Raw genomic sequence first — 63156 nt, forward strand, 5'->3', positions numbered from 1 at the left:
ATTATATATATATATAATCTGTTTATCCGCTCTGCTATGCATAGTAGCTTCTGCGTTTAACTTCCTTGGTACGATTAGCAGCTCGTCCTAAGCCGACCTCCGAAGCTTCAATCAGTTGGTGGTGAGAATCGATCATAATCCATTGTTACATATTTAATCAAGTTAAAGTAACAGGTTACCTTCCCGTTCTTGTTTCACTTGAAACCTAAAGAAAAAGAACTTGAAAGCGTAAGACTGCACATAGTGATAATAAAAATTATATAATTAGAGTAATAATTATTAAATAAATAGTAAATATTAGTAAACAAGAGTAATAATTTTTCTATTCACTCTTCTATACAGATAATAAAAAGTGGTCTAGTCAAACCTAATTTTAGGTGTTAAGTGGTTAAACGTGCCATATGCTGATACAAGAAGTGGTCACAACAGTCGCGTGCATATAGGCACGGAGTCTGTAGAAGAACTTGGAATAGCATTTCGATGACTGCGAGATCAATACGAAAAATTTCTGTTCAGTTTATTATTCAAATAGGTAAAGGACGCCAAAACACGAGGTTCGTCAGTTACAGGTAAAGATAAGTATGACATGTTTTAAAAAACTACTGGGTATAAATATCAAATTAATAATTTTATGTTCATATTAAATTAATATTTAGTAAAAAAAACTATGTGGTAAGGTTGGACTGAAATACAAGCCTACTATTAAGGTCGGAAGTTAAATTAGTAAAAACGAGAACCTTATTTATACAGAATATAAATATTCATCAATCGAAATTTTCATATCCTAATACAGTGAAACTGTAGAATTACAACATGCATATCAAACGGGCTCAAAGCAATGATAGGCAACCTCACAGCCGTAAACTCGTTTATCGGTCTTCGTTTCATGCACGAACTGACGAGAAAAACAGTGGCTGCGCTAAGAACACTGCTTAAATTGAAAAATTGGTACGCTGTCATGTACTGCTGTCAAGACCCTTCTCTTGTAGGTGGGAAGTCTAGAATAAAGCAAAAACAAAAACTGTACGCTCTTGAAACCTTATTGCTAAGTACTAAAGGAGAATAAATCTCATTACCCTGAAGATTACCCAAGTTTTAGAATGCTTGTAGCGGAATCATGAAGTGTATAGTACCTGTCGAGAATCTAACTCCGTTATTAGTTGTTAACAAGCTTTTCGGCAAATTTAAATCCATTTTCACAACAAGACAGCAACTCACCCTCTAGGCGTGAATTAAAAGTAGAACCTAAGGCCTCCTTATACGCACACGCAACACAAGAGAACAACACAAGCTTCTTAATGTTGATAGCAACATTGGGGCGTAGCGAGCATCAGTTATAATTTATATATTCACAGTGTAATATGTACTGCGTAGACACCAAGACATTAAAGCCTGAATCCAAAATACAATCTTACCATCAGTAAACAGTCGAATTCGACAGTACAGACCTTGTTCAGCCGAATGAAAAAACACTGTGCTTTTAGGAAACAATATAAAACTAAAGTCATAGTGAAATCGAAGTTCTACGTTCGAAGTTCCATGGCCGAAATACTTTGCTGAACAGGTATATCCAGTGATGGTTATATATCTTTTTCACTGACACATTCTTCAGTGTAATACAAAATATCATAGCTGAGCGGTACTTATATTCTACACGTATATTACTTAGTATTCGTTACATAAAAGCATCGAACATATCTAGTCTTGATAGTAAGTGTAATGTAGTGTGTTAAATACTGAGCTACAATTCACGAAATTCGCATTGTCTTCTCTACCACCTTATTTTAACTACACTCATGTCAGTTCTTTGGAAAGTAATAGGCTTCACTGACATTTCCGATGCCATCGTTATATAATCGCTTATTGATTTTAGTGAAATGCATTTCATTCAGTTATTTACGTCGTGCAATTATCCACTTACTCAACTTCTATTGAAGATGTGTAGGATAAGAAACAAACGACCATCTGAATGATTTTAGTTTAAGAAACGCTCTTCAGAACCCGATATATAATAAAAAATGAACAGCTGTATCAGGTTGTATCGCGGCACCCCACTGCGTTGCCATTTTTGAATGCGGTTTAAGAAAAATTTGGTTGATACGGATAACAAACAACCGTACTAGGAAATTAAATTTATTTGTGTGTTAGATTAGTCAGACTAATCAGATCCATCTTCCTACAGACCGCTGATACAATTCTCTTGATCTGATAAATACAATATAGAGCACAAAGCGGATCAAAAAGATTTTAGGTTTGCTTGTTAAAGTTCACAATTTGTTTACTTGTTCACTTCATAGCAACTTTTTTTGCTATTTCTAGTTTCGCAAGTACATACATTTTGAATATGAACAATCGACATTCGTTGGTGGGGCAGTATATATATATATATATATATATATATATATCGCATTCAAATTAGGAAAAACTGCAGTGCGCTCCTTATCGAATCAAGCATGAGTTAACCCACTTTTTTAAAAATTAACAGCCAGTTATTTTTAAAACAAGTTCAGCACGGTTAGTAAGACTACATTGTTTTTGAAATTCGAGTGAAATCAAGCCATTATATAATCATTCTGCACTGAGCAAACCCCAACCAGTATTAAAAACTTTTTTTGAAATCGACAGCCGATATCATTATCAGTTTCCATGCAGCGTTTGAAAAGAAAAAAAAATCCGTAAGGCGATTCGGAAAATATTTAATGGGAGTTAGATTCAAAAGCTTCGGAAACTGATTAGAGTAGCTTAGAAGGCTATTTTTGATACACCTAGATTTTTTCTGTCGTATAAAACTTAATGTCCGTTTTAGAACATCAGTTGTCAATTGCGCCACCAAGATGAAGTCCAATGGTTTGTCCTTTTGATACTTTTCGCGCCTTTTGAACTTTGACGTTTTGAGTCTTTGCATTTTTAGGTCATTTGGCATACTATCAGCACGATTTTTTTTTTAAATTTTCATATCTAGGTAGTCTGCACTTACCAATATCGCTTGACACTTGATATTATCAAAAAGTCATTTATGGATTGAAAATTAGTGGTTAGTGGTTTAGGCCTTGAAAGTGTAATCGCGGTGGATAGTGGTTATATTGAATAGGTATACTCGTCATATATGACACTATAATTTGGAAGGTTTTGTTACAATATTGTTTAAGAACGACACATAAAAATATTAATTTATATGCCACCTTGTATATATTATGTTATCGAAAAAGCTTTGACCGCTTTTACGTTAAAATTGAAACCAACATTTCTTATATTTCAAGAAAATCTTACTGAACCAAATATGCGCCATTTTGATCAGTGACATGTTATTTTTCTGATAACACTACAAACTATCGAAATTTTGTCGTTCCTAGTGAAAAACTGTGACAAGTGAGTTTCGTACCCTTCTATTGAAACTAAAAAAACATCTTTAAAGGAGTTCTGGAGAGATCGACACAGATGATAGTCTGATAGTACAGGATCCGGACTATTAAGGTGGATGCATTAAAATTTCCCGTCCAAGCACTTTCAGTTTTTGCCGTGTAATCAAAACTGTGTATAACTTAGCTTTCTCGTGGTGGAAGACAACTTTTTTTTTACCCACTTGTTCTGGTCTGTTCTTTTTATTGGCTTGTTGTTAGTTATTAACAGGCCTGAAGCAATCGTTTCGCCAAGCGGCAGCAGTTTATAATGCACGATTTATTTTTAAAACTACCAGATATATAGCGTGACTTTCTTTGGCGTCAGCTTGGATTTTGTCACAGATTGTGGAACGTATTTTTTTATTTGCACGTTCGTGTTGTATCGATCTATTTTTCATCACCCGTGATCAACCGCTTTAGAAATGACTCAATTTCGTTGCGTTTCTATAAAGCTTCGCAGATAGAAATGCGATCGAGTAAATCAAGAAGAACATCTATCGCATCGAAATCTCCAGAACGAGAGCGATGGAGTCATCTTTCGGCCGATAACCTGTCTTGATCATAAACATCACATTTTGTTATAGGCTTAGGCAGTATCTGTGCCTTTACTGTAATAAGATTGTAAAACAGTCGATTTTTGCACAGATTTTACTCATCTTCAAGACGCTATATTAAATCTGAATAAAGGCATTTAAACGATGGTTTACTACTACTAAATCTTAGCTTTTAAATAACACCGACCCGACGCGACTCGTATTACCTGAAATATGTCACTTTAGAGACATCTAGTTAAAAAAAAAACGGTCATTTTTTTTTCGACAACCTAATATGTATACGGTAATACATATGTATGTATATGGTACAGAGTAAAAAATTGCAATGGATCATTTCTTGTTGGTGCTAGGAATACCTAAGCGCTGCATGAAGGATGACGTAACCAAGACCACGTCATATATTAATTCCTGCAATGATCGTGATGATGATAATGAAATCAGAAATTAGTGATGCACAAAAACAGATTTTTAACTTTACGCTCTTAGCTTTCTTTTTCTAAGAGCTAAGAAATAGGTAGAGTTATACAACGCAAGACAACGAAAGGACTCTGACAAAGCAGGTTGTCATTTTTGAACTGCCTTACGCTGAACACTTACTTTCCTTTTGTGTCTCGTATCGATTAACTCCGCTAATTCCAGATGGCTACTATCTTACATTGATAGTATGTGACAAAATTATCGTAAGGAAAATTATTACGAGTTTAGTTTTCCATGCACCCCAATCAAAGCTGTCATTTTCAGTAACGTTTTTACACTCAATCCGCGGTATTCGATTGTGGTTCATCACGTCTTGGTTATATAAGTTCGACATAGTTTGCTGGAAAAAGACCGAATGTTCCATCGGGTGCAACACCCTGCCACCACCCCTCGTCAATTTGATCAATATTTGTGATTATGTCATTAGGGTCAAACGATATTTCCGTGTCGTCTGCTGCCTCGTAATCGAACAAGGCCCTTGCACATTGGCCTGAAAGTACACCACATACATTATACATACAGAAAAAAACGGGATTGTTTTGAAATGGAAACCACTGGAGAGTCGAAAAATTAATAAACAATCAATAATTTTTTGTTACGACTTATGGTAATGATGTCGTAAGTTGTACCGAGTAACACACTAGACAACTATCGACCGATATAGCCCGAACGTTTGACGAAACATTAGACGGTATTAAATATCTGTTAACAATAAACTTTTCAACCGGCGTGGAGCTCCTAAAAAATATTAGGCACTAATAGATTAATTATGATGAATGTACCTTTATCAATTGGAACATTTGATTGACCGGGATTGTCGGGGTGCGCTGAGTCGGTTTTAGATGTGTATGGAGGATCCGCCGAAATTGTGTTCTGTGAAGTTAGCGATTCCGGTGGAGCCTTCAGAAGTCCCTGTTCTAACATCGCGTCAACCAGGGGATCCGGAATCTTTGAAGGTGGCTCTTCCAAAGGTTCTTCTGTTCAGAATAGACAGATACAAAGACAATGCGGTTGAAAATGAAATTCGGAAGCACGCGTCCATAATGAATGGGGTTTAAGGGCATCTTCACAATAGCTTTATAATAACGATTTGCAACTGGAGGTATCCAATATATTTAAATTAGTATTTGTGTATTAACAAGACACTTCATACTGGAATGCAACATGAACAATATAATGTAGCTTTTTTTACAGCGTGAGAGTAGGCTCACAATGTTATTAAAAGCTTGTTTGAGATGGAGAAATATATAATTATAAGATAATTATATATAGCAAAATATTTAGGCAAAACACTATTATATATATATACTTTTCCTTCTGACACCTTTTTTGGGAGTCATGCATCAAGAGATGCTCTTTCATGATAGGCTTTTTGTACCTCGTACCTAATCAGAAATAAATGTTGGCTAATAAAATAAGTAATGTAAGTTGCCGTACCTTCCCAATCTTGCTCTTCGTAGTTTCCACCCGTGTCAACAGATTCCCGTCGTTCTTCTTTGAGAAGGTTCTTTGTATACGAAAACTCTTGAGTTCCAGTTTGCTGCGGTGGTTGATGGCCTACAGCAGATGATTTTAAGTCTCGTTCTTGAGACATTTGAGGAGTGGCTGAAGTGTTCTCAACGATCGTTGCTGGACCTTTGTCTATAATGATAGGTGTCTTCTCTATAGGTTTACTTTCGAACTTCGGAACGACAATTTTTCCAGGGGTTCCTGTTCCAGTTACAGTTCTTACATTTCCACTTGGCACGACATCAGGCAATATAGAGTTTTCCGAATCCTTACGGTTTTCAAATAAGGCTCTCGTTTGCCGAACACCTAAAACACCAATGACAAACCTTATAGGGAATAACTTCACCATCGCATGTTGGTTTGGTCTTTCAAAAGTAAGTTTCGGTAGTGATACATTAACATCTAATTTTGACTATTAGATTTTCCAGCATCAGTATCTAGAGCCACGGACTGTTTTTTGCAAGCGGAGAGTAACAATCTTTACAAAAAGAGAATAGGACATTCATTGATTTGCAAAACATTATACAATCGGGCTCATTAATTGTAATCTCATTCATTACAAAGAGAAGCGACATGTAAAACATTTCTTCTTAAAACTTCGATTTTCAAACTATATTATACGTACATCAAATTCTTTACCGATACAGAACGGTTAGTGTATATTTGGCTATGGCAAACAATGTAGTGCCATACTCACTCAGCCAAGTACTTACTGCATTTTTTATCGAATTTTTGGACTGGCTCAGAATCCACAGCCGCTGCTCCTCCTCTTTTCCCCATCTCCTGTATTTGCTTCTCCCACATTGAGATATCGAGCTTTTTAACAGGAGCCACGGGCTTACGCTTAACCGTAACATTTGTGCTCGCTGTTTTTGAGTCATCGCGATATTTTTGTTCACGGGCCTTCGCCGCTTCAACCTGGCGGATGCAGCAATCATAATTTTTTTATCAATTATATTCGTTATTATTGAGCACCATAATATTCACGTATCGCATGCAATTACTGTGCTAGGTGCAATCGTTTTTACACATAACCCATTTTAATATTAAATTCAAGAAAAGCTTAATGACTAACTTCTCGCTGAAGCTGCTCATCCTTTTCTCTGCGTTGCCTCTCCGTGAGAGCTTTTCTTTCCTCTCGGGCGCTCCGCTTCTCGTCCTCCTGCTGCTGATGCCAAAATCTGACGAAAATTAAAAACAACAGCCGCACAAACATAGGAATAACCGATCACGCAACGATGGAATGGCAGAAAATCATACTGGGCTGCTTTATTATAATGTCCATTACCGCAACAGGATTGGGCCACACCTGCAAGCGTGATGAATCCTGTGCTTGACGAAAACACATTTAAGAAACAGTCTGGTACTTTTCACTAAGGGTAGCGTTCTTCACCTCTGCAGACTCGAGCGAAAACCTTAGCTCTAAAAGAGCGCAATAAATACCGCGAAATATCAATCGTCAATATTAACACCACAATACACATTTTTTTTATTAACAACTTTTGAATACAAAATATTTATCCTAAAATCTGCTGAGCTCTTAAAAGCACAACACCTGCATGTATTTCGCGTACAATTTTATGGTTGGACGATTTATTTTCGGTCCAAACATAGCTGTCAATTTCAGGACAATGGAGCACTTACACAAAAGGAGCTTACTTATCACTTAATGTAAACTGCAAAATCAGGCTGCCTTAACCTTCATCTTAGTTAATTTTACCTCACTGCTTAAAAAATCATTTATTTAGGCTTAACTACCATTTCTCTACAACGCCTTTTACAGATGTCCTGAATGTGGCTCATTGCTCATATAGGAAAAGTCCCTATAAAAAAGATGCAAAGTTTTTTTTTTATATATTCGAGACAACGTTTGATGGCTGTCAGCTCGTCGAACTGGTAAGTTAAAACAGCACTATTAAGCTGCCTTTGAATTCGATTAACAATGATAATTATAAAAACATAAATCTCAAATTTCATTTCTCATTTTCAGCAAGAAAAATTCTAGATAGAAATGACTATATCTTACTTTTCGCGTTCGCTTATCGAGACGACATCTTTATCGGGCTGGATGCGTTGGTAGGCGCTCGATACAGCATGAGGCGGGGCGTCCACGTTATTTCCATGGCTTACCCTTTCTGCAATCGAGGCAACCAATCAAGTATACATTATCGAACCCATGATTTGCAAAAGTATGTGTAAGTGAACAACAATTTCTAAATTTGGTCGATTAAAAAATTTCATGTTAAAGCCAATAAGATAGATTGGATACGCACTGCTTAAAGAAGAACAAATAGAGAGAGAATTCTGAATTTGTTAGGTGAGTCTATATTTCTACACACTGGTATGCCTCCAGAGCAAAAATGTCAACTACGGGAAACCGAAAAGGAAATGTTTCATCAAGCAAGGAAAGCCTAAAGCCCAAAAGAGCGGAAAACTGTTATTCTTCTCAGATACAAGGGTTAAGAAGCTTCATAATCACCTACGCTATAGGCTGCTATAATAATGGTGCGCCGTTTCCTTGGCACCCCTCGTGCCATATGAGCAGATGATCAAAGAATTGAATGAAGAGCCAGTAAGCATCTTGAAGACGCTTTCAGCATATGCGTTCATTTAGGCTTAGAAGCAAAAGGCACACAGCATTTACCAATTAAACGTCAGGCTCAAGACAAATTAAAACTGACTATCTGTTCTTCCCCAATGCTGCATTCAGAGTGCAGAGTGAACCTGAAAGAGCTCTTGGGCCAAGATGGCCTTAAATTCTTGGAATTTACATACAATTTACGCTGATAATTACGACGGTGAGACTGCGCAACAAGCGGCCGCAACGATTACTCAACACATGTTGGGTTTTTTGGGTCCAAAGCATAAGTCATGGCAACACTCCTGAGGGCTATAGGAGGAGAGAAATAACAATAGCAACGGCAAACTAAGATAGGTGATAGCACACGATAGGTGCTCCAGGATGAGTCGCGGCATGTGAACTAAGGCTCTAGCAATGGTGTGCCCGCGAAGATCTTACATTAGATGCATCGCAGTAGGAATCAAAATTTTCACAGCAGCTGGGAATCAAAGAAAGGACAGAAGGGACTTGCCCGCCGTTATTAGTAGGACACACAGAATGAATATCCAGTACTTTGAACTGACAAGCTTTATTAATTTATAGTCTAAACTGTCGAAACCGTGTCGCAGGACCGACAAAGCAACGAGGAAAGAGACTGTGGGTAAAAAGATTACGACAAACGGCATCGCGATCGCAGCAGCAAAAAATAATGTACAGGAAGACTGCGAAGATGTCTGAAACCTTCTTCTCTTGCCATAGCCTGCTGTCATAAAAGCCGTGTCCTAGTTCTCACGGGAGATTGAAACAACATGTCTTGAATGAAGTAAATTCTACAAAATGCACACCTCTGCGTAGAGTATTACTGGGCCAGGTCATCCCACCTTTTCAGATAGAAACTGAGGCAGTATAATGACGACCCAGTTATGCTCACAGCCTTTCATCTAAACATTATTATTTTTTATTTTCGCTTTCAACTTGTAGAGGATACATCATCAATGATAAGCAAAATTTACAGACGCTTGCACTTGCTAGATTGATGAATTCCTACCATAAGTCCTACCAGTAAGCAAAATTGAATTTCTAGACGAACAATGTTAAGTCGTATCGGTTAGCACACTTTCTAAAACATTTTGACGGCTGCCGGCTTTCTTTGCTTTCAGCGAAGCTCTTTTCAATTCTAGTCAGTCTCGATGGTTTTGGAGACATGTTCTGCTACGGCAAAAAAAAGCTGCTGCTATAAGCTTTTGCCTCACTTTTCAAACTGCTTTTCGCAGTGTTCTTAACTCATGGCACCCAATCCAGGGAAACAGCACGGCTCCTGGCCACAGCCTTCCACCTATTAAAGTAGCTCAGTTCTGCTGGAACGCATCCAGCGTATCCTTCCTTATTAGTAGTAGCAGTCCTCGTGAAAACCTATTTGCAGTGTTGGTTCATTGTCAATCTGCGTTTGATATGGCATCCAGAAATGCTGCATTTTCTAAGCTGGTCCAAAACGTTTTGTACGTACTTAGAGGCAATGTCCACGTAAATGAAGCAATGAAATTTCGCCGCAGGGATGCCCTAGTCGCAACAGATTTTTACGAAATATTATATATAAAAATTTACATCAATTTTTCACATATATATTTACATATAAAATTATAGTATACAAAACATATAACTTGTATAATGGCAATTAAGTAACGCTGCGGATGTAAATGTGTATACATATCGTTTTATATGCATTGTTTACCGAGTAAATTATATTTTTACGCAAAGAAAATAATTTTGTATGATCTATAGACTCACGAATTGAGGCAGAAGCGAAACACTTTTCAAGCTTCTCAAGTATGACCTCGGGCTCAATTTCTTCATCTGAGCGGGCGTTCAAGATAAGCTGAAGGCCTTTGAAGAAACGTTCGACGTCTGGGAGATGATTAGCGCAGCAGCCCTTCCGAACGACCGGAGCTCCTTCGCCCTACAGTAAATTACAGAACAAGGCATCCAAATTGCTATCTTCCGTAACAAACATTAACCTTTCAGATTAAATATAATCGACATAATAGACGGCTTTTGCACTTGAGTTTACATTATATTTGATTCGTATAAGAAAAGTAAAGAATTTTTTTAAACAACTTATTTATTCATCTCTGCTAGTAGTATTCAAAAACTTCGTAAATACAGGTCTCTAACAACTCAGTTGTTAAGCATTATATAGGTGGAAAAATATATCATGTGCGCAAATGAATTTTTTGAGGTGGATATTTTGTAATATAGCCAACATTCGTAGCGAAGTTTAGAATATTATTTTAGAAAAATATTAGGTTTAATGTATTTTGTTGATCATCTAATGGATTGTATATGATATCAGGAAACGAACCTAGCAGAGCACATTACGTGTCCAGCGTGATAGACAAAGTTTTGTATATCGGCTTTTTTTTAGGCATAATATAATATTTAGGTAAACGACTTCTTCAAATAATTACATGATGACCTCAAAGATTTATCGTGAATTAGGCATCATGTATTTCCTTTACTTAGTGTACAGGCTTCCGCAATACAAGCGTAAATCTCAATCAATGTAAGTGTCTTAATTAATGGAAAATTAAAGTGCCTTAAATAAAAAGCACTTAAATTTCGATTCTATCTTCTTAATACCTTTTGGATTCCGTTCGAGACTCCAACGCTTACCTGCCAGTTGATGAGAATATTCTTTTTGATACCAGAAGGTGGAATTGTGACACGGCAAAAGGCATACATTATCGCTGACTCCAAAAATTCTTTCTGAAGCTCTTCCAGTCCGCCCGCTATCGAATAAAAATTAAACAGCAATGATAATAAAATTTATTATATTTATTGTTGTTGCTATTATTGGATAATGTTTATTAAGGTACATAAAAAAAATTAGTTATCGTAAGCGCCTTTTTTGCATCTAGATAGATAAAGCCTACAAATATTCGCAAAAACGCACAATCCCATTTGATATAACTGGTGGCCCCAAGAAAATGTATACACTGTTTAACGAACGACAACTTTCTGAGTGATCTTTCTTTCCAGGGTTTAACCGATTGGAAACAATGACTGGACCGAGATTAACTACTGAATGAAGAAATTTTATTTTAAAATAATAATATCGAGGAAAGCTTCAGGTAGACCTACCTACTCTAAGTTTAAAACGGATAGAACCGTTTAAGATATTTATAGACAACATTCTGTAGACCACAGACATCTACCAGCTTCACAAGCTAGAAAAGTGTTGGAAAATTATAGCAAAACATCCCAAAAATATATAAGACAGTTGGTTCGTGAGCAGTAAGTAAAGTGTCTATCGTATTGTAAGATGCTGTAAATGAAAAAGTTTCATTGAACAGAAATGATTCATACCAAAAAAATTTTGCGAATGTTTTTTGGAAAAATGTAAATTAGATGCTCAGGTTTTGAAAAAATTGTCTAAAGCAGTGAAGCTTGATTAAAATTGAATGGCACAATTATTCGACAAAATTGCACTTATAATGCAATTTTAAATCTACGTGGTATGCAGGAACACTGTGTAAATTTACCTGGAGTTACGGTGTGAAGCGGCATTTTGAAGCGTAGGATAAATTAGACCTTTTTTTTTTTTATACTACAGCGGCCGATACCAGTTATTTGACCTTTCCGTAGAAATCTGTCCCACCACATACTCGAAAAAGTTCTGGTGAAAATGGTGAATTTTATTTTCAACAGGATGGCACACCTGCACATAGTCATCGTAATTTAAGACCATGTTCTGAATTTTATAAACAGATGAGTTGGACGAAAACGTCCCATTGAACACTCTATGCGTTCCGCAGACCTGACGCCTATATACTTTTTGTGATAATACCTTAAGCAGAAAAACAACAACACTGAGAGATTTGAAGGCCGCAATTGAGAGGAAATGCACCATGGACACTACAGAAAATGTTTGCTGGGTCAATAGCCCACTGTTACCAGCAGTTTATTGACCACAGCGATAAAAATTGTGAACATTTGCAGTAAGAGAAAAAACTGTATATTTTATGTAGATTAATTTGGTGTTTAAATGTTAATTATATACAAATAGGAACTGAAGCTATAATCATTCGAGCCATGCATACATTTTATGGGAACCCTGTATATACATTCGACACTGTTAAGAGCAAGAAACTTTTAACTTGACATTAAGAGCCATAGGGTATGATATACAGATGCTTTCCATGAAATCCAGCATTATCAAATTTAAAATCAGCACGCTAAAAACCACATCCGCATCCCCTATTCCTTTTTGAGATCTGCATAATTTAAAGACGTATTCGTTGTTATCTATTGAATCATTTCAGGTGATATTTTACCTATGTCTTTTCTTACTATTAACTAATCTGTTTTACAAATCAAAGCTGTAACAAATTGCAAATGGATCTAGCCTTCGATTTTTTCAACGATGCTCCCCTCAGCACTCGGCTTGGCACGAAAATCAGATAACATAAGTAAATAAGTAATGGGTAAAACAAAACTATAGCCGAGTAATGGCGCGAGTTCGCTTCCCCTCTATTTACTCTTGTACTCGCATATGTACGTTGTTTCCATGTAGGCACAATCTATTATACATTATATAGTACTATCAGAAATCTAAGGAATGATCTAAGGAAAAGAATGAACATAACCTACGTGTTTCGAATGATCAAATTAAGGATTTCTCCATCAAAAATCAACTTACAGATTACATTTTTTAACGTGATTATATAGACGGTATCTTGGTATTCTTGCATTGATTCTGTGATACGTTAATATTTAGGAATCCGCCTATCTAATAGTTTGGCAGTCAAAAACACGTTTGTTTACTATTCGCTATTTCCTAATTTGACATCTATCAGGGGCCCCATGTGAAAACTCATCGGAGCGATTGAATAGTCTAAATTTCCCAAGCTAGCTACCTGACGCTTTCTTAGAAAAAAATTTGATATGTGTTAACTGAGATACAGTCACTAATGGACTTACTGTAACATGTACTTTCCTGTAAGTCTTAAATTACGTTTGGTATTGTATGATATATAACATTTTAAATTTCAAAAAATGACGAAAAAAGAAAATTGATTTTTGAAAACAAATATGAAAACGTTGTTTTTGATATTGAAACCATCCATAGCCTTCTTTTTTAAAAAATTTCCCCAATACTAAAACACAGTTTCAGATTTCGCAGAACAAGGAGACAGATCATAAAGCATTATACTAAACGTACACTTCACATATGGTGAGTTCTCTATTATTACCCTATTGTTTCGCCATATTTTCCAGATTGATTCATGATAATTAGTTTAGTCCCGTTTTGTTCGCATAGACACTAAAATCCCTTGCACTATGCGTTTTGATGTACGGATCAGCCTTTGAACTGATCTGATTACTTAAAATTATCATTTCAAGTAATCAGATTTTACAGTTACAGATATATATATATATATATATATATATATATTACAACCGCCTAGAAACAGATCGACAGAGCAAATACATCCAGTCCGCATAAAAACTAGAACATAGACAGCGCTTGGATAAATGACCATGAAAAATTAAATATGTCTGCGTAAAGTGGTCAGTGTCAGGATTAACACAAGAATTAACAAAAAAAGTAGCTAGAAAAAAGATCTAATAGTTACCCAAACTTTCTTGGTGACTGGCTTTGATCAAATTCTCAAAATAAGGCAGGCAAGCAAAACTATAACCAAGCGGCGGTCACAGCTATCTCACGCTGGCAACGTTTTCTTCGAGCAAACATACATTCAACAGGTAAACCATTTAAAATGCTACATGCTTATTGTTATAACCGAATTCTAGGTAAAGACACTAAAATATTCGTTTCTAGTCCCTGCTAAAATAATAGGAAATGCGAGTAATTGTTACTTTATTTGAATTGGCATTTTTTACCTTTTGTTCCTTTTGGCATGCTAGAATTCTAAAGGGAAAAGGATCTGTCCAATAAATTGTTGCTAGATTATTAAATACAGGACTATCTATATGTATAGTGTCAACTGATAAACGCTAATGTATCTTGTGTAGTAACCTTTTGAGAAATCTGTACTTCTCAGTACACATCCTGTCCAACTGAGACTTCAACTTTAATGTCGTTAAACCGCAATTTCATTCATAGGTCGATTAGCCTTAACATGATGCTTTTGCGTCCCCCTCATAGTGCAATGGTATCGCGTTTAATTAATACCGTTTGGAACGTGAGAGATTCCCTAAATTCGAAACGGGCGTAAACGTGCTAAGTGCTAATTGTCTGAAACAACTGCTTTTAAACTGAAACGACTGATATTATTGAGTGAAAAAGATATGAGCTGTACTCAGTGCAACATCGTCATTTTCTAATGTAGCATTAATAGTTAACTGTTAATACCGAAGTGAACCCAAAGATCACTTAAGGATATTTTTCAGTAAGTAGTATTACTTCTCGGCATTCAGCGGCGCTTTAGTTATACTTACACCCTTTCGACACCAATGTAAGGTTGTAGCTTTGTCCTTCATACCCAAACAGTGCCCTGAAAATACAAAACGAATCGTAAATGGTGTAATAAATCATTGTAGGAATATACTTCACTTTATAGTATACTTTATAGCAAGTCACTGTCTTACATGACTAAAAATAATCCACGCATACTGATAGTTGCACGGATTCTGCTATGATACACCACCTGGAATATATTTTGCATAAACTAGCATATGAACAAACCAGCACTGACACCTTTTTATTAAAGGTTTTATTATAAGTACAGCTATCAGATAAGCAGAGGTTGCTAGTGAAAAAGTTACCTCTTTATTTTTTTCCAAAACTGAATGGTACCAAAGGAGTCGGTGCTTAGACGTTTACACATTTGTGTCGAAGTTTACCTTTGACCTGATACTCTGAGTAAAAAGTCTACGAGGTGCTCTATTTAAAAATGCTGAGTATTTGAGACAGAGAGCTATATCTTAACTCGGAGATACTGAAACGATTGGGTACATAGGTAAAATTTACAGTATCTTTATGTTGCGTTCGAAATGAGATCTAAAACAGCCTGTTCTATCTTATGCCGTGCGTTTTTCGTTTTTACACAAGCGCATTTGCCGTTCTTGACTTGAATGAGTTTTTCGTTTTAAAGCTTCGTGGCACCACCATCTAGTTTCCGGATATTGAAACAATGGATAATGGCATATTAACGAACATTCACATCCGCAATACAACAGGTTTGCCTCACACCAACATTGGCCACGGCTCACAATTGAATTCACTAGCTATGTTCACATATTAGTCAACGTATTATGAACGACTGTTGCTATTTGTAAGAAATCATTTATGCGTTTACTTCTATAAAGAAGTGTGGAGACATATCTGTAGAAGCTGCCTCGGCGTTATTTCATTTGACAGTTCAGAAGTCTATATATAACGTTCACATTGTTTTTTTTATGATCAGTGTTAGAATAGGTAATGATAACTCGGATAAACATTTTGCAAGCTCTAATAAGAAAGTCACAACGAGCTTGACTGACCCTTCCTCCTGAAATAAAAAGCGAGATCTTATGGATCCTGGTTGGTATATGCTGAAGGTTACTATTTTCAGCTATTACTACTCGTCAATTTCTATTTTAGAAGACTGTATGTATATATATTAGTTTGTCGCCACTGCATTAGACCGCAGATCAGTGTCGCGCCTTCTACTACGTCTAACTAGTGTTTGTAACGACCATTAGTCACTTAAAAATTTTAAATATATAGATTCATTTAGCTTTAACTTAATCTTTGCATACAGTAAAGTGCAATCATCTCTTGTACTTTCCATGACGAAACAATGAAATTCGGAATGAACCCGGAATTTTAACTCAGCATAGCCCATGGCGCTTCCGGTAACAGAAATCGACTCGTTATAAAGACAGTCTTTATTAGTAATTAGTCCCGGTGCACAACTAAGCTTTTCTAATAATTATAAAAAAAATTTGCAACAAGAGCGGTGAGTATAACTAGTCTCATTTATTACCATCTTCCCGAATTAACACCGCGAGTAAGTTGAAAAAACAATACATTTAGATGTAATAAAATGCGTTATATATAAGGATAGTAGACTAATTATTTAATATATTTATCTAAAATTTGGGAGGGTCGTTTTGAATTAGATAATGCGCGTACGGCTTTTCTGAAAGCACCGCACCCCCACAACTACTCTCTGCGCAGGATTTTATTTGCATTATACTATAGCCAGAGGGAGAAAGAGCATACCTAGCTCCCAAGGGCATTTCTTGGCGGCAGGATCAAAAAGAGGCCGTGCGCAAAGTAACGGTTCAGAAACGAAGAAGTCTGGCAGAAGTATATTACCTCACTGATCACCTTCACTGGTACCAAGAGTGTTAAGTCACTTACCAATCGGTGTCCGTTGTCTCGCTAAGCACATCCTCCCAGGCCTCTTTTAAGAGGGTTTGGTGAGCGGAAAGATTAATAGCCGCCATGAGCTCTTTCACAACGAGCGACAGTTGCTGAAACCCACACTTCCGTTTCCGAGAGAAATCATAAAACTTCACGGTCAGCGGTACGCTTCCTAGATCCGTTTGACCACGACCGGCTGCAGCTGTCAATTCGGTGGGGTGTACATAATACAAAACAATGAAAAGGCAGACAACTCTCAACACCCGACCCACACTGCCCTTTACCTTCAATGACAGCACCGACAGCTTTCGTCTGCTACTAAGCAGGTACCTGTATCACTGTCAATCTCTCCGGCTCTTCTGCTGCTAATGCTCCTTCTGCCGGCCAAAATAATAATAATGATAGTAATAATATTAGTGTAAAGGAGAACTGTTTTCCTTACGACGGGCGCATTCGTGCCAATGACAATAACATGATGGCGCACACTACGGACCAAAATCCAAAAATAATTCGGCCGTTGCGGTCCTTTTTCTGAATTACGTCAAGCTTCACATAACAAAATAGTTCCGAACAAACACATATAAATGCATGAAAAAATATTTTATCTTTGCCAGATTTGTAGATCGTTTTTCCTATATTCAAAAGTTTAATGCAAGTATTGCATATCAGCGCTTGCATTGTTTTTCTCTTCATTCAACATTTGAAAAAGTTCTATTTGAAGCTACGTTCGAGCAGCTTAAAAATAGTCAAAATTATAGACTCGCATATACACCAAAAGTTTGCACTATATACAGGCCATAAGAATCAGTTTGGTAATATTTAATGGTGTAACTATCGTATATAACACGTGGATAAAACACGAAAGACACTTCTGATAAAATCAAGTATAATAATGTTAATATTCACCGTCCTCATACTATAAATAAAGTGACAATTCTGAGCAGAATAATTTGTAATTTTTAATGTATCAAATCAAAGCTGGCAAATGGATTTGAAAGATGTCGTATAAGTGTGTTCGTAGCGTCCACTACAAATCTTCTCAGAAGAATCAAGTGGGTTAGTCGTCTAATTTGATCATTTCTGACATATGATCGATAGTGCATTTATAGGTTTTCATTTTGACTCACACATAGATTCATACATCAAACACTCTGAACGGAACATATATAATTGTGAGACAGTGGGAAAGCCATGCTAAACAAGTAGCCATGAATCGTTATCCTTTTCGAATTATGATAATCTAAAAATGGCCAAATAGGTTCTTGCTGTACAGCTAGCAAAATATTTATATATGTAGAAAAAGTTAATTTCTGATTACAATAGCACATGTGATTATGAGCTCAAGTCTTCCTGAGATGATGCAGTGGTAATGTTTGCCTACTAAATTAGGTACACGTATTGTGGTCTAGGTTCGCCCGGACGTCAACACACTATGTTTCGTTTTGGAAGGGGCCAGCCACCTGAAGCTATGTTTATATACAATAATACTGTACGTATAACCTGAGATATTTAATTATTACTTCAAGAAATCATTCGCAAAGATTCTAAAAAATCTTTTGTTCTGAGGCGAGAAAGTATAGCAAAGCAAGTAGCATATTTCTGTCTTATGTTAATAAAATGGCTCAACAACTTCAACCTTTGTTCAAACGTTAGTTTGGAATACCGAAGTTATGATTTACTAAAACGACTGACCTATTCATATTCATTTAATTCCTTAGTATCTCAACAATGTATCTGTATCTGTGTATTATTGATGAAGGGAATTTTCTAAATGAGTCTTTGTTACTCCAATGCTATTGACCCATTACTACATACCGAAAATCACCTTACACTCAAAACTTCAATATAACCTGTATTCATTTTTTTTTTGCCATATATGCATGAAAAGGAATACTCAAGTTTCCCATGTTTATTTGTTTAGGAAGTCTTCAGTAGCTTTTGATTTGGTAGAGAATAATTATTGCTATTTAAAATTCTGAATAAAGGGTCTAATCTAAACATGTTATATTCAACTCTGCTACGAAATAAAAAAAAAAAAGAAGGTATCAGTACATAAGCGACTACTAAAAGGAAGAAGCCGGTAGGTGATAATCGAGTTAACATTTTAGTTTCTGAACCAATAACGCAACCGGTAGTTGATTCGCGCGTCAGTGTTACTGGACAGTGTATCAGTGAAAATTAATGCAACGAACAATATACTGTTATATAGATATGTCCGTGTATGTGTGGCCTGCGTGTGAGAAAAGACAACTATAGACATGGTCAAATTTCCCGCCTTTTTATCTCTGCTCCCTCTTCTGCTCTCTCGCTCTTGCTGGATGTGGCCCCTCTCGCCACGTGAGCAGACCATGTGTCTGATACTATTAAGACGGAGTTTGTTGGTACAGGAGAGTAGATATTGCTTCCGTTGCTTATGGTGGCGGCGCTTCTGATGTTGTTTATCTCCGCTGCGTGTCTGTGTGTGATGCCTGCCACTTTCGGAGCGGTGGCTGTATCGGTTGAGCTGTGTATGAGGGCTCACATCGTATACAGCTTGTCGTAAAGCAACTGCACTTTAAATGAATTACCGAGTTTTGTGTTTTGCGGTAAATTGAATGCGAATTTTGGTGATTTCGGGATGCATATAAAAAAAAAAACGGTACGGCTCAGTGAGACGACGAGCTGTGATAGTGATAGTTATTGTGGCTGCATGACGGTTGTTACAGAACAGAGCGGGTCAAAACAAAAGCGACAATTCGCTTAAAATCGATTGGGCCTCGGGTAGAAACTTTATAAACGGATGTCCTAGGTGAAATGGAGCCTGACAACGGCGAAGGCAAAACCAGCCGTCAGGGCACACGAGTCTTTAAGAAGACCTGCCCCAATGGAAAACTTACAGTTTACCTTGGCAAGCGAGACTTTGTTGATCATTTTACGCATGTAGATCCGATTGACGGTGTTATTCTTGTCGATCCGGAATATATTAAAGACCGTAAAGTTTTTGGACATGTGCTTGCAGTTTTTAGATACGGCCGGGAGGACCTTGATGTACTAGGGTTGACATTTCGCAAGGATCTTTATTTAGCCTGTGAACAGATTTACCCACCATTGCCTGACAAGGAACCCGCACGAAAGCTCACACGGCTTCAAGAGAAACTCATTAAAAAGCTCGGTCCAAATGCGCACCCATTTTACTTTGAACTACCTCCGCACTGTCCCGCCAGTGTGAGTCTACAGCCCGCGCAAGGCGACACGGGTAAACCATGCGGAGTAGACTACGAACTCAAAGGATTTGTCGCCGATTCGCCGGATGACAAACCGCACAAGCGCAACTGCGTTCGATTAGCTATTCGCAAGGTGATGTATGCGCCATCGCGACAGGGTGATCAACCATCCGTGGAAGTGTCAAAAGAGTTCGTAATGTCACCAAATAAATTACATCTCGAGGCATCGCTTGATAAAGAGCTGTACCACCACGGAGAGGAAATCGCCGTAAATGTGCATATCGCCAACAACTCAAACCGTAGTGTGAAGCGTGTCAAAGTGTCAGTTCGGCAATTAGCCGATATTTGTCTCTTTTCAACAGCACAATACAAGTGCACGGTGGCGCAGGTGGACTCAGATGAGGGCTGCCCTATTGCGCCCGGCTTTACCCTTTCAAAAGTGTTCATGCTTAAGCCCCTGCTGGCGCACAATAAAGATAAACGTGGATTGGCATTAGACGGACAGTTGAAACACGAAGATACTAATCTTGCCTCAAGCACAATTATCACCGATCCTCAACAGCGGGAAAACCTCGGCATTATCGTGCAGTACAAGGTAACAATTAACAATATTCCTAAACGCAGTATTTTAAAAGAATATGTTGGGCACACATGGCACCTGCAATAGTCATTGACCGTTACAAGCGGTATAACATACGTGTTCGAGTCGTTAGGACTTTACAAATTTCTATCCTTTCCCGTTTAGATGTAATGGCCGACATGAACAACTGCACCTGCATAGTTATACTTTGATAAGGTACCAGGCAAATGAAACATTTCCAGTTAAGGGCATCTGAAATGTCTCGTTGAGCGTCGTTGCTATCAAGTAGCTCGAAGCACCCTTAAGCAACCTGAAACGAACCTTATGGTTGTGTACGCCTGGTTTCGAACCTGGGCCCCATCTGATCTCATGTATCCCTAAATTTAGTAGGAAAAGAAGTTATAACTGCGAGGATACGTGAAGTACTCGAAAGGGTAGAGAAGTAAAAACAGTTAAATCTTGCGTTTAGGTTTTTCCCAGTTAAACCTGAATACAAGTTTGTTATTGAAACCAATCAGTTTTGTTAGAACCAAGCTTGTGAACTTCAAAGAGCAATTTTTTGTAGCTGTTTAAATGTGATAGTTGATGTTGGTCTTTAGATTGAGTTAGCAATTTGCATTCAGTAATCTTTTTTGGGTTCTTTGAAAATAAACCGCTAGTATAATTTTTTTCGAGCAAAAACGAGCACACAAAATGTTGCCCTTAGTTTCGTTTTGATTACATTTCTTATTTAGGAAATGATACTTTATTTATTTTAGGAAATGATAGATTGTCTTCTTAAAATATTCTGCAATACCTTTAGGTTATAAAAACTGCATTGCCATCTGATTTCACTTTTATGATATTTTGATTACTTTCACTTTCAACCTCTTATATATGCGTATCCTAATCTCAAAAATGTTATTTTTTAAAACAGCAAACGTCTGTCTAGGACATCAGAGAATAATCTACAATATGAATCAGTGGTGTACATTTTTTGGTTTTTTTTACATGGTTTGGTAATTATGGACCAAGTTTACTAAACCAAGGGCATAACTAAAAAACATAAGGCATGCAGATGAGGTATGTGACTTTATCATGTGTAATGCCGACATTGTATGCGCAGATGGGACTTACAAATGTAAAAAAACATTTACCGTTCTCACAATTTGTATGTCCGCCATATATGCAGATCTGTGCGTAGTTTTTCCTTGGGCACTTCCACAAACTAAAAGGTTAGTAAAGTGAGTTACTTAGTTAGTACATTACGACATAAAACTGAAGACCGTAAAATAAGTATTAGTATGGAAGGGAAGCCATTTTGAAGGTTCTTGTGAGCGTCTGTCCCTGAATAAAGTGGTATAGAATCTGGCTACTGAACTTTGGAACATATCAATTTAGGTAGACTATTTTTTCGTGCAGGCATTGCCCGGAGTATTGCTCAAAAATAAACTCGAAATATATATTTATACAGAAGTATCGGCGGTAACGGCTATTGACACGTCTTGCTAAATTGCTACTAAATGTGTTCCATCTACACTACCTAGATTGTGTATCGGCGGATGACTCGGTTGGCTTTGGTATCGTTCACAGTAAATTAACAGAAATTATTCTGTTGTTCGAAAATAATCAGTTAATGTTAGCGGATATATCTGCTATTCTATTTAACTCCGTAAAAACAAACACTTATAGTGTCACTAAAAGATAGGACAATTCGTCAAAGTTTATTTTTTAATGTATTATGAATCCTATTATTATTCAAATTGAGAGAGTAATCTCTTAGCAGAAATCTGTCGATTTTTTTTTAAATTTTGAACTTGAAGGCAGTTGAAATATGGGTACGTTTAGGCACTTGATAGATCATTTTGAGATTGTTTCGAAGTTGAATGCTCGGTCCTGAAGATTGCGATTCGAGAAATTTCTAACCGTATCTCTCAGAGTCATGCATTTATGTGAAAAATCTGATCCATAGAATTTGTAAATTAGTTACACAGAGAAAGACAAGGATTAACTATAGCAACCCTTACTAATTCAAAAAAAAAAAACGTATTTGTCGTGGCTGAACATATGGTAGGTTTTATATTTAATCACATCTTATATAATCGTTCTAGCCATAGAGTGGTCCGACAATACCGGCAACGGAAGCATAAAAAAATATTTTAGCTCGAACGTTGGGAAGGTCACACAATATGTTCGGAGGAAGGGGAGGGGGGTTGAGCAACCCAGCGCCTATAATTTTTAGCACAACACATGTGAAGATTCTAATATATGACCTATCTTAGTGTAGTACCGTAGTGCCCGAAGAGCTAACATCGTCTCATCTGGCCGATTTGACGTGGAGCAGATGTTATTTTTGATGTCACTGTATATCTCACAAAGAATCGCAGATCTAAAACCTCCAAGTGTATACAGAGTGGTGCGTTCAAATTGGAGAAAACATGGTCTGGCTATTTATGACAACGGGTATACGTTCATTCATTCTTAGACGAAAATCAGTTTTTGTCTTAAACAAAACGGAAAATTCGTCATATCTGTACAAAAATCAATGGTTACGCGATCTTTCCCACGAAGATTAACAAGCTCATTTTCTGTCCGAAATTGACAATTTGCATTATATTACTAACTCTCGAAGTGAATGTGTTCTAAGCGCCTATATAAAAAGGATATTTGTATCGCTTTAATATATATAACATCATGATTCTTATGAATAAAATATTTTTTGTTAGATCATATTATAAGGTTATTATGAGAATTTCGAGAGTCGATTGGACCGGCTTCCGGCTAGTTGTTGTTTCGCGTAATTGAGTCATAATAAGCAGTATTCGCTGTTATTGTAAAAAGACAGGGTTTAACGATTAATATATGATTCCACTTGGCATATAACATTTTTGTTAGAAGAATACCTTTGTCGATCACACAATTTTTACTTAGCACACTTTGCTTTGATGACATAAATAATTTCTCTTCTTCTTTGAAGCAAATCGAACGCGATACCATAATACGGTTCCTATTTTTAGAAAAAACTATAGGCGTAGCAATAGGGATAATACGATCGACTGAGGCTTACATTCATCGCTCATTGGGCGGGGAGTACTCATTGATGTATAGTAATGGCAGTACGGAATTCATCTTTACCATTACGCTTAGCGTATAATTTCGGTTCGAAGCGATTCTTTTGCCGTACGGCCGAATAGCCTAAATTGCTGATCGATATTTGCGTTTTTAATTCCTACGGTAATCACAGATGATTATCGGTTAACGATAAAAACGGTTTCACTTATCGTACCCAATTGGTACACTAAAGTCTCTTTGAACCTACCTATATAATAAAAACGTCGGTAGCCTCTTGTTTTAATATAACCTGGCAATAAAAACCGTTTGTAGTCCTAATGATATCGACATGCTTAGTTCTCTACATTTGGTTTTGTAATTAAACATTGCCGGAAACGACTGGCTCTCAACATAAAAAAAAATGCGTATAAGCCCATATTTGAATCTGGATCCCTACACTTAGCCAGCAAATACGCTTGCTACTATACCTTCACAAGATCGTTATGTAAACTAAAAACGTTCGTTCTAAAAGCTAGAAAAAATCAATGGCGCTGCTTTTGAAGAAGCAGTCGTATCGCTCCCATGGCAGGGAACGTCCCATTTAAATATGAAATTGTGCGTAAACTGATTCCTACAGAGATTGTCCTCGGCTTCCTGTTTAGGCATTGTTACTTCAAGCAAGGTGAATTTTTATTACGTGCATGATAGAGGGATAGCATATATAGAGAGCGAAATGACCCAAGATAATGTAGTGAAATGACAATAGCTTCTGTCCAAAGTCATATGAGGTATCTATTTTTACTGCGTGTGGATCATATATTAAACAAGACAAGCATTCATTTATCGTATTAAAGTTTGCATACAAATTATACTTTATTCACGTTCATTCAAAGCACGTGTAAAGATAACTGAAAAAATTAAATACCTCTGAGCTCAACATGACCCCGAACATGAAAGAACCATTGAGCATATATAATATTATACGAAGCCTTCTTCTTTCAATACGTGTATTCGAGTCTAAAATAAGAGGTAAGTCGTAGGTAGAGCTAACCTATTCAATAATTAACCAATCGATTTGCTAATGAATTGAGCTACCCAAGAGCCATGTATGCTTTTGCAAAAATATATGTACTTATTTCTTCTTAATGGTATAACAAACCGTGAGACTCACTTTACACTGTCATAACAATTAGGCTATAAAAGAAGAATATATATAAAATGGTGTACCAATGAAATGAACACTAATATTTCTTTATTATTTTAGCGTAGTCATTTTAGCGGAGAATAGACCGTCTAGCGATATTTACACCCAGTAGGAGAAATCAATGTTAATTCAATTCAATAGTATAATCTCTACTTCCATCACATGCTTGTCTATCAGAACATACCTAACTAATACATCTATTTTCTGTACATATATGCACAACGTATGTTATTAAAGTGTTTTGTAGAGTCACATCATAAACTTTCACCACAGGAGAGTAAATAAACAAACACTTAAATGAAAACATATAATAATGTATAACTTATAATACTTCAATCGAAAATAAAATAACTGTAGTCTACTATGACAAAATGTAATGCATCCTAATCCATTATGCCGCATCCTATGCTGAACAAGCTTATATTATTAGAGAGTAACGATGAGCTTAATTGTATCTTAGCCAGTCTTTAGTAATGTAACTGGGCCGTTATGAGGCACGCTTACGTTCACGATAGGATGATCACCTCCCTATTTACCTACTGCGCACAAAAGGGTAAAGGGGTTGAGCATTGAAAGGCCAACTGCTAGGCAAGTTTTCTCTAGAATCAAGCTACGTCATTTATTACTGTTCTGTCATTTATACTCCGTCCAGCTAGCTTCGTCTGTAGTTATTATCCACAACGAAACAGTTACACGAGTCTGGTCTCTTGCCCACAAGTCTGCTACAGTACTAAATGCAACCAGGAAACACCATCGTCTCAATTTCCCTGCAAATGGATGTGATAACGACGCGCATATGTTACCCATAGAAGTAAATAATTGGGAGTTGCCTGAGAATTTTGCTCGTTGAATACTGATAAGAATTTATAATTTAACAGTGACAACAAAAAAACGGCACCTTTTTGAAACGTAGGTATTCTATTATTATTTAATCATTATATTTTTTTTCGCAAGAGCTTTTATGTGTATGTGTAAGTGTGTTTTTTAGCATAAGGTAGATTAATTGCTTGATCTGATTTTCATCCTGAGGACGCTTACGTTTTATGTATTCCCGCAGCTGGCTGAATATTTTTTGGAAAGGGAAATACTAATATTCGTTTAGGCAAATTAACCCTCCTTTACCTAAAAAGTTTTTTGATTTTCGTGGAGTCGACGAAATAAGCGCAAACTTTGATTTCGGATAAAAACAAATTGTGTGAATAAGAGTCGTGTGGACATTTCTGATACTTGTGTGTTACACTGTGTTCAAACAAAAACTGTGTTCATGTCGAATTTTCAAATTAATTGCAATGAGAAATGCAGCAAAAAATTGGAATCGATAACACATTTCAATAGGAGTTGTGTGTTACGGGTAAGGGAGTGATGGCAAGGCATTAACCACTATGTCTCTGAGCAAGGTTTTGAATTAGGTCAAGTGAAGCAAAATATTTTTTGAGTGGTATTGAGGTTCTTCATTTTGAAGTTGAGGTTAGTTGTTGTTGTTTCAGAGAACAGAACATCAGGGCTATGTAATATGTTCCCAACTTACCATTTATCATTATATAAACAACAGGAATCACCTATTTCAAACATTTCTTCCTGTTAAGAGTCCAAACGTAGTTGGTTTCACTGGACTTGCTTGGGGTTCCCCAAAAATATATGGGTAGATATTAACGTTATATATATGTATATATATATATATATATATATATAACTCCGTTTATTTCTTACGTTGTTCTTTCTTGTAAATATTTAGTGATCATTTTTATCCACACTTGAGATTTGAACCAACTCGTTAGCATGCTTAGTCGTGGTTATCCTGGCAACCCGCTCGAAGGGATATGTATTCACTTCCCGAGCCGTGCCACCCAGGATGTAGTAGCAGTTTATTGCAATATGAGGACGGGCTTTGGGACTATTGGATAATTGGTTGCTGAAGGATTCTAATAAGTCAGTACACCAGATAACCCCAAGGTTAAATGTAAGCAAGCACGGCTACCGGGTCGTAAAATGACCGCACTAGGATAGTGCAGATAAAATTGCACTAATCAAAAAACTGCAACGCGACGTTGGTGAAACAGGTTGATGAGACTAAATACTAAATAACAACGGTTGGCCTATTAAAATATTTCAGCGATTAAGTGGGGAGCAAATGTAAGCGGGTCATGGTATAATCGAAGTAAGGTAACGGACGAGTGAAAAAATTATATCTCTAGAAGGCCGTGAATCGGATTACCTGACAGCAAAACGAGCGTTTGATAAAATCATTAGGTCAGTCCGGCTATAAGCCTATATATACTGAAGCGAACTGACTTGCCTTTACAGCCGCTCTCTCTGCTCCTATATAACCGTAGCTGTCTATTTATTTACACGTTCATACTATAATAGTTGATCCGTTACAATATATGGACTCTACAACATATACATGTTAAAAAAATATGGAAATCTACTAAAAACGCCAATAGTTTGGGTTTTGTTAGTCGGTCTCCGCAAAATACAAAAACAGAGTTCCAACGTAAGAGACAGGGGCGCCTAATTTCGTAGATTTCTTAGTTTCTTAGTTAGATTTCTCTCGGAAATTAATGTACAATGTTGCCATCTTTGCTTTTATACTCTTTAGTTACTTGACCATAGAAAATGAATTATATCATCATCGATTTCAATATGCATCCTAATTTCACTGAATATGTCTACCGTAACTTGTGATGCGTTTTTTACTCTTCCAAGAGGGCTTTTTTTTCCACCTTTCTCCTTCATCTGTAATCTGCTGCCTCAGCTACAGACCGGTAAACTTATGTGTTCTAATTTTATTCTGTACGATTTTGGTTTTCCAGCAGTTCAACCGGAAATAGGACTACGGTATAAATACGTTGTTTCTAAATGTATACAATCTTCTCAAAATGTTTTCTAAGAACGTGTCATTAAATTTAGAATTTTCAGAAATGTTGTATTGGTAGTATCATCCATTTGTGATGATTATACAACAGACTCGAGTGTGTCTGTAACCTTGTTTTACACTCCGCAAGGTCCAGTGATCGTTTATTTTCAGGGGGGGGGGGGGGGTGTAGTGGCAACGTAACTACTGATGAATCGAATAAATTGAGTATAAGTAATTAGCCTCAATAGCTGGTTTTTAAGTTTCACACGACTAACTTTATTTTTCAAAAGAAACTTGATGAAGACTAGTTAATTTCCTGTTTCGGTTTTTTTAGATACCAAGAAGTACTGTTTGATGTACTTTTCTTCGGCGGCTCAAAATAAAATTAATTAGTTTGAATTTTGACTATACGTAGTTTCACCATGTCTCATATCTAGAGGCCAGACAAGTAAACGTATCGGCGTGGGATGACACATAAACGTTCTCATTTTAAACTAACTTGGTGGACTCGCTACATACCTTTATGTCAACTTATTAGGCAATAGCAATTTAGATGATTGGTAAAAACTCTTTTCGATTTCTAGTACCACCTTCGGTCTTTGTTGAACGATAAGAGCGTACGAAGTTACAGTGCTGGTAAATCGCCATGGTAGGGACAGTATATAATATGTTCTAGTCTTACTGCGCCTTATACTTTTACATATAAATAAACCCTTACGGACAGCCCCTATTCAAAAATAACATACTATCTTAATGGACATCTTTCACTTTATAGGTAAAGGTGAAACTATGTTTAGGTCCTCTTGGAGGCGATCTTGTGGCTGAGCTGCCTTTTGTCCTGATGCATCCGAAACCCGAGGAAGAAGAGCCGTCGTCTCCTGCTCACGCGGATGACGCAAATTCAACGACCGATGGACATGCGAAGAATGCGAGTAATAAAAGTCGAGATGGCAGCGAGGTGAGTTCAGAGTCTCGGATCCACTTTAGTTGTGCTGGAAATAATGTATGCGGATCTAAAAAAAATCTCGGTTTATTTAACATTGGCGGTTACATTTATACAATAATATAATGCAATATAATAATAATAAAAGCAATCCTTGCTTCTTATTTTCGTTTGTACTGGTTGCATAAACTGCCGTTAAGTTGATACTCATTAATCTAGCTATGTTCTTCATCTATTTAACAAGAGTCTACTCATTTATCTACATATCTATAAACTATTAATTCTTGGGTAACGGATTTGCCCTATCCAAATCTTCTTCTGTGAATACATTGAGATGAACTTATTACGGCCGCTATAACACCACCCCGGAAGAAATAATGTAAATACTATATATAGCCGATAGAAAAAAAACTTTGTTTTTCGTATAGGGTGGAAAGCTAATCTACTACAGGGACTGCAGTGGACAAATCCGAAAAGGAATATCCTGAAATGCGGTAGATCTGCAATCAAACTGTAGTCGTTGTTCGGTTTGACGCGTATCAAACAGAATAGAATATTGCAAGCCCCTCTAACCTATTACATGTGCTAAATACTATGAAAAAAATCTATATCCGTCTATCTGCTTATTTGTCGGATCCAAAGCGACCCCTAAGGTGTTTTTTTAAAGCGAGTTTAATCCCGGAAATGTTTGGTCGGAGAATAGAGCCAACTGGCCAAGTACTCTTTCTTCTAGAGGATAAAGTTTGTTTTTTCTACAAAGCGTAATATTAAATTGGTGTGTTGACAGCAGCATTTCTTCTTATTCACCTTTAAAGGCAATGCTGCAGTAGCGTTTTCAGGACGTCCTCTAGCATTGTTTGCACTAATATATCATCAGTGTGAAAAAACTCGTGCGGCATTGGTGTTTAACGTGTATAGCATGAAAAGCTATTTAAATTAAATTCTATAAGGAACTCTTAGGTTTTATGTCAATGAGGATTATAGACTACTAATTAGTTATGCGAAAACTGTCATAGTTGAAAACAGCGGTTCAGAACGAAAAAGGCGCGAAAAGAGCAAAGAGAGCCGGCAAAACGATAAAAGATCAATAGCGATTGATTGGCGCAGAGTACAACGAGAAAGACAGAACTTATAGGCCAAATGAGGCAGCAAAAAATGCAAATGATCGACGTCGCGCTACTTCCAAAAACCGTGGACGACATAGAACGAGGAAAAAACACAAAAATGCTTTGCCAGATATAAGTAAAATGAGTAAATTTTGTCGTTATCATAAAGCATATCTCCTCAAAAATGAGATGGAAAATTTCTGTTGTATGCAGGGGACAATTAGTTGCCTAAGGAATTGAAATAACTGTATATGAGTAGGACATCACCAGCAAAGGCTTTACGAAAAACCTCAGACAATAAAGTTGTTTATTTAAAATACTTTAGATTAGTATCTCTGGGGAGTGCTGTTTTCCTGCAGAAACCTACAACTATTCATTAATTTTACAAGGTGCTATTCATCATAAAATCGGTGATGCCATGACACGATGAAGGTATATGACCGAATTGCGACAGTAAGCTACGATGTACGTTCATACGTATAAAAATGTTTCACCGCTCGTAACAACGATGTACAATACGCCAAAATTTGTGAGTCACCCTACTAAATGCCAACAACCTGGAAGTCGACCAGATTTATTAAAAATAATGTTTCATATAAAAGAAATGAGCAACGTTATCTTTTTTTTAGCAAACAAAAAGGAAGATAGCTGCATGCGCACATTTTCCTGTGGCTTAATAAAGCAAAAAATTTTCAACAGAAGAACTAAGCTACATTTGCGCACGCGGAAATATCGAATTCAAACGCGTACCCGAAGGTTCACAGATTAGTATTGAAACATGTGATTTTTAGCCCGTGTCATATAATTAATTCGCCTAATAGTAAAATGAACAAATAACTTCTGAATAACTAAATAATTAATTATAATCAAATTTATGAAGCCCTTTAGTAAATACAAAAAAATGTAGCGGGTTTGCTTGACCTGAATTTACTTTTTAACGAAGGCGGATTAGGCTGATTTTTTAGAATCGGTACCGTTTTTCCCTTGTATTGACTTCCTGCACGAGCCGCCCCTTACACTTACTGTGCTGTATGGTTCTATTAGATGCTAGCGTAAAACGAAGTCCAATATTGTGCGTTACTATGAGCAGGACACGACAGTTGCAAAGCGCCAGTCTCTAATCGATAATTTATTCAGTTGGGCCTAACATGAATCAAATTGCAGAGTAGGGCTTGAATACAATGTGAAGACAGGACAGTTAAGAAATAAGAGCGTCTATATTTTAACAGGGTAGCGGTAACACCGTCACAGATACCAATCATGCAAATGGGGTAATCGTGTAACGAGGTTTCAATAAGTATCCGAACCAGGTCACTGTAAAGGTGTACCATCCAACTACAGTTTATGTTAGGCTATATGCAACACAGACCAAACTCGTTCATATTAGAACCGCGTGATAAAATTAGAAAAAAACGTAACATGGTTGGCAAGAAAATAAACGTTATTATATACAATAATTTAAGTTAGTTATAATAATTGATGGATCATTAACTGAATCAACAGGACAAAGGTGCGCGGCGAAGCTTGCCAAACCAACTTGTATATGCTACTTAAACTAAATCCGTTTCTTTGTGTGCCTGTCTGCCCCATCCAAATTGACCCCTTAATATGGATAGATTGGGCTGAGCTTTAGTGGGTAGCTCTACAAAATAGGAGAACATTAGATTTGAGGAAAATATTCGATCCTTCACATTTTTGCATTTCAATTGCGATCCTTTTGTTAAAAAGGTTCTTACCTAATAAAATATAAACCACTCGCTTTATATTCTTTGATTGTGCGAGTACTTTTTTCTACGAGCTTGTTTTTTCTTTTTCATAAGCATGATACTTGGCTTTGCCGAAATCATTGGGGGTGAACGAAATATGAACCACTTCAGTTCAGGTTTTTTTAACTTTCATAAGGAATAATTTCTTTGTCCTGTAAAAGATTGTGATGCCAGCTTGGTTAATTTGTGAATCTGTTTGAAAAGTATATTTGCACACGATAAATTTTCTCCGATTGGCTGAATACTTTTGTTAATAGGAAGTTTGCTTCTTCCATAGAGAGTAATGCTAGTTTAAATAATTTGACCCTTTTGCTCGACAACCGTCGAGACTTTCGAAGGCCTATAATAGTGCAAAATTGTTTTTTTTCCAAACTCTACCAAACAAACGACATTGAAATTTTTGACGTTTCATATTTTTACGATCCACCTATAAAACAGTGATTTTTGTCGAAACTATTGGAAATCGGTGAAATATATACCACCAGAATTCGTTTTTGTGAGTGGGCAATGTTTTCTGAGAGAGGTTTTTTTTATTCTGTAGCAGGGTAAAATGCTAATTTGGTTAATTCGTAAGATGATTGATGAAACAGTAACCATATGGACATTCGTGCCTCATTTTCCTTAGTTGAATGAAATGTATTTTTCGTGCGGTAGTAGTTCTCGAAGCCAGAAAACGGGATTAATTATAGAAGGGTGAGGAATGTGGGTCAGGTAAAGCTGCAGGCTAGCGCAGCTTACACTACCAAAGTTCAACTCTAAATGTGCGAGTAAAATTCACTGTTCGGTAGAACAAACGGGTATGAAGAGTCAAAATAATTGTAACGTAATTGCTCGATTTGTAACGTACGTTAGGCTGGCTGCAACATCAAAAAATTAAACAGTAGAAAAAAAAACGATACGGGGTAAAGTTATTACAACTTTTTTAGCACAATCGTTGCACCTCAAACAAACATGGTTAAAAATAGGTATTTTTTAAATTTAAAAAAAAACTTTTTAAAAAAGAGATTAGCAAGTATCAAAGTTATTGAAAATTTAATTATCTTAATCTGCGACAACTGTTACACTTCCTCTATATTTTGAATTTAATTTCAACGTCGCGAGTGCCGCGAGTCTTTGATCACGCAAGGACCAATGGAACATTTACATGCCACAACGAGAGCTATGATAACATTAAGTGAATCTGCCCAAAATTTATCGTAGGACTAACGTAGCGCTTCTGAATAAAGGTCGTCACTCAACTCAAAATTATTCAAATCTATCTAAATGGAACTATAATGTCGCAAATATATATAAATTAATGTTGTTATGTTTGTTATTTTGTCGCCAAGACTTTTAGTGGAAAGTCACAAGCTTGGTTGAGAGCAATGAATTTTCTATTTGATAGTTTTGTGTATTCATAAACGTAACTGATATATTTTATAGAATGACGAAAAATCAAAATCCAGTCGAATCTCGATATTTTTTTTATAATTATGTTGTCATGAGATACAATGGATCATTAATTAATTAAATCACATTTTTTTCTGAAAAACAAATTTTTAAATTTATTTTCGAGCAGCAAGGTTACTAATAGCTATTGAAAATATCTAATCCCCTACTGGAACTGAAACTTTAAATATTCAACCTCGACCGTTTACTTTAGATCCAATACACGGACAATATTCTAAATGGAACCTATTTGAATTTATAACGAACCGCCTAAAACCTTTGAAGCTTTCAAGTGATTGTAAACGTTTGTGGAACGGTTAGACAACGATTTCGGATATTTATCCCGTATGTGGCTGGCTTTGTTATTTTGAATGTTACAGAATGACAAGGTTTACTTAGATTAATCGCTGCAGTTCATCTATATCATTATATTTTGTTGTCGACTGTACAAATGAGAGATATAGACTCTGTGCTAAGCTGTTCGTTCGCATGTACTGCTTCTTTTTTATCTGTCTTTTTGTTATTCAATCAGCCTACCCCGTTTATTACATCGAGACGCTATGACATCAGCCGGCATGTTAATGCAAAACGAGGTTGCGCTTTGTCTCTATATATATTGGATGTTTAATGTCTAGGAGGTCTCGATATTTAGTGAAGGGAAGGCCAGGTTGAATAGGGCTAAATAACCGAAGAGCTGGAGCATAACGGTTTCCCACCTACTTGCAACAATGGCAATACAGGATCGTGCGTTTCTATAATATAGCTGTCTGCTTTATACGTATATATTTAATATCCGTTTACGCGACTATGCGTGTTTATGAGCTTACTGATTCGACTGCTGTGCAAGGCGGTGTGGCAACGAGCGCATTTTCTAGCAGTCAAACTTGCGGGATATATAATAATTAATGTTAAAGTAAACATAATTTAATTTTATTTCACATATTTTTCTGCACTGATTTTGCCAAAAAAAATACTAGGATAGCTATTGAGCACTACTAAGGTTAGGACCAAATGTCAAGTAACAACTACACACTGCGTTTATCTAGAGTGTGATAGAATACGCTAACTGTAGTAAGAAGTATTTTTGCTTTTCTGCAAATCTGAATGACCGAACATTCCCATAGCCCTCCTGATGTAATCAACGCTGAAACAGGCAATTCTACCTGGAGATACATCCATTACAAAAATTGTCGGATTTCTTTGAATTGGATTTCGATGAATAAAAATCAGTTTGTTGAAGCATATACGTCTATGAGTAATACATGGAATTGTCTTGGCAGCGGGCATAATCTGCCCGAAACATTGCACTGTCCAGGTTGATTTTAGGAAGTCTTATGGCAATTGTAATATTGTTACTTTGGTGGCATGACTATCACTGCCATTCTGCGTTCCGGTGACTTATAAAAGCTGATTGACTGGTGAGGAGCTAGTGCACAGGCGGTCGAAACTCCTGCTGTTGTTATTGTCATCTGCCACTGCAGCCGATGATGGGTCGAGGTGACAGTAATCGCCTAGTGTTGCTGCTACCAGTCGTATCACTATTGCGAACCGCCACAAATATTTATCGTTGACGTTATACACATAAAGTAGAATAGTTCTGGTAGCTTTATTTTCTATTCAGGTTTAGTGCATATTATTAATAGATCGACATATGGCAGGCGCTTGTCTGTCTGTCTGCAGCTCATGCCCGTGATGACGACGGTAAAATGTGGCTAAGGCGTCGTTGCTATTGATCTATACAGATAAATCTGTTCCATTAATACATATAATATTACCTAGCTGCTACCAGTGCTAACAACGGCAGTTTTTGGCCTTGCTCTCTGACTCTAACCCTTTCTCTCGAGCCCCGTTTGGTTTGCTGTTTTTTTTTTTTTTTTTTATTCATTTGGATCCGGTTTCCGCTGCTCCTGCTGCTGATCCAGATACTTGCAATCCTGATAATCGTAATGATACAACTAAGTGCTACTGCCAGCAATGTAGCGATGTTGCGGCGTTAAGTACAGGTAAATCACAACTAACAATTAGTTTTTTTTTAATTTATCTCTAATTCATTTTTTATTAACTCTGCATGTAAAGCAGTACGAGCTAAGGAAATGATAAAAATATTTTAACCTGGAGATGAGTTAACGCAACTTCAGCCCACTTGAGAGAAGTTCAAAATACACCTAAGATTTTCCAGTTTGTCTTTATTTGTTTTGGTGAGGTTTCACGCCTGACTTTCTGAGTTTAGAAAAGGGAGATAGACGGCCAGACATCAGATTTGAATACTTATCTTCGATGAGCTGGTGTCCAATATTTTTTTAGAACCTCTCCACATTTAAGTAAAAATATATGTATTTTATTTAATTTATATAATTGTAATGTTACCAATATCGTATCAATTCTGAATACATTTTTTTATTTCCGATATCGGCAAATCTATATGCCTTGGAGAACATAAACGAGACAAGGATGTACGTGCGACCCGGAAAAAGATAGCAGCAGAAAAAAATGGCCTTATTTACAACTGTTAGATCAAACAACTTCGAATGAACGCACAGTACATACTTCGTCATATTCCAAAGCCACTCTAAGTTCCGGAAGTCACTTCCTCAAGAAGCAGTTTCCCTTTCTTGAGTAAATATTTCTCTTTTTTTTTATCGTCATGAGAGATAGTAATTAACATTTGTGGAACTTCTGGCGGAACGCAACATGAGCTATTCATGAACTGTATTTAATCATCAAACTCCATGTACTTTACATATGTGATATATAGCTTAACACAAAGCTTAAATCTTTAACTTTCAGGTCATATTTATTTAATAAAGGTGACGTGTGTCCGACTTAAGATGGCACAACAGATACACAAGGACTTTGAGAGGAGCCAAAACTTCCTTCCAGTGGAACTCGCCCAATTGTCCCATTAAACACAACGTATGGATACGAATCTGACTACAGCTTTTGCTGTAAATATCTTTAATATTTACTGCCATATCTGCGATATTATCTAAACACTTCGCCAAGAAAAAATACGACAACAACCGCAAAATAAAGATGCCTACAAGGAAGTGCATTGGTGAAGTAAATTGCTACCTCTATTTACCTTTCCGACTATGGAGTATCACGAGTCTAAAATAAACGTTTCCAGGTTTTTGTTTAGTACTTTTTCGGCGACTGGCCACTTCCAACACAACTTCAACGCCCTCTCTTGAACCTAGATTACCTCAAAGGTTTTAACTAATAAAAAAAATGGGTTACATTAAACGCTACACTGTAAAGGGAAGAGTCCTAAGAGCATGAGTGAGGCTAAACGTACAAGATTCATGACTTAAAAGGAATGAAACAAAACTGTTCATTTTTCAGTTGTGGATTTTTCAGTTTGTTATCACAGGTTAACGTACGGCATTATTCTCTATCTTTATTTATTAGGTTAAAATGAAAGTAATACATATTTATCGCTAATGTTCCGTTACTTTTTTACCTTTCCACTGTTCGTTTCTTTCTACTCAATTAGGAGTATCTTTTAATTTTATTTTTTAATTTTAATTTTTAATCTTTAATCTTTTGTATAAAATATAATCTCCCACTCTTGCAGAAAACCGTTATTATTCGGTCATTGTTTTACATCGGGTCAAGGCTCTAAAGAGAGAAGTTCCAGGTAAAAAAAAAAAGTGCATTTTCGACATCTTTTCTAGTTTACTTTTTGGCGAGATCAAAAGCTGACAAAACAGTACAGAATCACGAGAAGTTTAAAGAATGAATCTTAGATTTAAAATGCGCACATTATCCAGAGTTGATGAACGTTTCGGATAACAAGCAACTTGTTGACTGGGGCTAAACTGCGGATACTAGAAGATCGTTAGGCGTTTTAACTGTATGTAACTTTGCTACGAATTAGAAGGAGGAGGAAAAGGCCGTGAACTGGGTGAAGTGTACAAAAAACAGCGTTTTCTCATTAACCTCAAATATCTCATCTGGTAGTGTAAAACGTGCATCCATCATAATAGAGATCTGCATAGGGTTGTTATGAGTTACGAAAAGCGGTGTCTCTACGTCGGTTAGAACCGAAAGGTATAAGCAGCTCCCGGAGATACGTCTAGGCCCAGGGCCTGCAAAAATTCAAGAGAGAGATTTTTCCGCATTCGTTGTATTGCCCAGGCCTTATACATGCATGCGGATTACCGTCTACTCCGATAGCTAGCAATATTGTATAAATAATTTTACAATAGTTGTATTTACTATTATTGCATCAATAGTATACTATATGACTGTAATAACTTTTTATTGTTATATACATTGTTGTACAAATCTCGTCACGCTCTAGTGCTCTTTAAGGATAAAAAAAGACTAGCGTCCGCACTGTCTGGTATATGCGTAGTGTTTTGCAGTATTTAGTTAAATGTAAGACGCCAACGTCACTGTGTCCACGTCGAGATGAAGACCTTATTTGGCTATACTTTACAGCAGAAAGCTGGACTTTGTTTTATATGTGCTACCTTAGTGTACTGTGCACTATTATCATTGTCATGCGTGGCAGTTCCACGTCACTAATTCATCGTTGGATCGACGAAAACAACTTGCTAAGTCCACTTTACCCTGTACCGGATCAGCAAAAACGAGTGCTATAAATGGAACGACAGTATTTTTTCACTGTCGTTCTATTTATCCGTTCACCTCTCAACCCACGAGAAAACCTAACCCTTGGTAATACACTCATGTACCTTCTGAGAAAACGGAAAAAAGTAATCTACCGTATAGTCTATTAAAATAAACCAGGCAAACAATGGATATTGTATACAACAGTACAAAAAGAATGACCTGTAGAATACAATAATTCGATCATTTCAATTTCCTACAATGCCTATTTGAGACCCTGTTGGGGGTATTTTGAGGGACGTTTGCTCTGTTTTTATCTCCAAATCGTTTACCTGTATTACAGGTGTACCATATTTTTTAATACCAACGATATCCGGTTTTCAAAGCATGAGTTCTTACGTTTGTGTTCGACATTGCTGTCCATAGACAGCAAGTTCTATTGGAAGAGTCTGTCCGTGTGATCATCTGTTATTGTCATTGCCTGGTGTTTATATCACTCGCTGTCGTGCTTCTAAGGCGTACCTATGAATTATCTAGCAATCAGTCCACACGTCGCGTGAGAAGACGTTAGATGAAGCGATGTGCAACGGGGTGGACGCCCTAATAGGTAATGAGCTAATAATAGTAACAGAGAAGCCTAGAACGACGAATGACTGGGTCATCATAATAAGGATAACAACGGGCATTAGGCGATAAAGCAATACTAAGTGACATTTCCTTTCTACTGATGACAATATAAACCAGGAATTTGTGGTTGTTGTTCGATATAATATAGATGCACCCACGTACGTATGTTTCCTTTCTTCGGGCCGCCAGATTACTTATCTTCTTCCTTTTAGCAGCAAAATGCACTTGTTTTATTACTTTAATCAAGTATACTTGTTCGGAACGCCATTTGATTCTGATGTACACCCGACTAGTTGCTGTCGGTTGTCGCTTTATTGCAATACGTCCCTGATAGACATTTCTACAAGATGCGATCAAGATCATATTGATTAGTTGACTATGAATGAGACCAATCACTTGTGATCCGCTGTATTACGTGTTAGCAATGGTGTGCACTTCTTTCGTTTACGCTCTCAAAGAGAAAAAGCATGCTATTCAATTATACTGTTTTAAGATATTGTTATTATTTGGCTAGAACCAGAAAGCTATGAACGGCCGTGTTAATGTCGCATATGGCAAGTATTATGTGGGTAATAATAATGTAATAACGCAACAATTTTATGTGTATTAAAAACAAGTGCACAGAATATAAGCAAGGCGGCATACACGAAGTCATCCACTAAAGAAATAATCACGAACTATAATTGAAATAGCAGAAAAGAATATCAGCGAATATCAGCGCAAAAGATGCGTCACATTCTCGTTATTCTACATATTTGTCTCATGGGCGACAGACAGTCACTGTGAACCTTTATAGGTACAGCTGTGGCGTATATCCAAAAGTCGAACGTTTTTCGGGGTCGTCGGTTCTTACACTAACTAAGCTAGCAATTCACCAAGAAGCTAATTACCGCTGATAGTAACCGAAAGAAGCCAACCACATTTTTGTGCACGCGTGTATGTGTGTGGCACCCCAATGATCTAAATCAAGTCAAACGGTTATGTCAAACCCCTTAGCAACAGATTACTTGGTATCAACTCCGAGCATTGTATGTCGCATTCTAAAATTAGCAACATATCCTAAAATCTGACCGAAAATACGTATTTATTGAGGAAGCGTATCTTTAACACTTGCTTCAGTCTTTTCTCTATCTGCGTTGGATCCGTTTGGTTGCTGATAATTTACTGTGTGGCTGCTATGATTCGGCGCACGACTCTTTGGTATACAAAATATGTACGATACGGTATATGTCTTTAGAGCATACACTACATAATAAGTAAACTATATTTTAACACATGACAAAAGTTGCCGTTTATCCGTTCTTACTCTCAAAATATATAGTGTATTTGAATATTAAAGATATTCGAAAATAGAAGTTCGGGCAGACGCCTGAATTTTAAATAGCTTTGTTAAAATTTTTAAGTGAAATACGTATCAGTATCTAGGGTTGAAAACGAAGCTAGTCCACTATTTTTTTCTTTAAGTAATTCTTAGTAGCATGAAGATTAGTTATTCAGACTAATCAAATATTTAGAGCTAAAAAACTATTTAGAAGTAGCGTTGTCTGGCCTTGCCGATGTGACCTCTAGCTAGTCAGCCTAATGGTACTCAGCGATTCAAACTTCTCTTCCGACCATAGTATTACATTCTCATAAAGAATTATCATCTAACAGATCCTCTTAAGCGCGAGTGCCTCGAACTCGTCATCGTCATAGTTGCCTAATAATGTTTTTATGCTTCATCTTGTTTTACAGATCCCGGTAGATGACCTTATTCAATTAGAAGACCCGGAGGATGATCTAATTTTTGAGGACTTCGCACGGCTTCGGTTGAGAGGAGCGGAACCTGGCCAGAACGATACGCCCATATAGGCAGACAGCTAACTGCACAACCCTCGGGAAATTTGGTGAAGCTATGTGACTCCAAAACTTCTCTTTCTCTCGAGAAATTCAAAAACGGTTCAATGTACTGTCGAGATTTCACTTCACCTTTCGTCGGTATTATCACTTAATAGCCTCTTCATTTGTGGTACTCTTCGTGCTTCTCAAGGAAAGACATCTTCACTTAAACCGATCAATGTTAAATGTGGATGCACGCAAGTGCCAACGTTACACGCTACGCTCCCTGTAAACTATCTACCCCTAAGCGATGCGTGTGAAACTGGCCTGACTTTTGTTAGAGTTCACGGTTCACGGAAAACGTTGTGTCGGTGAGAGTAAAGTTGTTAGGTAGACTCCAATTAGCAAGCCGTAGATATCCATAATCACACCTGACACTGTTTAGCCGTTGACAAGGTGTAGACACACACACACACACGCACGCGCACATAAATATACATAATGTCGACGTACGTTTCCAATGAGTTATTTTTTTTTGTAAATGTGAGACCTTACAAAACTTTTAAATAATTTCTTCACATGCAAACGCACCGAATAATTATAATAGGAAATATGGTAATTATTTTAACGATGTCGAGTGAGCTGGATGGTGCAAGTTTTATCCGACACTAGAATTTTATGATTTTAACATAACGCCGCTTCAACAAGAGGGACAGAAGCAGGAAGACTGAATGCATGATGTTGCCTACCTATAATTATATAAATACATACGTGTTTTGCGCTGCATGTATATATATATACAAATGGATCAATCAAACTCTATATGAAATATACACGATTTAAGTGCATTCTTACCAACCATGTTCAAATGAACAAAATCAGGATATGCACGCTTTAACGTGCACAACACCAACAGATCTGACCTACCTGTAAACAAATAAACTAGGTAGAAAATGAGGTCATGATCAAGAAGAGGGCCAGGAACCAAGTGTTACATAATCGTCGTTGCCAGTCATCGTGTTTGTCATCAGACTAATAAAAGGTGGGCAACGAAATCAGCGAAAGGTGAACGCTGATTCGACGATGAATACATATGTAGATAGCTAAAAAAAAAGCTAACTAATGTTCATTTATGTAATATTCGGAAATGAAGTGCACATTATTCGTGCAGATATTCAATACGAACGTATTATGCTGTAATAATCATATTTGTGTTAGAAGAAAAGAAAGTCGAATGGAAATGGAATGACACTGCAATGAAGTATTAGTTGAAAAGCTTTTGTCTTACAAATCTTATAATAATAATAATAATGACCCGTATTATTCTGTAAATTTTGAAATTATATATATATATATATATATATATCAGGGAAGTAATGCTTAAATTAAGTGGAGAATAACATAATTTAGTAAACTACGATCAAATGGCTCGTGTTTTGCACTGTGCCCAACATCCGACATTATGACTATTAGCGTACGGGTTAAACAAAGACAACACAGAAATCAAAGGAACGAGATTACGGTTGACATTAAATAGAAGATATTAGCTGTGTAGATGGAGTAACAGGTCGTCACGTGGTCGTTGTCGCTCTTGGTTGGCATTAGACCATGTTGAAATGATCTGGATTGGCCCACTTGCTTCCTAGCGTTGGCTAATGTATTTATAACAAAAATAATAACATGCATCCGGTAATATAATGTGTGTGAATGTGTGTGTGTGTAGATTGAAGTGTACATGTGCATACATTTGTTTATGAGCAGATAACTCGGCTGGGCTCTTTGCTCTGCTTTCAGTTTTTACCGTTTACAAAACTATAATCTGCGATCTTTTGATCATAAATAATTCCATAAAGTTCCAAAAAGAAAAAGATAAGAAAGCACGTTGTGTGAACCAGCGCTCAGGTATTATTGTGGTATGGACTAACAAAAATCAACGGCATCTATAGTATTTAAATTAGAACAAAAGACATTGACTTCGTGAAATTGACTCAAGTGATGCCACGGGAAGCCTGATATAAAGGAACATGTAAATAAAAAAATGTCTACTTGAATTACGTCGCTAAAGACCACTCATATATTGTTTACGAATTCTATTTGTTACAACTGATACTTACCCACATATGACGCATTCTTTCTCTTTTCTCTCTCTCTTTCTCTATGTATATATATATGAGTGGGTTACAAAAATGAAGCTCTGTTCTTGCATTCCTTGCTTGGCTTCCTTGCATCTGCTATAAGTTAGTGAACAAGCTCTTCCGATACATTGCCCTTTTTTTGTGTTATCTTGTTTTTGCTTTCAAATAGTTTTACTGGCAGCGCTGTATGCTGAATAATCTACCGCTGTTCCTTTTAATCATCTACATCATAACAATGTCATATACAATGTACAGATTACTTTGGGTTATAATGCAAATATAAAGCTACGCTGAATTAAACAGTAAGTTAATTAAGTATTAAAAAAATCAACCTTATTCTTATTTTTAGAATTCAATAATAAACTAAATTGACGTAGGCCTCGGCTAAGGCATACGAGACACGTAGCAGACGATTTCTAGCTGAAACTTCTCGGCGCGCGGGTTTTCTACTCTAAGACTCAGATGGGAGCGGAATGTCAGCGCGATTCGAGAGCACAGCAGTAGTGAAACAGATATATCAGGGCCTTATTTAGCCGTAATTACTTCAAAAGTCAACATCGATAAAACTTTATTATACATCACAGTAACCTCATTGAGAATACAGCTGCTTAAAAACAAAATCTTGTCCTTGTGCTTATAAAACAGTACCCTGTCTATATTCTCATAGGTGTTGCCAAATCGGTTTATCTGCTGACCCGTTGTCGTCTCATGTGCACTGCGGAATACGACATTTTTACGAATTTTCGAAAAAGCCCATTTTTAACCTCACTTTTGTTTAGTAGATTTTACAAAACCATACTTGTAATGTTCCTACATTTAACATGTTCTGTACATAAACATGCCGTCGCATTTGGAATCTTGACGCATGCTCAAAGTAACAGCCGCTATCAAATGGCTCGGTGATAAGAACGGTTAGTCACTCTCTAAATGTACTTTGAAGCACAATCAGCTCGCATTTTTGTGTCGATGTGTAATTAAAAAAAAAACGCATTTGTAGAATAAAAATTACATCACGACGGTGAAAGCTTCTTTGAGCACTGATACTGCAAAATGAAAATACTTGTAGTTTCGTATTTTTTTGAGTAACTTTTGAACCATTTGGTGTGATCTTACTACAGTATTGCAGCACGATGGAACTCTTTCCGCCCCAATTTGGCAAACCTCAGAGTTATCCGGTTTGCAGTTAAGCAGAAAAGTCTAACTTTTAACACTAACTCTTCTATTCAATACGTAGTCTTCCCTTATTGCCCCACAAAAAAGGTGTCTTTGGGTGAATTCAATTCATTTTCATGGACGTTATACATCGAAGTTGACGAACAATCAATCCTCCGGGATAACAAACTATTCGGCCGCTAAGATTGCGCCGCCTGAAGTCATTTTTATCTGCCTCTAACGAAGCGTAATTACTTGAAGTACCTTTTACTATGAATATCTTTAATAATGCACCAACCTTTGCTTTTCTCTTGCTCACACTTCGCTAATTATAGACTAAAATTTGTACAAATTTTCTCAGGCTCGCATACAAGTCATCAAGCATTAATCGGTATACCTAATGATGGACCAGGTTTCATATCCATCTTCACAGATTCTACGCCGTTGAAAAGTAAATCACAATTAATTCTGTACGCAACGAAAATAAATCGTTATAATCAAAACAGCAAAAGATAAATGTTTGTAGATTTGAAACTGCTTAATTAAGAATGCTTGCAATTGCATAGACAGTGTTGGTTGCAAGAAATTTCTTCGAATTAGTACATTAAGCTTGTTAGAATCTAGAGTAACATATCTAGAATTCTTCGCTCATTATTATTAAGCTATAGCTCGATATGTGATTGCGAACTGTTTTTCTATCTTAAACTGCTAAATATAGCAGTAGCATTTTCATAGCGAACTATTGATAACCGTTGTGATTTGACGTGAATGAAAATAATAAGAGAACAACAACAACAACGAACGCGTTCATCACTTCGAATCAACAGATAAGGCAGAGCATACGTAATCAATAGTTCCTAACATCAACAATGAAATGTAACACGACATGATAAAATAAGTGTCCTCCACCAAAGAGTAAGCATATTTACCCTGGCAAAGCACTGAGCATCGATTAAGAGTGTCGCACTAAGCAAAACATAGTTCATATATATATATTCGTAAATTTCAGAGCTCTAGGTGAGGTCTTAGTTAAATTTCTTCTCGCAACCTAGGAGGAGTGAATTGCCTCAATTTCTCTCTTTTTCTAGGTAAGTCAGTATTCAAATGTGTACAAAACGTGAAGGTTAGTTGAACCTCCTAAAAAGTTAGGAACTACATCCGAGCAATAATCCCTAATAATTAGTAAATGAAGAGCTTCCTAGAGATATCTCGTAAATATTTGTTGCGAACCTTGTTATTGTCAACGTCTGATATTTTAAAGAGATGTTCCTTTTATGTCAGTGACAAGTAACGCAGAAGTGCACTTGAGAATCAAAACATTCCGATTTTAGAATATTTGATATATATACTGATTTATAATTGTACTCGAGACGAGTTTAAACACTGTGGTAACATTTCGTAAAAGTATTTGTATTTTTGTTGATTAAAATATAGTTGATAACAAAGGATATTCAAAAAATGTTACAAGCAGTTTCAATATCGACAGAACCAGATGCACCTACGTTTACATTCATGGCTGGAAATGACATCTTTGAACAGATATAAGGAATCCAGAGATGAATGTAGTATCTACTTTGATGTAACATAATTAGTAATAACTCTATATCGCGCTCATTCAGATCTGTGTTCTAAGTTTTATAGTCAGTCAGCGTACGAATGTTAGCGACCAAAGATGTAGGCTACATTCTGCGGGGTCCCGTTATATTTATTTGTTGGATCAACCTCTCACTATTAAAACAAAAGCTGACCGTGTCGCCGTAAATATTATAAGCGATTTATGTCTTTGAACGAATGTATTTTGACTGGTCAAAGCCCTACAGAGATGCCCTCTTTGTGATCGGGCAACTTACGATAAACGAAATAAACTGATCATATCGTGAGCCCATTCGGTTGTAAGCGTTTGACGTTTTTGGCCATTTCCGTCCCTCGATCAATAGATAGAAGTTAGTATGCTGCTAAAGGGCTGCAGCGCCAGTTACAATAACAGTCGACGATGCTGATAATGGTGAAAAATGATTAGAATTATTACACACTGCACACACAGACCGAAAGGCAAGAGTTAGATCAGGTTTGCTCAAAGATAGCTGAATAATTCGGATTGTAATTATTTGCTTATATCATATATAAGCTGATAATTTCATTTGATTACAAAAACGATAAAAATAGCGTCTAATCATTCGATTATAACACTAGCTCTCAGCCAGTGCTATTTTTGTACAAACAGAGCCATGCATACAATTGGAAGAATTTAGGTGGAACTTTGTGTCATTAGAAGAAACGTCCTATTGATTTATATTGTCCTCTTTATGCTGAAAAGACCATTTATATTGTCGTATTGATAAATGCATGGGTATACACACTGTAGCTTACGAATCACTTTTAACTCATATTCAACTAGGTTTTATAAAAGACTTTTGTGTAAATACAATATTGATTATACTATATAAAATTATGAAAAGTGAAATCAGTATCTAAACGAAGTGCAGCTTAAGACAATAAAGATCAACCTTGAAGGTGAACTGTTTGTTTTATAATTTTGTTGCCCTGGTCTGCTTTTTAAATTTTAACTCTACCCATTACCACACGATAACTTCACGTGAGCGACAGTCGCAATAATTGGTTCAGGCTTAATCAACAAAACCTCTTCAAATCAATGAACAGGTAAACATATTAGGAACTATCAGCAAGTTGCGCAACTCGGACAGTAACCGAAATTTTCGAAGACAGCCTGTGGTACAATATTTTGCGTTTACATTTTTCAAATGTCTATTTAAAGAGTACTGCGCATTTTAAAATAAAACAGGTTAGAAGAACGAGTTTAGTTTCCAGAGTTTTAACGAACATTTGGTCTTTTCTGAAACAAAATTTTCGGTCCCTTTTTCCTTTTGATACACGTTGCTACCTAATTATTGATTTACGAGACAATGAAGTGAAGGTGTTACGTAAAAAAATTGTATTAACAACATAACCTCGTTAAACTTTTCTTAGTGTACCATAGGCTAGCATAAGTGGTAGAAGTATTGAAGAACATCCCAAAATAGGACAATTGTAACTTTACAAGATTTACTACATTTATCAGATATTCCCCAGTGGAAACTGAAATAATAATTCGATAGACGAGGGCTTACTAAATAAATGAAAAACATTAGATGTTTGTGCATAAATGTGCACCGGTCCACAACATTTATGTTGTCAAAGAAGAACGTGATCAGAGGACACGATGAACGACCCGTACAATGAACAAGCTCTATAGTCCTGTGTATCTATCGTGTTAAATATATAAAAACGGATTTCCTGTGAGTGTGGGTAAAATACACCAGTCTTCACTCAAAACGCAAACAGAAGAAGCAAAAGAAACGGTAAAGCAAAAACAATTATTTTTATCCTCACGATGACGTTGATGAATATGACTAAAACAAATGTCGGGAAGTACTCGGAGATATGAAACACTAATTATGTGATGATAATAAACACGTTTCCCTACGAGAATTTGGTTGCCTTTTATTTTATTCGGGTGTGCATGTGTACTGTATGCTAAGGTATATTCAAAAAGACCGCACCTGTAGACGAGTGCTCTTTTATTTACATTCTTTGTTATGCCATACTGTATGGCACGAGTCGATTCGAGAAATAGGAGTTTGCATCTACGTCTACTTGCATCAGAGAACAGAGTGTTTATCAACAGCAAAAAAAAATTCGATAGAGGCCTTTCAAGATTTACTTCAGCCCAATGGTATTATTATTACTACTATTGCGACAAAATGGCCCACTGATCTCGTTTCTTTTATTTCATCTATATAGTTATCTCGATGGATTTGCGGCTTGACTAAACACCTTAGAGTAACAGATCTCAATTATTCGGTTTAAGGGTAAAACTTGGTCACGTTCTAAAACCCATATTGTCCTCAAATTTCCACTTGACACGCTTGAGAAACCGTCAACATGGTTATTTCGACCTCGCAACGAAAAATCTAGAACATGATCAAAGTTCGCATAGCTATCCATTTGAACTTCACTGTGTTTCGCTATAACAGATTGAAGGTGAAAGTTTTTTTACAGACAACTAATTTTAAATAACTGACCAAAATCCGTTGAAAGAGGATAAACTGAAAGTGCATTACTTAAATGCCAATAAAATATATAAAAATACGGATTGATCTATGATACATTCACACACTCTTTCATTCATATACCCTTTCATACTAAGATTGCAGTTACAAAATCACCTATGCTGGTCGTATGCTCTTCGGATACTAGCTTCGCGTATTTAGATCGCGTAACTGAATGGTTGCCTCTGACTACGCATCCTCTATATTTGTCTGCCACTCGTAAATATTAATAACATAGCTTTTTACGTGCAGCAGATTTTTGTTATTATTAGCGATTAAAAACAGTTTATATTTTTTGATCTACACGGAATTCTTTACTAACAACGACGATCTGATTATTTGCCACATTCTGTAACAACAACAAAAACCAAGAAAAAATGCGATACTGTTAAATGACGCTGACATTCGTTATCAATATAATGCCAATTATCAAATTTGAATGTAATGTGGACAGGTAACTTACAATTTTGCTATCCGTAACAACTTATGGATATTGGTGAAAAATGCCTAACATAATATCTTTTGTGTAGGATCCATTAGCCGAGATCTTCACCGCTCTGGACTAACCAGTCTCCAAGCAGTACTGATCAACCATATACGAAGAACCCTCAAATCTTTAGCATTATTTAGTGGAATCAGCTTACCACAGACGTATTTTAAAGAGCCGGCATCCCGCCTTTTCGGAAAATATTTGCTGCTAGAGCTGTCATTTCCAATGGAAGTTCCAATGGAATCCCACGGACATCTACAGTTTCATCAGCTACTTTTAGTCCGTTATAGGCTTGGAGTAAATATAATTTGTGTTGGAGAAAGTTTTTTCAATATGTTTAATCTTTGTTCTTTCGACAGGTCGATTTCAGCCGCTTTCTTCAACTAGTCTTAGATCATCATATATGGTCTGTTTCTCGAGTTTTCACCAATTTCTTAAATGAGATATCTACAGTATGTCCTTTTGCTCCTAATAATTAATCCTAATAAGTAAGAGCGATTCAACATTTTCGATACGGTGCGAGTAGAATGTTTAGGTTTATAATTTCCCGCCAAGACATTTGCAAAGGGCTCTTGTATGGTCCCGGGTATGGCTCTACTGAAAATTGACTCTCTACCATAGTTCATTGCAATAAGATTATTTTCCCAGTAAACGTCCAGTCGTGTGTGATTAATCTAGTGTATGTCCCATAAACCCATCGCGGCGCCGAAGTCAAACAGACTTTGTTGGGCAGAACTGTCCTTCTAGCCATTCTCAGCTCGTCGACGTATCGTCCCAACTGCTGACAGCAAGGGATGCTTTCTATGCCGACCCTTTCTATGCATATGTACTCAACCCCTTGTTGCGATGAAAAAGCTTTCTTCAATCTACGGCCAGGAATGTGGTCCTTGTGATCAGTATAGACCAATCATGTCCGTCTGTCGTAACTATACGAATCTATGATCTTTGCTGCTTCTTCTGTGTTCCATCCTCCTTCCGCTTCGATAGTTCAGCGGTGCAAATCCTAGTCCAAATCTTGGCGCTCTTTTTGTAAAACACTTTCTTCAAAACCTCTACCACCGTCCGGAAAAATGGGCGGGACTATGTAACCGCTGATTTCACGCTCGTAACAATTGGTGGTTCTCAGGCATCGTTTCTAACGATCAAATACCCCACATATATAGCATTTTCTCATTTTTCTTATCTCTGTTACTTTTTTTAGGCAAATATCCTATTTTGTAACAATGCAAACCTACAAACAGAAAAACTTAACCTTTTTTTGTGACAAAAATTTCTCAACAACTGGCTAATAAAAAATAGCAGGACAAGCATTCTCTCTGCAAAAATCAATACATTCATATGGAGTCCTTGGCAATTTTAACAGGACCTACCATTAACCTAGCTTTCTTCGATTTTGTGCCGCGCTATTTCTCAGTGCTCAAGCTCTCCTTCGGCCTTATCCTGATGATAATTCGGTTTGCGCCATCAGAGGTGGGATGGTACCTGGTGGGATCTCCGACCTTTCGCAACTAATTGTCATTGTCGTCTTGTGCTCCAACAGACTGGTAGGAAAAACCGAATCGGACACTTTTTACTGACAATCTTTACTAATTACCGACTTCACTATTAGGAGCGCTTTGGCTCTCACCGAAATCCTCTCCAGTATTGAAACACGATTCCTAATGAGTTTATACATGATTCGATCCATTTCTTCACTTGTCTTGTTAATTCGCCAAATCCTATATTTTCGTTATAAAGAATTCTATCTAGTTTGCTGTTATTGCTCTAGCAATTGCTGAGTGAATCGGCTATTTTGGCCTGTGCTATGCTAACATCCGTGATTATTTGGATTTTTGACCGTCCATTTTTAATCAAATTTAAGGAACACGTTTGTACTCCTTCAAGATCTGGCAAGTGTGCTTTGCGTTTTTAAACACTGTGTAAGCGTCCAAACCCGACCATCCACATATACTGCGCAATATTGTTAAGCGTGCTTTCATATAAAGCAAAGGTGCATACCAAGAGTACGGCTTTCATTTGTAGGTTGACTATCTCGACGTGCAGCTTGCAAGCTATGACAAGGATGCGATTTTTCTAGTGTCGCTTAAGAACATCAAGAACGTTACTAACTCCGACAATCGATTAGTAATTGAACCAATAAATATAGGCCGAACAAACAGGCTATTTTCATCAATGCAAGCGTAGCTCTTCACGTGGAATTAATTAAAGAGAATATGTGTCTGTCTGCTGGTCTATTTTAAAATGGTTCGATTTTATTCTACGAACTGATAGAACTCCTTACGTTTCATTTTATCACTCATGTTACATTTCAGATTTGAGCGATCTGTCAAATATTTGCTTTAGACGCCGCAATTATCCGAAAAAATGTTTTACAGAGCGTGTCTGATGTTACATTTTCCACACTGGTTGAAATTGATAGCGTATTTCAACGTGCAGGGTGTACGGGTTATGGATTGATTAAGGAACGGGAAAATTGGAAAAGTAGCACGAAATTGGCATTACACTGGCATTTAAATGGGAGAGCGAGATAACTATCACAAGACAAACGAATAATAATAAATCTAAACCTAGAATTCAGATTAAGTCCCTTATATCAACAAAATAAATCAGTTGATTAACAAATGTCAAACTAGTACAAAGCCTCGAGCTAGCTTTATATAGGCAATTTTTTTGGATCCTTCGAATATAAATTTCGAGGTCTAGTCAATGATGTTTCCAAGCAACTAGCCCCTACAATAGGTCAAGGGCTTGGCTGCAATGCAAAAAATGCTTTACTCAGAAAAACGGGCTAACTGCCGATTTGTCAGTCTCAACGCAGCTTCACGTATCTAGGATTTGTATTGATTTGACTTGCTGAAATGACAGGAGCCAAAAAATTTAGGGCCAACTTCGGTGTAGTGGGCGTAATGTTAGTTATCCCCCACTATATTTCATTGAAACTGACCTACCACATAGTAATACAATATTTATTATTAAGCTCTATGGGAGCTGCACTCATAATATTTTTTATCAAATCTAAATAAATACTGCAGGGACTGTATTGTGGGCACACATAAAAACTGATATAGGAATGAACTCAAATTATGTATTCTCTTTTGTATGGTAAAAATGACATTTCGATACATGCCATTTTATTTAGCTTGAGAGTTGCATTACAAATAATATAAATGCACTTTTTAAAATTTTTCTTTCTCCTAAAACCGAAAAGTTAGGTACTTATTAAATAAATAGTACTTTTGTTTATATAATATTAATCAATATTAACCCTTTTTCGCAGAAAAGAAATTGTTTTAATTTATATATATATATATATATATATATATATAAAGCATAGCAGTACGAAAATTACCCACCCGAAATAAGATAAAATTGACTAGCAGAAAAATGCCGACATTGATATTATTTGACGAGAAATCTATTTATTACATTTTTATTATTAATAACTATAGAAGTATAATATATTGTGAACTATATATTCTTAGATTTGGCACAATCTATAACTTACTTTAATAAACAGTCTCCTGTAGGATTAGTGAATGTCAAGTACAACTTGAACGCGTCGAAAGGGTATTTTTATTTTCAAGAACATTTAAAAAGGGTATTCGTTTTCAAATTTCGTTTCATTCGTACTATTCGGCTACTTTTGCGTACTGCGCTTTCCTTGTCTACACTAAAATGATAACAGCTTCGAGCTTTAAATAAACGTGGCCACATTATTATGTAGCGAAAGTTCCATTAGAAGTATATGGACACTAATATTGGCAATTTGCCTGGCATTGTACTGTATCGGCAAGAATAATAATCTTAATAGTAACAATCATTTTTTATTAGGTTCGAGGGCTCTTTGGCAGTTTGCTCTCTCCCTTTTGCAGCCCGAGTCAGCGGTTAAGGAGGTCACAACGAGAATTCGTTCGCAGATTCATTCATTCACTCATGGCGGCGCCCGTGCAGTGCCGATAAAGGCATTGTGTTTTTTCAGAAATCTGTGAATTGTGAATTGGTAAGTGCTCGTAAATTACTGACCCCATTTCATTTATAGATTGGGCGAGATATTTGACTGGACGATTCGTATACTCATGCTTCTGACAAAACTGTTATTCTGGGTGTAAGCCCATTTGCTAGTCTGTAATACTTTTCTCACTAGCGCCATTCGGCTACGTGGAAAACTACGACCGTTTATTACGCTAAATAGTTTTCGTTCGCTAATATTGAAACATAAAAAAGGCATCCAATCAACTTTAACTTTGGTAATCAGTGCAAAACGACGACCTGTTTTGGCGCCTTGCAGCAACCTGGCGGCGAGGAGGCTGCGACGTGTGAGTGAGTGAGTTGCTGTCGAGCGCTACGTTCGTACGCGGTCGGCACTTCGATGTTGTTGTTGCCGCTACTCCTGTAGTAGTACAACGATACGCAGTTATAAGGTGATGACGATTTACATAAATCAATGATGAAGGCAACATAAGCTAAGAGTCAACTTTCGACAGAAGTAATTGGGTTCTATCAAATGGGAATTGCAGTAAAGTGGCAGGCAAGGGCGCTTCGCTAAATGTAAAAAACTTAAAGAATGCTTTCGTGTACTTGTTCAACTGAAAAAGTTGGTTTCTTTGCCTGAATCGAAACATCCTGGCATAATAACAGAAACTAGCCGAAATGATAAATTTGGCGATCCCTTGATCTCTATCAGCTGGTTAGGGTAGGAAATGGCGCGATTCCTTTATAGACTGCTGCCTAGACTGACAACGCCGATTAGTCAATTGACGTTATTTACAACCAAACTGAAACTATGGAAATTATGGTCGTAACTTTGAGTATTATGTAAAAAAAAGTGGAACAAGACACGATTTGTGTAGCTTATTGCCAATAAATTGCTATTTGTAGCAATAAGATACCTCAAAGGTTGAAAGAGAATTTTACAAATAATTATATTTTTTTACTAATTATCACGATAAGGAAATACGCGATGAGCCGGTTGTACCAATCGGAAAGTGCAACAAACAACAAAGAAAAAAAACTACCAAAAGCGATAACATGATGGAGATATCAGAGCATGATTTTTCATGAAAATTTTTAAACGATGTACAACATTTGACTTCATCTTATGCATACTATCATTTATAACTTAATCTATAGAATTGTCTTTGAGGATGGGCTTAAATAGTGAGAAAAACAATTGCAATGCGCTAATTTGACTAGGTAGAAAGTTCCAAATAGTATAGGCTAAAGAACGAATCTGACGATTTCAAACATTATGAAAGCACGACGCAACTAATGATGAGAATCACTACCATAAGCGGTATTAGAGACGTACCAGATACTTATGACTACAGGTATTTGTCAAGAATGTGTTTTAAAATATCGAGACAAAACATTAAATGTTCAACGTAGAAGGCAAACGGCAGAATGTGCAGAGCTTTAAACATAAAACAGACTGTTTAGATGGTGGAAGGGGGAGTAGACATAAGTGCTTGTTTTTGAAGTTTATTATAGATTTCATTCTGTGATCGTGATTTAGGTCTAAGCATTCGATTCCGTAAATATCCATAACTCCAAGAAACACTTGCTTAAAAGAAAATATTTGTTGACTTCATATATGAGGTCGCAGTATGTTTCTCTTGCCCATTTGATTACACCAGAGACAATCTTCGGTCATATATATATATATATATATATATATATATATATATATATATATATGAAGTCTATATAATATAAGCATATAATTAGAGCAGTTCTTCTACAAAATAGGTAGTATGAGGCGTAATGTGCTACCAAGTCGCCTTGGAGTGTATTTGATTTTGTCAAATGATCTATTAGTAAAAAAAAAACTTCTCACTCACATGATTTCTTCACGTGAGTGAGAAGTTTTCAGGTGCGACCTCTGTATAATCACCGGATTCCTGTTGATATACCGCCCATTAATTTTATGTTAGTAATTTCAGCCGCAGCCACCCGATGGACGAGTGCTGTGGGCGAGGTGCTGCCGGGAGCTCGAGCAATCGGCCTTCATCCCCACATTACCGTCATCTAATCACCAATCTAACCTTAACGACGACATTCGGCGTCCCCTGCACTCGGCAGCAGGGAATAATCAGTGGTTTCAGTTGCGGTCCTTCCTCTATCTTATCTCCATATTTGTTTAGCCATAGCTGTTCTCGTTGTTGGAACTTCTACTGGCCATCTAAGACTGACTCATCGGTGGAGCTGTTTGTTGATACAGCAGTTGGAGGCTTACAAATCGCGCTAAACAGGCTACCTAAAGCCCTAGTTACATTAAAAAGTGCTACTGCTGCAAGTTCAACGCTTACGTTAAGGTCTCGTAAATCTAAGAAATTTAACAAATTGCAACCTTGTTGTTCCACTTATAACTGGACGGTGGCACGACCATTTTAAATAAAAATATGAATCGTCCAGGAGTTCCTTTAGACCCATTGCCTTTGGGAGCAGGAACCGGGGGCCCGTTTAGCGGAGATCGGCTACAAGAGCTTAGCGCACTTCTAGGTCAAGTGGCTTCTAGAAGAGCTCAATCACAACGGGGTGTAGAGGCAGTGATCAAGGCACGAGAAAGGGCACTACTTGAGAAGAAGATTTCGTCGTCGACCAAGTAAGTGTATGATAATTATATTTCTCTCTTCAGATAAAAATTAAATGTGTATCGAATTCAAAAAAGGTATACATAGTCGTGAAGATTACAACAGTTTATATAGGGCTCACATAAATTATTCAATTTCTAACAAAAAGGGTTTCTTTCATCTATATAGTATAACCTTTGGTTGTCCAGTCTCTTAGGTTGTACGATATGCCCGAAATGATAACAAAGAGCACTGTACACGTTTATTGGCAAATCTACTTATTAATGAAATCGTTGCGTTAGGGAATATAATCAGAAAGGTGGTTCAGTTATAAAGAGAACATAATGTGCAATAGCCAGAATGTATATATATATATATATATTTTTTTTTTTTGAGAAATCTTGTTTCATGTTTTTATGCGGTGTGATCAAAATGTAAACTGTTTCGATTCCCCCCAATACAATTGTTGGGGGACTCGAAACAGTTTTATATATAATATATACGAAATTTATATTAACTCACTTATTCTTTTTGGCTTTTCTTAAGTAATTAGTGAGTAACATCCTGTGCAGAACAATGTGTTGAATTCAAATTTTAAAGGTGACGGGTGGGTATGGTATCGGACTTCCGGCTGGAATTAAGTGATTTTTTTTTCCTTTGAGATTTTGATTCAGCTTTTGAGAATCATATTTGATCAATGCAAAATCGGTATACTCTTTTCCCGTAATATAATTATTATGTAAATCCAAACTTGTTAATTCTAGTAGATAATATTGCCTCTTACGAGGGTCATCCTATTTTAGCAGACAGATTTTAGCCCTATCAAAAAAACGTATCTCAGTTTCATATATCTTAGTATTGTCCCATATTTATTTTCGAAATGCTGTTTCTTATTTTAGAAATTAGCAATCATATTCTAGTTAATTAAAGGCTACTGCCCTCTCTGCTACCACTTATGATGATATATTTTGAACATTGGCCTCAACTAGAGATACGATGCTTCTATGATCTTAGTTTGCAATACACTGACCTGTATTACAAACGAGGCTGCAATGTATTGCAAGGAAAATTGTTCTGCGCATATGGATAGCGTTTTAGACTAAAAAATTTAACAATTCCTAGCGGTATGTTTGGCAATTCGCTAAATATAATAAACTTGTTTTATGGGTTGATTTGTTAGGTCCAAGTTGAAGGGATGCTATCGGGGTGCCATCGAAGACTGTGAGCAGGAGGAGAACTCTCTGCGAAAATCGTTGTCGCTAATTCAGGATATTCAAACAGCCTCATGGGCAAAAAGAAGTACACAGCGCGCTGATCGCCCTCAGGGTGCATTACGTCGAGGGGCTCAAATGCAATTGTTACGCATGTGGGCCATGCAATTGCCTTTGTGGGTGCCGTCGAATAGCGAAAAACCGCCTCCCCTCTGCGGCGCCATTCCCGCTGAACCAAATTACGTAGCTAAGGTCGAGGACATGGTGGCTGCCTTGGTGAAAAACACTGACTCCGGTGAAGGCACCGAAGAGGACGAAAACTGGATTCTTGCCAAGGTTTTTATCTTGCTAACACATTCAAAACAAGGAAATCATCTGTGTATCATTAAAATCAAAATTACGGAATATCCAGATAACATAAATTTTTCATGGAACACTAATTGTTTATAGAAATATTGTTGTATGAAGCTCTCAAATTAAACGCCAAGTTTTGCTCGGAAATGTAAGCAAACCTCTTTGACTTTTATCGGTAACGTTGCGTTGTTGTGATTTATTTTAAAAAATCGCATTATGAACCGATATTAATATATATGCTTTTGTAAGCTTACGTAAATCGAACCTCACTGCATATGTTTCAATACTCGCCGCTAGGTGTCTCATTATAATCCAACGTCATGCAAATATGAAGTAGACGATATAGATGTAGAAGGACGGGAAAGGCATCTGGTATCACGCAGGAGGGTCATTCCACTGCCGCTGCTACGGGCCAACCCTATAACGCATCCTGAGGCAATATTTCCGAAAGGAACGCTTGTAAATGCTCTCTATCCACAAACTACGTGTTTCTACAGGTATGTAACGTGCATACGAATATATGTTCATTTGCTCGGCATATATTTATATATATATAAGCCAGGAGACTAGAGCCAATTAAATCAATTAGTATTTCATATACACCCATCCAATTACAGTAACTGCAAATTAATTTTAAAAACCTATTGTTGAAATAAAGCTATTCTACATTTACTGTCATCAGAAAATCAATTAATATTAGGATTCTAAAGCAAATTTTATCTTTTCTGATCTTTATTTAAACTACTGAACTGGGGTCTTTATGCATATAGCGTTCGTTGACGAAATGAATCCAAAAAACTAGTCCCGGTTTACGACTCCTAATAATTAGTAAAAATTACATATTGAGATATATTTTTGTGTGAAAGTTTATGTACAGAGTTGCATAACTAATGTACAGCTTTTAGAGGAGGTCGAATCTCGAACGTAAACAATTTGGAAACCTTGGTGCGTCACTTTGACGGTAATGTATTAGAATTCTACCGTTTGAAGCCCGTCAACAACATACCTATATTTATTTTTATTACCTTTTCTTAAGGCAGAAATATGTGTTTCTCAATATAAGCAGGAGTATCAAGAGAACTCAAAAACGTATGTACTTATTTTAGGGCTTTGGTGGATGAAATTCCTCTGGGTCCACAAGAGGAGTACAGCGTTTTGTTTGAAGACACCAATTATCCAGAAGGTTACTCACCAGCTATGCACGTGGCCCAGAGATACGTGATATGCTGTAAGGATCAACGGAAGAAATGATCCAGTGAATTTGCACATCTTCACCATCACTTGTAAAGAAATGCATTTCTTTTAGCTGAAGATGTGTAAGCCTTAGATATTCTCACAGTGTGAGGTCCGGGAACGAATGTTTCGATTATGCTTATGCGTACTCTATGTATGCACATGCAAGACATCTTTACTGCGTGCTTGAAACTTGCTACAATAAGATATAAGTGCTCCCAGAGAAGCATGCATTACAAAATAGTTAGCAGATTTTTGTAAATATACAAATACATGTACAACCATACACAGCAAAACAACCAGCATTGATGGATTCTGTGATTGTTTTGGGGTCACCAGGTACAGAACACCTATGGCAATGTAGGAGGGCATAATGCATAATGCGCAGAATAGTAGGCTCTTCTCCTATCCAGTATGAATGAATACTCTTTTAGAAGGCAGTCCAAAAATGTGTATCTTCAACATCCATTACATTTATATATAGTTATAGTTTTGTATTTATTTTTAATCAGAGAATTATCTGGAGATACCAGGAAAATGTTAACATTAATTGATTAATATGATCGGAGTCGGCCAAATAATATGTCATCTTTTTCCTCATGTCAAGACAAATGCAATTCTTGTAATTAAAACTTAGGATATTCGGTCATGTATCACGAAAATCCAGCTTTGAATGTTTGTTTTGATCCGAGCTCGGTTCATTCTTTTTGGTGATTGCTTTATAATTCAGTTAGGCAAAGAACGTATTTGTACGTTACTTAGTGTGTTAAATAAGGGCCTCCTTAAACATATTTTGACAGCCCTACAAAACCTAATTTGCTATGTCCTACAAGTTAAAAGGTGTTAATTGAAGGTTGAGCAGACTGTTTTTCTGAGAAGCCTCGTAGTTATTGTACTGTATATTTTTCTTTAAGGAAAAAATTTTTAAAAAAGAAATGGTTTTGGTGCCAATCGACGTTTTGTAGAGCAGATGGCTTTATTAAGCCATCTGCTCAATTAGCCGTGATTATATATCTATATATAGCATGTGATACTACGCAGGTGTCCATAATACTTGAGAAAAGTTTAAAAATCTCTGATATTTCTATGCATCTGATGGCCAAGGTGCTGGAGTCCAGAGCTTGAATGTTGATTACAAAAAATGAGAATAAACTGTTATAGTCATTAAGTTAGTTGGAAAGTCGCAGGACCATCATTTTGGTAGTCTAATGACATCATCGAAGCAGAAGACAGCTTTTGCCCACAAGAAGATATTCTATGATAGTTATTATAATAATTATCATTGTTTTTATTGCTATTATTAATTGATAATAACGTTAATATCATTTGAGGCCTATATATACCATGCTCGGTTTATCACCGTTGTTTACCAAAAGTTAACGCTTGCCAGTAGCGTTTGTGTAGATATTGTTGACTTCTTCGTCTAACATTGAATTATAGAGATACCGTCTGAAAATGGGCGCTAAAAATACACGCCTATAGAAAAGGAAGTGAATAGTAATATAAGGATACAAAATATAAATTATTAAAGATGAATATATAATGCGTATACGTATATACGCATGTGTGTATGTGAGTAAAACTGGATGAATACGAGATATGGCCAAATAATGTACATAATGAGATCAGAAAAGTGAATAGAGGAGCCTGTTAATTGTCTGCTAAAACTATGTCACCATAATAAGATCAATATGATACAGTTAAACCCAACAACACGAACGATAACAACAACAGCACACAAAAACAACAGAAAATCCGTTGTTGTTACCGTCTACATTAGTTTTTCTGATAATTGGAACTCAGTAAGTTAGCAACATCATAGTACTTACAATGTATAAAACAGTCATATTTATTTAAAGTGTATTGATCTGTATGAAACGAAAGCATAGGATATTGTTGATGTTATAGGCAGTTGCGCTTGCAAAAGTGTACAAATCTCCATCGGGCAATCTTGTATATATTTTTGTACCGTGCATACCGTTCTTAAAAGCGGCGCTGCATTTTTTTTTTCGAAACGGTTGCACACGCAGGACAGTGTCCAAATGGCTAGTTGGTGGAGGCAAAAAGCCAAATAAAACGCGTCTTCTAAGCTAATCTCTAGAAATTTCAACCGGACTGGCTAGCAGTTACTACAGCATGAAAAGCAATTTTATATAATACAATTGCGAAGACAATAAAGAACTATCACGTTGTGGGTGATCTGTTTATTGATGAATTGCGTCTTCAATAAACTGAAGTGTGGCCACTAATGCGAGGTGATCAGAAGGCAGGAGGGGGCTGGGAATGGCCAAGTACTCGGTGTGGGCGACGACCTCATGCGGAGGGAGGGGAATCACACAGGTCACTGATAGCTCCTAAGAGAAAGAAATAAACAAAACACTTGTAGAATTAGAGTATGTATAATTTCATAAAAAATATAATGAGACAGATACACCACACACTAGCTTGTTTATGCATTAATTATTTTAAAATCGAGAAATGACATATCGAGAAAATGTTTTCAAATTTAAATGTGACCAAAGGAGAGCCGAAAATTAGGCCCTGATGTAGATCCATGCTTCAAGTTAATCATTTTGGTCGATAGAAAGCTCAGAATTATCTAGTCTGTACGTCAAAATGTTTGTTCTTACAATTATTCAATGAGCAAGATACGGTATATATCATTTACGTCTTTTATCATTACATCTTTATTGATTATAAAAGAAATACTACGATAAACACTAACAAAGAGTTGTGCCTTCACCAATCGTTTGTTGATAAGTAATATGTGGTTTGACATAGGTAAGTCTAGAAGCTTTTCTTATAGATATATATTTTTTTATTCTTGGCCAATCTTCGCCATGTATTGCTGTTTAGTCTCCGTCTCTGAAGCCTTTTGGACGTAACTACGGAAGCCGTGAAGAGTGCGCCTCTTAATAACGCAGCCGCTTATTTTCATCTGGTATTGTTGGTATTTTTCCTTTCATAGGGGGCATCTCTTCCCTCCGCGACAGAGGCGTTTCACCATTTGGTATCCTGAGTTAACACCGTCATTCTTGCTGTTTCGCTAGATTTCCAATAAAATTCCTTTTGCAAAAATGCCCAAATTCGAGCGCGCAGCTTACGACAAACTTATTTATTTGATACCAGCCTTGCTGTCGCTTTAACCATTATCGGAACTTAAATTAAATATGCACGCTAAAGTCGTATATATTGGTTCGATAATATAAAATTAATATAAATTGAAATTCTTTCACAGAAGCATAGCATCTGTCTAGCTAAAAATTTTGAGTGAGGATTGATCCGACTATTAGCAATAAAATCTGATAATCTTTTATTAAATGTCTGTGGGTTCATAATATAAGTTTAAAGTTATAGTTCTCCTTAATATAACCTCCTTAATATAAGCCGTAACTGGGAACTTTACAGCATTCTCACTAGTATATTATGCGATTGAACTTCGTTGATCTAATGCATCAATATGCCCTGAGCTTACAGTAAAAAAGCCAAAAGAGTGGTTCAAACTCGTCTATGTCAGAGAAAGTATACTATGTACTAGTGTTGTCAATGAAAAATAAGTAAATGCACAATTTTCTAGCATCGGGTTAAGAATTAAATTTAGGCATGCTTTTCATTCATGACACAACTACTTCTTGTGGAGAGAATAAGATTGTATGGGCTAAAATTCACACACTAACGTTGAGGACAATCCGCGCAATGAATGAATTGAAGGGAAGAAGTAACTAGTATTACTTCTTCCCTTCAATTCATTCATTTTCATTTTGATTAACATATACTAGTATGTTAATGGGCTCAGCGCAATTCGCTGATTTTTGTAAAAATAGTAATTGAAACATTTATTCCGTTGACCCATATAGCCTCACAAAATGGGGTTAAATGAAGCTATAAGTTATATTAACTTAACGGCATTGAAACCTGTATAACTATTATGATTATGGAAGCCTTTGGTATAATTATCCATAATAAATACTTTAAGATCAGCATTCGTGGCTTGCAATGTCATATACGCTTATATATGCTGGCTCACTCTGGTTAGTGTAGCGCACCGAGTGGTAATGTAAAAGTAAATCAATGTAATGTAATGATTTCCATAAAATGCTCCTCGTTTTCATTTTCTCGTTGGAAATGTGACATTTGACATTATAGCAGAAAAAGGAGCTAATTACCTTGCTCTCTTATTATTTACCAAACATTTGATGAAATAAGAAGAAAAACATTACTATATATAGTTCCTGGACTCAGCTTAAGGAATACTGTTTAAATTTGATTATGACGTTACACTTTCCGCATGCTACAGTTCAAGGTATGTATCTGACGATTATTGCAAAGCTGAATTTGAAAAGTAGAAAAAACTTGATGAGACTAACGTTATACGATTCCGTAGCGTTTTTAAACTATAAAATACCAAGCGTTTTATTGAAATATACTTGCTCATGTTCGCGGAGCTTTGCTACTATAAGAATGACTGAAAATTAGATCGTTCGAAGGTACGTATTGCTGGGCTAATAATAAAACCGCGTATTTTAAATTAGAACGGGAGTGATTACTACCTTGGAATAAAAGATATAATCCAGACATCCTTTAAAATCCACTGTGTAGTTGGTGTAATCCGGCGTCCCGTACGCCGAGCGGAGCGTTTCGTGAATACTAGCTGTTAAACCGGACACTGCCTCCTCCTCACCTAAAAGCGTATCGTGTTATAGAGGCATCTCGTCATTTGATAAGCGAACAGGCACGGCATTGTTATATAATATTTAAGTAGTATTGCACGCCCCATGGTGTAGTGCTTGAAACGCTGTGTTGGGCTATACTTAAACAAAATAATTCGTGTGTCGCATCCTTCTCGAACTTAAAACTGCCGGTCACAGACGCCCGAAAGTGGCATGTATCATACGCGTGTTTATTGTGACTCGCTAGGTTCAAAGCCATACGGCACATTAGCGGAATAAATCATAATGGGTGTAAATATATTATCGCATTGAGTTTAAGAGTTTTGGATTGTAGCGCATTTGTTCTTATATTTATGCTTTCTCTCTCATCCAAAATGATGAGGGCCTACGTAAGTTTTAAGAGAAACGCCACTGACAAGATTTTTTCATATCAAGTATTCATAATATTCATTCAATGATTTTGATGTAACTTACTGCTTTTCCAGTCAGCAAGACTATGAGGTACTTCTCCCGTTGTGAAGAGTCGATATACGCCAAATTCAGGACAGCTATTAAAATCTCCACAGAAGAGGAGGGCACACTTGGCATCACTCTAAAATAGAGAGCATCAACGTTGTAATAGAAATGGTAATCAGTTGCCTGATTTTATCCTTCCATCGTACTTCATTAAATTTTCTCCTAGAGCCACGACACACTGTGAACATTATTCTTAGTGAAAAAGATGGTGTATTTCAGAGTGTAAGGGAGCCATAGACGGGGATGGAAAAGTTATCTACAGCAGCGAAACCTAATTACAAGGAAATCTTCGCCAAAACAATGTACTGTTAGCTTACATAAACTTGTTTTACTTAACAGTAATTTTAAATCACAGATTTTATGTATGGATCACACATCAATCAAATGAAATCACATAATCAAATGGAATGACGACCGTGTATATTACACACGTACAAAGCATATGGAATATTAACATTTGACACCAAAATATTTGAATGACTATCTTGTCCTATCTAGTTGCCGAAAAAGGCAGCTTTATCTATAGCTAGTGTCCTCTTAATGCGGTCCTCTAATTATCCGTTCAAAGTGGAAAGGCCTAGCGAAAGCGAATCTAATGCAGTAATAATTTCAAGGTCCTTCAACGTCTTCTGAGAGCCGGTGTTGAGTCAATTATCTTGCCAGTTACCTTTTGCTTTCCACGGTCCTTTTAAGACACCGACCATATAT

General features: G+C 36.6%; 3 protein-coding genes, 1 long non-coding RNA gene and 1 other non-coding gene across 11 annotated transcripts; 2 read left to right on the forward strand and 3 right to left on the reverse strand.

The window, feature by feature from the left end:
* Window positions 1-2117: 2117 nt before the first annotated feature.
* Abp1 (Actin binding protein 1) lies at window positions 2118-17197 on the reverse strand. Its single transcript, XM_022853779.2, has 10 exons — window positions 16870-17197; window positions 14961-15016; window positions 11172-11287; window positions 10290-10458; window positions 7968-8076; window positions 7017-7122; window positions 6655-6859; window positions 5870-6247; window positions 5215-5409; window positions 2118-4922 (listed from the first exon to the last, which is right to left on the reverse strand). The coding sequence occupies exons 1-10, from the start codon at window positions 16953-16955 to the stop codon at window positions 4750-4752; spliced, it is 1593 nt and encodes a 530-aa protein (XP_022709514.1). The 5' UTR covers window positions 16956-17197; the 3' UTR covers window positions 2118-4749.
* A 2046-nt stretch (window positions 17198-19243) lies between these two features.
* On the forward strand, window positions 19244-46785 carry krz (beta-arrestin protein kurtz). Of its 5 annotated transcripts, XM_022853782.2 has the most exons (4): window positions 19244-20670; window positions 28522-28704; window positions 34912-34992; window positions 35777-36054. In XM_022853782.2, the coding sequence occupies exons 1-3, from the start codon at window positions 19666-19668 to the stop codon at window positions 34984-34986; spliced, it is 1263 nt and encodes a 420-aa protein (XP_022709517.1). In that variant the 5' UTR covers window positions 19244-19665; the 3' UTR covers window positions 34987-34992; window positions 35777-36054. The 5 variants fall into 5 exon arrangements, with proteins under 5 accessions (XP_022709517.1, XP_022709516.1, XP_022709519.1 ...); XM_022853781.2 differs by lacking the exons at window positions 34912-34992; window positions 35777-36054 and adding an exon at window positions 39926-46785; XM_022853784.2 differs by lacking the exon at window positions 34912-34992.
* Window positions 46786-51790: 5005 nt separating this feature from the next.
* On the reverse strand, window positions 51791-53781 carry LOC111272367 (uncharacterized). The gene is made up of 3 exons (XR_015315712.1): window positions 53733-53781; window positions 52165-52285; window positions 51791-51878 (listed from the first exon to the last, which is right to left on the reverse strand). It is a non-coding gene; the product is annotated as an uncharacterized LOC111272367 (long non-coding RNA).
* Sgf29 (SAGA-associated factor 29) lies at window positions 51833-59473 on the forward strand. 3 transcript variants are annotated; one of them, XM_022853787.1, is made up of 5 exons: window positions 51833-51895; window positions 53826-54496; window positions 55645-56011; window positions 56327-56526; window positions 57136-59473. In XM_022853787.1, exons 2-5 carry the CDS (start codon window positions 54294-54296, stop codon window positions 57278-57280), a joined length of 915 nt encoding a protein of 304 aa, XP_022709522.1. In that variant the 5' UTR covers window positions 51833-51895; window positions 53826-54293; the 3' UTR covers window positions 57281-59473. The 3 variants fall into 3 exon arrangements, with proteins under 3 accessions (XP_022709522.1, XP_022709521.1, XP_022709523.1); XM_022853786.2 differs by lacking the exon at window positions 51833-51895 and adding an exon at window positions 52225-52316; XM_022853788.1 differs by lacking the exon at window positions 51833-51895 and adding an exon at window positions 52259-52316 and having other exon boundaries at window positions 53835-54496.
* On the reverse strand, window positions 59088-63117 carry LOC111272366 (uncharacterized). Its single transcript, XR_015315713.1, has 3 exons — window positions 62407-63117; window positions 61813-61943; window positions 59088-59616 (listed from the first exon to the last, which is right to left on the reverse strand). It is a non-coding gene; the product is annotated as an uncharacterized LOC111272366 (transcript).
* Between the last annotated feature and the right edge of the window lie 39 nt (window positions 63118-63156).

The sequence above is a fragment of the Varroa jacobsoni genome, unplaced genomic scaffold (assembly GCF_002532875.2).
Source record: "Varroa jacobsoni isolate VJ856 unplaced genomic scaffold, vjacob_1.0 contig02075, whole genome shotgun sequence".
Lineage (NCBI taxonomy): Eukaryota > Metazoa > Arthropoda > Arachnida > Mesostigmata > Varroidae > Varroa > Varroa jacobsoni.

Bases quoted from the DNA above. Each gene is read 5' to 3' on its own strand.
- Abp1 (XM_022853779.2), bottom strand. From the start codon at position 16,955: ATGGCGGCTATTAATCTTTCCGCTCACCAAACCCTCTTAAAAGAGGCC. The intron at 7,123-7,967 runs GTAAGATATAGT...AATTTTCGTCAG, and splicing joins TCGATAAGCGAACGCGAAAA to ATTTTGGCATCAGCAGCAGG. The intron at 5,410-5,869 runs GTACGGCAACTT...TATTCTGAACAG, and splicing joins CGAAGAGCAAGATTGGGAAG to AAGAACCTTTGGAAGAGCCA.
- krz (XM_022853781.2), top strand. From the start codon at position 19,666: ATGGAGCCTGACAACGGCGAAGGCAAAACCAGCCGTCAGGGCACACGA. The intron at 20,671-28,521 runs GTAACAATTAAC...TTCACTTTATAG, and splicing joins GCATTATCGTGCAGTACAAG to GTAAAGGTGAAACTATGTTT. The intron at 28,705-39,925 runs GTGAGTTCAGAG...CTTGTTTTACAG, and splicing joins AAAGTCGAGATGGCAGCGAG to ATCCCGGTAGATGACCTTAT.
- Sgf29 (XM_022853787.1), top strand. From the start codon at position 54,294: ATGAATCGTCCAGGAGTTCCTTTAGACCCATTGCCTTTGGGAGCAGGA. The intron at 56,012-56,326 runs GTTTTTATCTTG...ACTCGCCGCTAG, and splicing joins AAAACTGGATTCTTGCCAAG to GTGTCTCATTATAATCCAAC. The intron at 56,527-57,135 runs GTATGTAACGTG...TACTTATTTTAG, and splicing joins CAAACTACGTGTTTCTACAG to GGCTTTGGTGGATGAAATTC.